Below are 72,089 nucleotides of genomic sequence, written 5' to 3' on the forward strand. Positions count from 1 at the left end.
ACAGTGAGTGCACTATGGTTGGGTCGGGCTCGGGTTGGGTCGGGTGTGGGGAAAAATTGAAGGACTCGGGCCGGGTCGGGATGGGGTCCGATGTGGTTCTGTCGGGTTCAGGTCGGGTTTTTTTTCCAGACCCAAGCAGGCCTTTAAATTGAGGCCCTTAAAGGGCAATTAATGCCCAATCAAGGGCCTCATCCTGCTGCCACCGCAATTAGCTGAGCGGCAGACGGGCCTGTAGCTGCACAGGAAGCACGGCATGAAAAACCATGTGGGCTCCTTGCTGGCTCCAAGGAGGGAAGGTCCCTCTTTAAAAGGCACTTAGTGCCTGAACAAGGGACCCAGCATCGGAAAGGGGAGGGGTCCACTGAGAGCCATCCCCCTGCCCTTGCTGCCGACCCCCCTACACCCTGCCCCCTTGCGACCCTCACTCCGCGTGTCTCTTCCGCCCTGAGATATCTGTGGCCTGGGTCCAGCGCCGCTCCTGGGCCTCGGGTGGGTGCTGCAGCAGCTATCACCTCCTTGATCCTGTGGAAGGCCTGCCAATGTCCAGTTAAGTGCCTAATTGGCACTTGATTCGGCAGGCCTCCGACAAGTGGTGATGTGGGGTTCTCGGCGTCGCTTGTGCTGGACGTTGAGACCCCCATCGCCCGAATAAAATCCTAGCCAATATGCTTATCTAGCCTTTCTGCTACTTCTTCAAAGAATTCAATATGGTTGATCAAGCATGACTTTCCCGTTTAGAATCTGTGCTGACTACGCTTGATTATATTTTCAGTCTCTACATACTTTTCCATTGCAGTTTTGATAAGGATTTCATTATCTTTCCTACCAGTAACGTTAAGCTAATTGATCTATAGTTTCCTGAACCTGGTCTATCTTTCTTTTTATATGTACAGTAATACTGTACCAACTTACATCACTACTTGCTCCCTTTGCGAAACTAAGCCCCTTAATTTCTCCAAAGACTCTCTTGCTCTGTCTGTAATGAGCAACCTTTGAGGTTTTTAACATTTGTGGAATTCCAGAAAGCTCTTCCTGCATTGCTGGCAGTGCAAACACAGACAAGATTTCCAAGCTCCTGTCCAAACAAAAGAACAGTTTGAAGTCCCTTCCTCGCTTGCTGCATTTTGCGGAGGTTGGTATTGGACACCTGCTGGTTCAGCAGCAGGAACATGTGATCTTCCATTGATCTTGAGGCCCTGTAGTTTACTTTTGAGTAGCCAATTTTGAATTCAATATCCAGTTTGAAATGCTTGTGACTTTTGGCAGTGTTAGTTCATAGAACAACAAACAAACCTTCCTGCGTCAGAGATTAGCTTTCCATGACTGGGAAAAAATTGCCATGTTACTGTTAAGTGATTGTGTGTGTCTGGGAAGGATGGTTGGGTGGGGTCTTTAAAAGCTGTGTTTTATGTGTTTTTTGTAAGGAATAAGATGATCCATGCAACATCATGAGATGAAATTATCTTATAGCGATCAACAACACAGCTTAAGAATGGAATGAAAACAAGAAATGCTGGAACCACTCAGTCGGTCTGGCAGCATTTGTGGAAAGAGAAGCAGAGTTAACGTTTCAGGTCAGTGACCCTTCTTCGGAACTAGCAAATATTAGAAATGTCAAAGGTTATGAGCAAGTGAGGCGGGGGTGGGGCAAGAGATAACAAAGGAGAAGGTGTAAATTGGATTTATCCCGAAACGTTAACTCTGCTTCTCTTTCCACAGATGCTGCCAGACTTGCTGAGTGGTTCCAACATTTCTTGTTTTTATTTCAGATTTCCAGCATCCGCAGTATTTTGCTTTTATATTAAGAATGGAATTTCTCCCATTGCCGACATTTAATTTAACATTTGTTTATTTCCCTGAATTCTACCCACTCTTCATCACCTGGTTAGGACTACTATTCCATGGATGCTGGTGATCCTCCAGTACCTTTCACAAGTGGTCATTTCTTCATGTAAGAACCTAGACAATGAGTATTGGCAGGTTATTCAACTGTAGAGCCATCACAACTGAGCAAAGTCCTGTCCTCACTTTGCATCCACACATGTGCACATTCCAGCATAGGAAATCACTGGATATTGATGAGGAGCAGTAGCCTTGGCCGATTATTCCCTTTCTAGTCGAGAAACTCTGCACCCAAGTGTAGTGTCCCCCCATGTCACCTCCGTTGAGACCTGGCAACTCCGCACAGACAAGGGATTGAAACTGGGAGCTTCCTGGTTTGTGTTACCTGCTCTCAGTCACTTCAATCCCATGTAAAATAATGAAATTGATTATCTTGAGTAAACTCGAGATTATCTATACAGTAATAATTAGCAAACAGCAGCCAACATGGATTCAAAATCTTGACCAACCTGCATGAGGAAATCTTGACCCATCTGGACTGTGGGAAATCTTATTGCATCCTAAGACTTCCAACAGGCATTTGACAAAGTGCCACATGAAGGACTAGAGGCCAAACTCAAAGTTATAGTGATTGGATTTAAGAAAACTAGCTGAAGGGTAGGAAATAATGAGTACTCATTGGAGGAGTTATGTTTGGTTTGTGGGAAGTTGTGACTGAGCTGCTCATGACTTTGTTTTGAGACCACTATTTACATCAATGACCTGGATTCAGAAACTCAATGCAGAGTGGTCATATTTACAGATAATACTAAACTATGAGAGGCAACAGAACTGGAGAACTAATAGGAGAAGTTAGCTCATAAATTACAGAATAAGTTAGATAAAACAGATATGTAGGCAGAGCAATATCAGATGTAATTTAATGAAGACAAATATAAAGTATTGCACATAGGAAGATAAATTGGCAAAACATGTACTCCAAAGATGGTGTTGAAATAGTTAAGGATAAAGCCAAGAAGACTTAGTAAATTCTGCACTCTACAGGCTGGATTTTACATAAATGTTGGTGGCGAACCCGTTTCCACCTAGCCCGGGGATCCGACCCACATTTTACGGGTCCTCAGGCTTTAAGTGTCCCGAGGCGGGACTTCCACCTGCTTGAGGGAGGAGGTCCCGCCTCAGTGAGCTGCTGGCCAATCAGCGTGCCAGCAGCTCTTAGTCCCAGCAGTGCCACTGGGAGTGGTGGCCACTGCTGGGACTGCAGCCCAGCCATGGAGCCAGGACACCAGGTAAGTTGGGCTTGCCTTGCTGGAGGGGGTGATTGGTCGTGGTGGCGAGGCAAGGGTAGTCATTTGGGGGGAGGGGGTAGCGTCTTGGGTCCCGGGGGTGGGTTTGGAGGCGGGGACATCCTGTGCCTGACTACCATGGCACCAACCACTCCCCCCCCACCCCGGTGTATGGAAAGGCCGGCAGCAATCGCTGGTAAAATATCTGTGGAGGCGGGCGAGGGCCCTTATGTTGCCGCTAACTGGCCACTTAAGGGCCTTGATTGGCCTCGGGCGGGTGGGCCATTATCCGTCCCCCTGCTCGACCGCCGTAAAGTTGGCCAGGGGTGAGAAGGCCTCCCAGAGCCTCCTGCTCAATTTTACACCGCCCCCCACACCACCATCCGACCCGCTGGGGCGGCATAATGTTCAGCCCTACACGTTAACTCTGCTTCTCTTTCCACAGATGCTGCCAGACCTGCTGAGTGAATCCAGCATTTCTTGTTTTTGTTTCAGCCCTACATGTCTAGTCAGTGCAGTCAACAAAGACTGTTGAACTACAAAATCAAAATAATGGAATACAAAGCCGAAGAAGTTGTGGTTAGACTATATCATGTTCTGGTCAAATCACACTTTGAGCACTGCATCCTGTTCTAGTCACTGAAATACAAGAGAGACATTCAAGAGCCGAGAAGCTGATTCCTAATATCACAGTTCTTTGTTCTGTGGAAAGTCTAGAGAAACTGGAAAGGGGGTATCTGAAAGGTGATATAGAAATTAAGGCAATCGATAAGTAATAAGCAGAATTTCTTTATTAAACAGTAAGAGTAGGACAAGGGGGATATAGATTCAAATTAGTAAATGGTACATTTATAAGTGATGTCAGGAAATTCTCCCTTTCACAAAGAAGGCTCATTTTTATGGAATAAAATTACAGAAGAATAGTGGAAGAAGTGGAATCTTCTAAGAATTGATTGGATTACTTGGGGATGTTACAATCCTTCTGGATGGATGAAGTAAGATGGGCCAAATGGCTTTCCTCATCTGTAATTATCTTATGAATTTTTATGAATTCTTATGAATGTGATATATACAGTTGTATTGCTATTCAGTTAGATTTTTGTTCTGTGCCTTGATCCTAGGAAAGATACATGATGGATTATTGGGACACCTGCCTGTCCTTATGATTCCCCACATCATCTGAGAACCATGGCAGCTGTCAATTGAATGTCAGACACATAGTTCTATTAAATAATCCTATTTTATTAAGGCTTTTTAAATTGCCTATTGAACGCTGTCTCCTAATAGCATCCTTTTGTCTGCTTTGGCTGCAGGATAAAGAAGCGGCAGGAAATAGCATTGAATGCCCAATAGCTCAATATCCCACAGCCAGTTAGGCTGCAAAAGGAAAGACTGGAGACACATAAATTAGCAGGTCTACTGAAGGTCACATGTGAAGCAGAGGTAGGCTGTGAACAGCTCCTAGTCTGTATTATTAGTACCTCTATTATCAATCACGGACATGGTTTGCTTAAAGGACTGAAATTATACACAGACCAGGAATATACCAAGATCAGTCCTTGCTCTGTGTTTAGTTAGTTGATTCCTGTTGGCACCATTAGGAGAGCTACAATCGGCCACAGTGTTCCTGGGATAGAGAAGGATTTCCAGGGTTTCCACTCCTGTTGGTTACAGAGAAGCTCTGATGGAATGCTAGCTGAGGATAGGATTGAACAGGACTGCAATATCCCCTCCATGGTAAAATACCCTACTGACACTCACTGACTGGCTCATATGCAACAAAAAGCCATTTTGATGAGGTGCTGGCTACTCATAGAATTGTACCCAAGTAAGGGAGTCAATGTCTGCAACATAGAAAGACAAGAAACTGAAAGAAAAATAAAAGGACTGAAATTCAAAGAAGAAATCCCAGAGCATTATAAGCACCCAAATATTTTCAGCAAGGGAGACACAGCTTGAGGTTAACTGTTGTACAAAGTTTGCCGAGAAAATGGAATGGATAAAATTCATTGTGAAATATGAACTTAATATTGTATTATTTTAACTTCTTGATTTAAATGAAACTTCACAACTGCCCCCACAAAAGTTCTCTGCTGAATGCACTGGATTGTGCTCAGGTGCAGTGCCAGGGGCTGTGATCGACTTCTGCTATCTTTGAAGGCCCTGATAAAATATAATAATTGGGACTGTAGATTTTCCTGCTTCCTCTGTGGAAGGGCCTTACTTCCACTTGGTTACACCCACAGTGGGAAACAGGAGTCTACCCTGTGTGAGGAGATCACACCCATGTCCCATCACTTCAGGTGCAGCTTTGCTGACCGTGATCTTTTAGCAAGGATTGGCTGAACTGTGTCCCTCAGCACACAGCTGGTGTATAATACAATTCTAGAATGTAGGCTACGAGAGGCATTTGCCTTGGTCAAGGAAGAGAGGTTGAACAGGGACAAGCAAATTCATTTGGCTTGACACCATAAGGGGTATTTACTGTTAGCAGCTTTGTTTATTTTGTATTAAAGTTCATTGAGCCAAAAATTTATTTAGTTGGATTGGATGGTGCTGTGACTCTATCCTTCGATCTCTTGTTTCATATTCCTGGAACTACTAAGCCAAGATAAACTACAACCACTGAACAGCAGCCAAATCTAATTGTTCTAAATTTACTGTATTTTCAATATTGAATGGTCATGCCCATAGGGATCTTGCTCCTTTGGGACCAGAGTCATTTAAATTAATTCTTTGTTGTCTCCATTGAGAATCTACAAAGATTGCTGGTCAAGAAATGATCGACTATGCTTCATATTTAAATAAATGAAGAAATAACATCAGGATGTTTCTCAGTGAAAAAAAACTGCAAACTTTTAAAAATGACTTCAGTTTGGTGGCACAATTTTGCTTTTCTACAGGATTTGTCTCATCCCCTCTCTGAAAGCATTGATTCTTGCTGGGGTACGTTTCCACAGGTGTCAGCTGCCCTCTGATATTTTGCACAGATGATCATTTGGCCATAGAGTTCTTCACAGCTGAGCCCAAATCTGTTCTCACCTGATGTCCAGACACATACCAGCAGGGGTCTTTGGAGTGGAAACACTGGCTGAATTATTTTCCCTCCCTTGTCCAGGGGTGTGAGGTTAATTTTATATCTGAAATTAATTGCTATTGAAAGCAACCTCTTTGGTGTTTCCCTGTGTTGAGCAACAAGGGACTAATAGAGAATATAGCAGTTTTTCTAAGATTTGCCATTGGAAGTGAAAAATTACAAGCTGTGTTTGGAAATTATTTAGTGTAGAACAATGTCATTTACCAAGACTGCCTACTTCCACAATGGATTTGGTTTCACAATGTAAGTGGTCATTTGATTTGGTCTCACTGTGTAAGTTTTTAAAAATTCTTTTATGATATATCGCTGGTGCCCATCCCTGATTGTCTTTGACAACTGAGTGGATTGCTAGGCCATTTCAGAGGGTAGTTAACAGTCAACCACATTGCTGTGGGTCTGGAGTCACATGTAGGCCAGACCAGGTAAGGACAGCAGATTTCCTTCCCTAAAGGACATTCGTGAACCAGATAGGGTGTTACGACAATTGATGGCACTATTACTGAGTCTAGCTTTCAATTCCAGATTTTTATTAAGTAACTGAATTTAAATTCCACCAGTTGCCATGGTGGGATTTGAACCTGTGTCCTCAGGGCATTAGCCTGGGCCTCTATATTAATAGTTCAGTGACATTGCCACCAGGCCACCATCTCCCCCCAAATATCCGTGGATTTGGTGTCACAGTGTAAGTGGTCCCTGGATTCGGTCAGCGAGAGGAAGTTCGCTGTCAACATTGTCTCATTTTGATCCTTTTCCCTCAACCAGTTTTTAATCTTTTCCTCAATGCTTTTTTCAGCTTTTGTGTTTTGCTCCTTTTAATGGTTGTGGAGGAGAGGGAGAGGGGACGGTGAAGGTGAAGCTGGAACTCTCCCCATACATACCCCTCCGCTTTTCCATTTCCCTGCTTCACCCTTTCCATTATCACATTTTTCTAATGTAAAAGGGTATTTAGCTGCAGTGAAAGTGGTCCCTGGAATTGGTCTCACAATGTAAGTGGTCCCTAGATTTGGTGTCACAGTCTAAGTGGTTCCTGGATTTGATTTCACAGAGGGTGGCTGAAGAATGGGCATGAGCAGGGTGTTCAAACCGAATGGCAAAAGTGCGAGCAGGTGAAGAGTGCGGGAGAAAGTGAAGCTGTGATTGGAGAATCTGCAGGAGGGGCGGGGTTTGTGTACCCAGTATGCAGAGGCCTACAAAGGCCTCAAAGTCTTGGGCTAGATTCCGGCTTTGGAAAGGCCACTGTCAACGTTTCAGGGGGCAGACCTGTCAGCTAATCCGTCTCTGTGGGCCAGGTGACAGAGACTTGCATTGGTGTGCTCCTGTATTAGATATATATATATATATATATATATATAATCTTGTTTAAAGTATAATAAAAACACATGTTTTCTTTAGTTATTACTTGGAGTCCTATGAATATTACAACCGTTCATATACCAAAGGAACAAGTAATATTACATGGTGGCAACGGTTGGTATTTATTTTCCTGAAGACCACCAAATATTACATCGTGGCAACATTTGATTTGTTTCTGAAGAACACACTAAGAGAGAACAAGGCACAGCAGGTTGCTTACCAGGAGTGCAGCTGGCAGGAGACCTAGAACAGTGCAGCAAGCTAGGACTGCAGACAAGACCCCGGGAAGTGTTGAAACTCTGTGAGTACAGCAGGCAGTTTGCCAGGAGATTGGAGCTTTCTGGCAGTGGGTCAAAAAATCTGAGAAGAAGTAGTACAGCCAAAACTGCTTTAATTTTCCTTTTTCTGCTTCATGGGCAGGACGTAAGCCAAAAAGAATGGAAGAGCTCAACCGTGCCACTGGAAGTCCAGCACAAAGTAAAAGGGTGGCTGTGGCAGCTGCCAGTACTGCAAGCTGCAGCTCTGCAGAAGAAAAATTGTTCTCCCAGTTTAAAAAAATTTGAACAAGCTGTGTAAATGAAGAAAACTCCTCTCTTGATTTAAAAAATAAACCAGCTACATAAACAAAGAAAGCTGTAGTCTCTCACTCAGGGGTAGGCCTGCAAAAATGAACCTGTCTGAAAAAGGAAACAGAAAGCTGTACCTGTGAAACAGAAGACCTGTAAAGCAGAGAGCCTGTGAAAGAAGTGTGCCTGTGAAAAAGAAAACCTGCAAAAACGCCTTTATTTAAGAAACAGTAGGATCATCCAAAAATGACTTTCAGGTATCCAGTTATGGATTGGAATGCGTCGGACACAACATCTGAATTTAAACTGTTTTGACAGTGGATGCAACTGTATAACTGGATCATGAAGTGAGCGAACCAGCGAAACAAGCTGTAAAGATCAAGATCGCACTGGGAAGCAAGGGCCTGCAATGGATCGATACATCAGGATTGTCAGCTGAGGATCAGATGGACCCAACAAGCTATAGACATTCCTGGAGGAGCAACTCAAGGTTAAGGTAAATTTCTGATTACACAGGCTTGAACTTATGACCTGTTAGCAAAGGCAATGAGTCCATTGACCAATTTGTTGCAAGATGCTGAGACAAAGCTCAAGAATGCGACTTCACAGATATTGAATTGTTGGAATAGGTTATAGAGCTAGTAATTGCATCTACTCCATGACAGACCTTTCAAAAAGACTTGCTAGAAAAGAAGAAAGGACACCATAGGTGCACTACTTAATGATGGAAGGAAATTTGAATACATCATGGCTGAGCGCCAACAGTTACAAGCTTTGGGAATGGCTACAACAATTGGTAAGGTAACCGAGGCTCAGAAGTCTGCTATGTCTTGTGGTAAATGTGGCCTGACTCACCCAATTCACAGTTGTCCGGCATACCAGGACCAGTACAAAGTTTGTGGCAAGCTAGGACATTGAGCAAGGCAATGCAGAAGGCTGAGCTCAGATACTGCACACAGGAATGGTGGCAGATCACATGCAGAGAGAACGTCTGCAAGACAGGACAGAAAACACAACAAAAGGTATGCCAACACACAACAAAAGCACAAGCAGGTACATCAGGTCAGCAGAGAGACAGATTGTCAGGAGGGCACAGATGAAGCATTTGTGTGAACAGTGAGCAAGCATTTCACATAGTTTACGTGGATCAACATGCCAATGCTATCACGCAATCTGAGGCATTCGCCATGATTGGGATTACATGTACTCAGAAGAGTGACAAGCATAAGCTAAGAGTGAAAATTAACACTGGAGCAAATGCAAATATTCTGCCCATCCATATACTGAAGGACATGTACTTAAAGAAATGGGAATCTATGTACGACCCACCATGGCTAGGCTGACTGCCTACAGTGGTTCTCCAATCATGCATTGGAACGATACAGTGCAGCTATGGGAACCATAGAACCATATAAGGAGGCCATTCAGCCCATCATGTCTGCGCTGGCCGAAAAAACTAGCCACCCAAACTCTGAATAGCTACCACGAATGTATTATATTGTAGACACAACTGGACCAGCTGTTGCAGGACTTCCAGTATGCCGAGGTCTGCGAATTGTCACAACATATGAAGTCAGTAACGCACTGACAATGGTACAAAATATCCAGGTCGTATGTATCAGGTTGGTCCATGTAAAGGATGACACAAATACTGGGAGTCTTGACACCAAGAGGCAATATGACTGGGAGTTTCTCTTTGGGCTTCAGTTCATTGCATCTAGTACCCAGAGGCTAGAGGGATTGCCAGTGATTGGTGAAGTTGTGAGTCATCAGTTTTCTAAGCTTTCTAAACAAGGTGTTACAGTTAAGTCAGCAGGGGTCGAAGGGCTTCCCTCTTTTCCCTCTGATTGTTTGAACACAACAGGTTTAATTCTTTTTTAAAGTGGATATACTGGCTAATTCATTAGGTATTTGTTTACTTACTTGCTATGAGCTTAACAAGAACCAATCGCACAAGTTTTCTTGAGTTTAACAAAAAAAGTGGCTAACTTTATTGTACCTAAACTGAACTAATGAAAATAATAATCTACGTGCCAACTTTCACTCACTCACACACTAGATGTTTACACACACACAAATAGGTTACAGAGTGGGGAAAGGTAGATTGGTTGAATTAGAGTCCATAAGAAAAAAAAGGTATACAGTCTGTGGCATTTAATGATTCGGCTGGCTTCTAGCTGAATTTGATGGCCCTGAGGCTTTTAGTTTGAAGAGGTAAATGACTGGTTTAGTGGGTCTCTTGGAAACAGCAATGTGGATGATTTCCTCTAACTGGGTTTCTGGTTGTAGCCGGAGTATGCAAAGGTGGTCAGTCAACAGACAGGATTTGAAAGATTTCAAGCTGGGTTGGAGAGAGAGAGAGAGACCCCCATTTGGGTCTGCATGTGTCAGAGTCCAGTTTCTCCTCCTCTGCTGCAGAGAAAACACTAGTTTAAAACCATAGATGGGGAGGGGCTTGTCACATGACAGTCACTAACTGATTCAAAACATAGAGGTTAGCAGTATTTCTCTCTTGCTAAAAAAAAAATAAGCAGTTCCCTTAAACATCCTGGGTTTTTGTTCTTGCTGGGAAATGCAACCATTTGTCTCCCTCCTCACAGTACTCTGCAATGTAGGACACAGTGTTGCAGATTAGGTGATCATCTTAAACTGCCAGCAAAGTCACCCTTGTAGCTTTTCTTTTATAAATGTCTTTTAAAAAAAAAAAAATTCAGATCTCCAGTCAGTAGATTAAAGAAAATTATCATTCAACAAAGCACAGTGGTGTAACAAAGGGAAGATGAAGGCATCATATGACAGGCAAGCAGGACCAGAATTAGCTTGATTGCGAGTATGACAAAACATCAATGTCCTCAATCGTGCATCTGAAACTCGATATCCTGCACAGGTTGCTAGGATATGTGACCAACCCAGATCGTACGAGGTCCAGAAACCTAATAGCGTGATTCTCAGACAGAAGCAAAGTCAACTCCGAGAGCTGCATGACAACACTATATGTGACAACCATGTGGCATCGCGGACACTTTCAAAATCTGAAGATGAACGTATGGAGGCTACAAGCACAGAGAAAGAACATGCTAACCAGAATTCCGAGTCACCACAGTCTCAGAGGAGTCATCAAGACAAGCTCAGCTCTGGGGACAGGTTTACAATAACAAGAATGGGACAAATAAGGAAACCTCCTCTATGTTTTAGAGAGTATTAAACTTGCTTACTTGTAAATAATGTTTTGTTTTAATCATGTACAGTTAGTCTGAACCTCAATATCATTGCATATTGTACATATGTTTTTTATCTTTGGAAAAAAGGAGAATGTTGTGGGATGTGGGACCACCTTAAGAGGCTGTAAGTGAAGATCATTGGAGGAAGTGATGTCATGTCACATGACCAGACAGTTGTGCTAGTGTGGCCTGACAGAGTGAGTAGTGTTTTGGTGCGATCCTGCAGTAGCTATATATAAGGGCGGCACAGTGGCGAGCACTGCAGCCTCACAGCTCCAGTGACCCGGGTTCAATTCTGTGGGTGGGTTTCCTCCCACATGCCAAAGACTTGCAGGTTGATAGGTTAATTGGCCATTATAAATTGCCCCTAATATAGGTAGGTGGTAGGGAAATATAGGGACATGTGGGGATGTGGTAGGGATATGGGATTAGTGTAGGATTAGTATAAGTGGGTGATTGATGGTCGGCACAGACTCGGTGGGCCAAAGGGCCTGTTTCAGTGCTGTATCTCTAAACTAAATATATATATTTATGTGTTCTAGTTTAAAGTATAATAAAAAACCCACATTTTCTTTGGATATTACTTGGAGTCCTGTGAATCTTACAATAGTTCACATATCAAAAGGAACAAGCAATAGGACATCAACCGAGGTTCTGCCAAAATTACCAATAAAAACTCTTGTTTCATCTTGTCATCCCAATCTGCTGCCCTCAGTCAGCAGTAACATTGAAGGGGAACTTTCTCTCACACCTACTCACTCCAGTGGGTGCAGGGGTTTAGGGCCTGGTTCAGGTCATAATCCACTGTTAGTTTGTCTCTGACCTAACGGTTGTTCAAAAATAAAATTACATCTAATTTAAATTATTCAAGTTATCAAACAAAGGGTTAATATATGATTGGGGTTTTAAATCATCTGGTTAATAAATAGGCCTAACACTGTATATATTAGAGGTAGTTTTCTCATTTAAAAATATTACTCTAAGTATCAAAAGCAACGTGAGATACTTTCACACTCGTGAAAGAACTTGTTGAATGCTAAACACTGATGTATTATCTCAAGATTGCTTCCGGAACTGCCTGCAACCTTAAGTTAATCAGGCCCTAAACAGCACTGCATTGAATTCTACCAAACTAAATAGCAACATCGCTTAACTCTGACACGTGTGCATATTAAGGAAGGCTTTTTTGAGACCTCCTTCAGCCTGTTCGCACAACACAAAAGCTCATCCTTCACTTTTCACCTCTAGTTTCCAACCTCTCTCAGTGCAGCACTTCCTCAATATGGTACTGGAGATTATGCGTCTTCTAGTCACATTAATTAAGGAGAACAAAAATTATAATAATTACATATGTTTAATTGTATAACTAATGTTATACAGAAATAAACTTTTGTTCTGTTACGGGGGCGGGGGCGTGAAATTTTTATCACACGGGGGGCTCTGAAGCAAAAAGTTTGAGAACGTCTGCACTAGGTCATCGTGGGAGCTTGAAAGTGAAATTAACAGACATTTAAGCAAATAGTTTGGGAGTCTATCTCCTCCTTGCGCTTTTGGAAAGTGTTTTCTAGCCAAAAAAGAGAAGTTTCAATTACTAAATCCTGGGTTCGTGGGAACAAACTTGTCATCCCAGCACCGGAGAACAATGTGATCAACAGGAATTCCAGGGCGGGGAAGAATGCGCAGCTTTTAACCCATCAGGTTACAGATAAAGCGCTCTTTTACAAAGAATGGTTGCTGTCTGATATTAAGCATAATTTTAAATAAATTCACATTGTATAGGCTATCTACGGCCAGAATTTATTTGTGATAGCAGAAAGCCAGCAGATTTCCTACGGCACAATCGATAGGGATCTGTAGCTTTATAATGACAAAAGTGTTTAAAACAAGTGTTATATCACGTTTACACAAAATATTCTGCTTTAAGGAATAGTTCTGGATAACGGTGCATGTCCCTTTAAGGATAAGATCCACTTGCTGTAACAAATTGAGGTAAATTAGTGTTGAATTGCTGAGCAATGCCACAGGAGAGCCACGAGTATGTTGATTGGGCATTGACATATTTTGACTGTAAGGAGCTTTGTTGCGCTGTCAAAGAAAATAAGATGTTGCCTTCGACTGGATGTATGACCATTTTCAAACAAAACCTTAGCGCTAAGTTTCCGTTATTAGAATATGTTTTACAACAAACTCAAAGTTGGACGAACCCAATTGAAAACTATTTGCTGTGATATTATAGAGAGGCGGATTAACCGCTGAAACTTCAACCTATGAGCGGTGAGTTAACTTTACGTGAAAGGGAGAGTGAGGATGCACTGGCTTCCTTTAAACGGTGACAAGGAGAGTTGGGTGGTAGTTGCTAGAACAGTTTTGTGTTTGAAGGGTTAAAATATCTGAGCTCATCAGCCGTGAGCAAACTTGAGGCAAGACACACAAACTATTTTTTTTAAACTGTCTGCTCTCTCATCCACCGTGAAGGTGCATGAAGCAAAGAGACTTGCTGTAACTGAGAGATCAGAGTTACTTATGACTTTATTGTCCGACAGCGAAACAAAAAGTCAACAGAATGAGAGAATTCCTTACAATTTGTTTCTATTTCCTCTCGATTCGTGGGACGAGTTACGTGGATGGACAAGAGGAACCGAATGGATTGTGGAGGCAGAAGATCCGGTGGGAAAATAACGGGCATATGTATAGTTTATTTAACAGCGGGACGGCTTACCGCCCCCCTGCCCACCGCAGTCGGCAGCAGCAGAGTATCTACCTGAGCAGTGACGGGGAAAGCAGACAGCGAGGCAGTGGGACCGCCGGCAGGTCTGGGGTCAATCCTGCCTCCTTTGGGATGAGTCCTCAGTTACCCCGGCAATCCCAACACCCCGGGAGGACAGCAGCAGCCCGGCAGTTTCCTGGACCCCGGGGTGTTAATTTCACGCGGGGGGTTCCCCGGGCGGGCGGTCGGACAGTGGCCTCTGAGGGAGGGAATCTCCCGCCGCGGGGAGGCGTCTCTCTCCTACCTGAGGGTAATCCCCGTGCCCAGGTATCCCCCAGCTCCCCGGGGCCGGAGGACCCAGTCGCCGGCAATTCGGTTGAAATGCAGGGGGATGATCCACGGAATCCCTTTAAGAACCGGAACAGCGTGTTTTATAATGTCTATTCCTCATCTTCGCGGTCATCCCGGCCTGTGGTCCACAGGAGAATAGGACTTGGAACCAGGTACTTTCAAAACGGTAAGTCTACTTCATACTGGTATGGTTGTTCTAGTTGGGATGCGAATGCACCCTATTACACGGGGTGAAGGGATTTAATCACACTGAACAAGAGACGGACAAGGTCAACCCCACCCCATAGCGCCTCTCCTTTCTCCACCTCTGAAAGGCACGACTTTGGTCGTCTCTTTAATTATTTATTTTCAGTATTTAGAACTGAACAGAAGGGAGAAAGTTTTGATGAAAGGACACGACTGAAACGTTAACTCTGTTTCTCTCTCCACAGATGCTGTATTTCCAGCACTTTCTGTCTTTATTTCAGATTTGCAGTATCTGCAGTATTTTGCTCTTGTAGGAGGGAGAAGGCCCCTCTCCCATTCCCAACATCTGGGGAATGGGAGGGGGTGTTTTTTTCATTTTTCAATATTTATCTGTGCAGAAAGAGAACAAGGTCCTATCCCAAGGGAACAGCAGGGAGGATAGGTTTTTGGATCCCACTCCTCTACGCACTGAATCTTGCTGGGCTAAAACTCCACATGCTAGTTTTGCCCAAGGCTCCATTCTTCATGTGTGAGCCTGACAGAAAGTGTCGGTCAGTATCCAACTTTAATGGACAAGGAAATTTGATGGTATGTGCAATAGGTGGCCGATCCACAACCTGTGCCCACCCCCCAGTGAAAAATACCCTCTCTCTCTCCCAGTAACTGCTGGTGGAGTACTGAATAGCAATTAAGAGTGGGGGTCCTGGTTGATTTTTTTTGGGTCTTTTTTTTATTCTTTCTCTGACACCATTTGTAGTCCAGCTTGCACCCTGGATGAGAATAGCTTCCTGAGCACTGAGCGGGAATTGAATGTTTCCTGGCCTGTATAGTTTGGGCACCATGCCAGGCAATACATTTGGGAACTGAGCCAGTAGGCAGTGTTTATACAGTTTTAAGATGAGTACTTACTTTTTGAAATACAATGTGTTAGGAAACCCTTCACTTTTCATGTGATGCAAACTGATATCCAATTCGCCCTTGCAGGCAATTACATTTGTGTGTGCTAGTAATCAGAACTAAGCAAAGAATGTTTGGGAAATTAGCTTGTCCCTCCATCACCTTGATTTGAACTGTTTCCTACAATAAACACAAGTGTGTTATGTCTGAAATAAAAAAACAAAATGCTGGAAACATTCAGGTCGGGCAACATCCGTGGAGAGAGAAACAGTTAACTTTTCAAGTGGATGACCTTTCGCCAGAAGACTGGTTATTTCTATTTGAGCATCCCTCCAAAATATTGAGCTGATCATAATCTCTCATGACTATGGGAGAAATGCAGTCCCTGGTGTGATGCTGAATCTCACAATGAGCATAGTTCCAGGTTCAATCCTTAGTCTGTGCTGTTCCTTGCAGTGGGAGTAGAAGGGCACAAGTGATCTCATAATATATTGGTCAGAAAGGCTAAAAATAAATCAAATTGAGGGTTTCTGCTCTCAATCCCTGTCCAATTTCATCACCTGGCACTCTCATATAGTGACAGTCGAGGACAGGGATCTGACTTGGCTGTGAAGGCTGCAATGTTTAAACTGACAACCAACACAGTCTCGCATCTGACAAATAGCCACTTGTGAAACAACACTCCAGCATGAGGCAACCCCTTCAAGGGGGGAATAATAAGGCAAGGAAATCAGAGGGAGAAAAAAATAAAGATTTGATTCAGTTTAATTGGTGATTGAAAGCTACATGCCTCAATATACTCAGGATTGTGTGCATGATTGACAGAAGGGTGTTACTGGGCTATTTTCCATCTTTGGTACTGTATATAACCCACATATATACCTGGCACAGGGAAGACCGTCACTTTCCTTTCTTCCGTTAGCTTGCTGGGCCAAACTTCTTCTAAGGTTACCCCCTGCACTAGCCTTGAACTCGCATCTTTCTCTAGTTTCTCTCTCTTATTCCCTCTCTGAACTCTTCCTGTCCATAAGAACCACCTTCTGCTCCCTCGAACCTATTTCCACAAAACTGCTGACCACCCAGCTTCCCTTCCTGGACGCCATGTTGGCTGATATTGTTAACTGTTCTCTCTTCAGGTACTGTCCTCTCTCCTTCAAATCTGCTGTCATCACCTCTGTCCTCAAAGCAACTTTTGACCCCTCCGTCTTTGCAAACTACCACCCCATCTCTAACCTCTTTCCTCTCCAAAGTCCTTGAATGTGCTGTTGCCTCCAAAATTCATGCCTATCTTTCCCAGAACTCCATATTTGAATCCCTTCCATCAGGTTTCTGCCCTACCAAAGTACCAAAACTGTTCTTAAAGTCAGAAATTACACCCTCTGTGATTGTGACAGTGGTAAACTATCCCTCCTTGTCCTTCAGGACTTGTCTGCAGCTGTTGACATAGTTGACCACACCATCATCCTTGAATGCCTCTCCCCTCTCCACCATCAATGAGGTGAGTGAGACTGCACTCACCTGGTTCCATTCTAATCTAACCTTCCAAAGAAGGGTCACTGACCCGAAACGTTAACTCTGCTTCTCTTTCCACAGATGCTGCCAGACCTGCTGAGTGATTCCAGCATTTCTTGTTTTTGTTCCATTCTAATCTATCCAGTTGTAGTCAGATAATTACCTGCAATGCCTTCTCTTCCTATTCCCAAACCATTACCTCTGGTTTCCCCCAAGAATCTATCCTTGGCCTTCTCCTATTTCTCATCTACATGCTGCCCCTTGGCGACATCATCTGAAAACAACGTTCGTTTTCACGTGCGCTGACCTAGCTCTACCTCACCACGCATCCACATAATCAGTAAGACCGCCTACTTTCACCTCTGTAGCATCACCTGACTTCAGCCCTGCCTCAACTTACCTGCTGCTGAAACCCTGCTCCATGCCTTTATTACCTCTGGACTTGACTATTCCAATGCATCCCCTGGTCGGCCTCCCACCTCTCACCCTACATGATCTTAAGGTCGTCCAAAACTTTGCTGCCCTTATCCTAACTTGTACCAAGTCCATGGCACCTATCACCCTGTGCTTGCTGACCTAAACTGGCTCCCAGGTGAGCAATGCCTTGATTTTAAAATTCTCATCCTTGTTTTCAAATCTCTTCATGACCTTGCACTCCCAATCTTTGTAACCTCCTCTGAGATATCTACTCTCCTCCAATTCTAGCCCCTTGCACATTCCTGATTTTAATTGCTCCACCATTGGGAGCCATGCATTTAGCTGGTGAGGCCCTGAGCTTTAAAATTTGGTCCCTAAACCTCTCCACCTCTCTGTCTCTCCTCCTTTAGGATGCTTCTTAAGATTAACCTCTTTGACCAAGCTTTGTCATCTGACCTAATATCTCCTTATGTGGCTCAGTGTCAAATTTTATTTGATAACACTCCTGCAATTGGGTCATTTTACTACATTAAAGGCACTATATAAAATCAAGTTGTAGTGTGCTATGTTATGTACAATGGGTTCTTTTCTCCATGGAATATAATGGGCTGGAGATGGCCAAGTCAATTTACATGTAACATTAACGACTGTATTTGTCACTGGTATTGGGTCAGGGAACAACTCACTTATATCAGCATAACCATATGGATTTCATGCTGAATGTTTAATCAGCTTCTAAATTACTGTCATTCATGTGAGTAGATTATTACTGAGTACAGTTGGCTCCACCACTGACAGCCCCAGCTCCACTAATATAGTGCACGATAGCAATCTGAATGAATCATAGTCATACAGCACAGAAGGAGGTATCTCACAACCAGTGGATTATTCAATTTGTATGAAACAAGGTCCAACAAACAGAAAAAATGAATGACAAGTTAATCTCTTTTTGGTGCTATTGGTTGGGTAAGAGAGGAATGTGGATCAGGAGATTCTAAGAACTCTCTGATCATCTTCAAACATTGCCCTGGGTTACACGGATAATGTTCCACATGTAGGAAACTTTGATGTTTTTTAATGTAGGTTTTATAACAATTGCCTCTAAGCAGAACTGTAATTTGCCCCTTTTTGGATTCGAAAGCCAATTGTTTTTCAGTGGTGTATTTAGAAATTGCTCAACTGAAAACTGGGGTACCAAAGTCATAATTCTTAGCCAGTTGTCCATTTCCCCTTTTACTTCAGTGTCCCATAATATAGATGCTTTAGCTGTTCGGTTTTGATAAAACTAAAACAAAACAAAACAAAACTTCTGAAGTTGAGCCACACCCCCTACCCCTGACCCCTTTCCTATCCTTTCATCTATTTGGCTTGGAACTAGACATAAGGTGGCATCCCTACATCCCAGGCATATCTGTTTGCTAACGGAAGGCAGAAGAAATGTATATTTTTGTCCATGGTTTAACTGAGAAGCGGTAACTTGCATTAGCTATTGGTCTTGTCTTTTAGTGGTTCTGTTGCCACACATTCCAGCTGGGGGTGAGATTTACAAAACCTCAAGAAGATGCTAATGTCTCAGATGATGTATCTGGTACTCAATTATCTTGAAGTACTGCAGATTAAGAAACTTCAGTGCAAATATGCTTACATTTATTTTTCAGGGCTTCCTGACTTAGTTCCTGATCCGTATTATATTCAAGCTTCCATGTATATCCAAAGGATGCATATGTATGCACTGAGGTGTGCAGCTGAGGAGAACTGCCTCTCAAGGTATTAACCACCATTATGGTAATGAACTGATAGATCTGGTGATCAAAATGACAATTGGAGACTTTGTATAACTCCCATTCAGGTCCAATTGGGAGAGTTCACTGTTCCTTCGAAATTGAGTTCAGACATTTTACCTGAATTGGTAGTTTAAATATAACTCCGACTTATGATATAATATTGTTATAGTACATAGGGATCAAATGCAATATAATTTTTAAATTTAAATCGTCTTAATTTCTCCCTCTCTAAAATATATTCTGTAACTTGCATGTTCTTATGTCAGAAAAATATTTTTTCGCATAATTTCCCACCACTGATATCATCGGTCCACTGTGACGTTGGGGATGGAGGTTAAAGGTTATTACACATGAAAGTTGATGTATAAAAAGGAAACTTTTTTGTCTTAACTGTAGTATAGTTATTGAGGAGATGTGTTTTAGATTTGTTTTACAAAAATGCAAGTCTTTCGTCTGTAGGCATTTTCTTCTTGGCTTGAAGCTTGTAATTCGCCTCCACATCTTATTGTCAGGGAGATGACTATTTTTTTTATAGATATTAGCTGAGGCAAGTCTCATCATGGAAAGATCAACTGGTTATTGGAACAGGAAAAGCCGTTGGGCCTCATTTGTCTGTCCTTCTCAACACTCCACTAACTCGCCTTCTCGCCATATCCCTTCTCCTTCCAGAAATGTATCTAACTGCCTCATAAACCACTTTATACTGTATTGGAATGGTCAGTGTGCTGGGTAGTGTAATTGCGCTAGTCTACTTGTGTTGCTGCAATGAAAATTAAACACAGGCAAAATAAAGATGTCACGAACGTTCAAAATGAGAAACTAACACTTCAGACCATGGAAATTTCTTTCTTCTTGGGTTGACCAGTTTTTTTTCTTTTATCCCATTCACTGACACTAAAGCAAACAATAATAGTGCAGTAATAAATCTATTGGAGTAGATTTTGACTTTACCTGATGGTGTGAAACAGGTGACAGCGAATTGGCAGTCCATTTTACATCTGCTCAGCTGCTGATTCACTGTCACCCATTTTCCATTATTGCGCAAAGTCAAAATCTGCCCATTGAACTTTATTGCAGAAATCCTAAATGCTAAATTAACACTAATATATGTATAATTTAAAAACTTGTGTATATGTCTGAACCCCTTGTCTTCCTTCATGCTCTCTCTATGTACATCTGTGCTCCTTCTCTTCCCTCTTTCTTGTTATAACATTAACCATCATGTTTTTCTTGAAGAAAATGACTTCTTAAAAACTTGACACCCTTCGTTCCCTCTGCCTGACTTTATTTCCTCTTTGCTGCCATCCCTGGAGAGGGAAAAGATTGAACAAAGTCATACCAGGCTCCTGTCTTACCTACCAGATTCAAAGAGGTATTGGAGGATGCCCAGAAACAAGAGACGTGGTCCAGGAAGGGACAAGAAAAAAGAGGAGAAACAATGTAGGCGGCATGCCAACAACATGAAGGAGGTCTGGCTCTTTAGCAGCTGTTGCATTTGAGGATCAGCAGTTGTGGGTTGGCGTGTGTGGTTGGCATTAAGTCTGCATAGTTGAGATTTTCTTTTGGCACCAACCAACATGGCTGAGTATTGAGAACTAAGATGGATAGCAACTACTTGCCTGATGGCCAAACCAAAGATAAGTTTTCTCTTCCAAAACCCTGCTGAAGGCAATGAAAGATGTTGGGCAACCTAACACTGAACACAAAATAAAGTGTGCTCCACAAAATAAAGTGTGCCCACATGCTGTGATGAAGCAATGCTTTTTTTTTTGAAGAAAATATGCTTCATCTCTATTGTTGATGTTGTGTTATAAAATATGCTTTCTTTTGCTGAACTTCACTGGGCTACGGATCCAGTCTCTTAATTTAATGTGAGAGTCAGCCGGTTATGCAATTGCAGAGGTGATCACAGCTGAGCTCGATCTGCCCTCACTTGACATCCCAAAAGGGCATTTTTGCCAGGGTCTGCTTAACTCATTCATTACCCATCCCAACCCAGGAATATTTCTCACTGCTACACTGACAAAATTCAGTTGATGGCAGAAATTGGGGGTTAAAGTTGTGGCTTTGCTGTTCTGTTTGTTTAGGTACTTTTTTGCCATTAACATATTTAAATTATACAATGAAAAGGTTCAGGCAAAAAGAATATAACATTGCTTTGGTATTTTTCTTTGTTCTAGCACTAGCACTCCAGTATTTTTAAAGGACCGTTATATTACTTAACGAAAGTATGTAAAAGGACAAGGAGGTGGGATTAGATAGCTCCTGAAGATCTAGTACCAGCATAGGCATAATAGGTCAAGTGCTCTCCCTACATAGTTACACAGGTCTCCTTCTGTGTTGTAGCTTCTATGAAATTAACATTTTTGAGTCAAACTCAATCACTTAACAGTATTAGTGATCCTGACCCTCTAAGAGGAACTTTGTCTTTTTTCTAACTTAAACAGAAAAGTGTGGTGACATTTCATTCAGTGCCACTGGTTACATAACTAAAATAATTCAGTGGAATGTAATGATGACCTGGCAACAGTAAGACCAGAAAAAAATGGCATGATGAAGAATATACGACTAAAAAAAATTAATGTCATTCAGATGTGAGACTTGGCCCAATTAGTTTAAAGTGGTCCAAATTTATTGAAGTAGGAAGTAGCACACAGTCTTAAATAGCCAGCTTCACTTGTGATACTATCTGAAATACAACAGTCCTAAAATATTTGCCTTTGAGAAACACAATTCCTAATTTTTTCTGCATCGTCTGCTCCAATAGTTTGCTTTGTTATTGAGAATTCTGGTTGATGGGCCAAAGACTTTAGTGTGAGACTTCAACAATCTTAAAAAGAGTAGGAGATAAGATGTGAACCAAGTAGGGCTGGTTTGATGCTGCAAAGCTTGGTTTTAAAAGCCTGTCGATTTGTGAAGAAAGAACTTGCATTTATATAGCATTTTTTTTTTTTACAACCTCTGGATGTTCCTGAAGTGCTTCACCGCCAGTGAAGTACTTTACGTGTAGCCACTGTTGTAATGTCGAGAAACACAGTAGCCAGTTAATGCACAGCCAGGAATCTCAAACAGCAATGAGATTAATGACTAATTAGTGTTTTAGTACTTTTGATTGAAAGATAACTGTTAGCTGAGACACAGAGAGAGCTCCTCCACTCTTCAAATAGAGATCTTTATGCCCACCTGAGAGGGTAGACAGGGCCTTGATTTAGCATCTCAATTGAAAAAAGGCACCTCGACTAATGAAGCACTCCCTCCATATTGCACTGGTATGTAAGCCTGGATTATGTACTAACATCCTGGAGTGAGGCTTGAAATTAAGACCTTCTGACTTGGAGGCAAAAGTGAGACCAAGTAGACCAAGGCTGACACTGAGGAATCTTCCATTCTTTATTGTAATTGCTCAGTGACCACTTTCCTACTCCTAGTTAGCTGCCTCTACAAGGTCCATTATCCAATGAACATATCCTATTTAAGCTGCCTGTTGTCACCAGAAATTAGGACCTCCTGTTCCATTCTCAAAAAAAACAATCCTCAGGCTATAGCTTTAGGTCAGTGCTATTCATAAAATGGGCTAGAAATTTTTTGCAGTTTCTTTTCCCCTTCAGCTAAGAACCCTCTGCAGCTTTACCCATCTCTATGCCTCCTGTTATAACCTCCATGGCTGTAGCATGATCCTGAATTCACTAATCCCTGTCTTTCTGTCCGGTGAGTAGTGAAGAAATGTTTTTGGAGGAAGGGTTTTAACAGCATCCACAAAGCACATAAGAAAGGCCTATTAAAATTCCTTAATCTTTAGTTTTTGTGGGGCTACCAGTCCCACAATAGATTTTTCCATTCCTGAGGAACAAGATCTAGCAGCTCAAAACTGGAGATCATTGCGGCACTGTGGGCCATCAGCAGCAGCAGAATTGCATTCAACCACAATCTGTAACCTCATGGCCCAACATATCCCTCACTCTACCATTACCATCAAGACAGGGGATCAACCTCCCACAACAGCGCTTCTGATATGTCTTTTTCCTCAACCGAGGATTTCCCCCCAGCCCCACCCCTCTTCCGCCCCCCCCCCCCCCCCACACTGTGGTTGACAAAGTCCTCAACCGTGTCCTGCCCATTTTCCGCACCTCTACCCTCACCCTTCCCCTCCCTCCCAGAACCGCGACAGGGCTCCCCTTGTCCTCACTTTCTGCCCCGTCAGCCTCCACATCTAAAGAATCATCCCCTGCCATTTCTGCCACATCCTGTGTGATGCCACCACCAAATGCATCTTCCCCTTCCTCCCCTGTCAGCATTCCAGAGGGATCGTTCCCTCTGCGACACTCTGGTCCACTCTTCCATTACCCCTGACACCTCGTCCATTTCCCACAGCACCATCCCATGCAATCGCAGGAGGTGTAATACCTGCACTTTTACCTCCTCTCTCCTCATTATCCAAGGCCCTTTTAGGTGAAGCAGTGATTTACCAGTACTTCTTTCAATTTAGTGTACTGTATTGCTGCTCACAGTGTGGTCTCCTCTACATTGGGGAGATCAAACGCAGATTGGGTGACCGCTTTGCAGAACTTTTCACTCAGTCTGAAAACATGACCCCAAGCTTCCTGTCACATGCCATTTCAACACAACCACCTCCCCCCCCCCCCCCCCCCCCCCCCCCCCACCCCCGCACCCACTCTCATGCCCACATCTCTGTCCTGGGCTTGCTGCAGTGTTACAGTGAACATCAATGCAAGCTCCAGGAACAGCATCTCATTTACCGATTAGGCACACTGCAGCCCGCTGGACTGAACATTGAGTTCAATAATTTCAGAGCATGACTGGCCCACTTTTTTTAATTTTTAGTTTTTTTTTCTTTTCGTTTGTTTCATTCATTTTTTTCACCGCTGTTTTTTTTTTCATGTTTGTGCTTTTGGCTAGGGCTGTTCATTATTCTGTCATTTAACACCCTCTCTGCACAGATGCTTTGTCTTTTACCACACCCTTTGCCTTTGCTCCATGACCACCTTGTCAGTTATTCTCTGTGACCCTCTGTCCTATCTACACCTTCCCTTTTGTTATCTTTTGCCCCACCCCCACTTTTTATTTGCTTAAAACCGATTACATTTTTAACCTTTGCCAGTTCTGATGAAAGGTCACTGACCTGAAACATTGGGCTGGATTTTACGTTGCGCGGATGGGAGCTGGCCACTGATGTAAAAGTCAGTGGTAAACCCGCTAATGCCTAGCCCGTGGATCCGTCCCATATTTTACGGGCCACTGGGCTTTAATTGTTCCGAGGTAGGACTTCCACCTGCTTGAGGGAAGAAGTCCCTCCTCATTGAGCTGCTGGCCAATCATTGGATGTGGAGCCAGGACTGCAGGTAAGTTGGGGTTGCCTCACGGGGTAATTGGTCATACCCCGGCGAGGCAAGGGTGGTCGTTTGGGGCGAAGGGGGCATCTTGGGTCCTGGGGGTGGTTGGGGAATCATGGGCAGCCCTCATTGGACAGCCTTTCACGTCTCACAGATGCCCGCTTGTCATGGGTAAAATTCCCACGGAGGCAGGGGAAGGCCGTTAAGTGGCTGTTAAGTGGCCACTTAAGGGCCTTGATTGTCCTAGGGCTGTTTTTCGCCCCCTCCCCCGCCCTAAGTCAAGTGGGCGGAGGCGGGAGCGGGTCGGGAAGGCCTCCTGGAGCCTTCCGTTCAATTTTGTGCCACCAACTGCAACCCCCTCCCCTACAGTCACCATCTGGCTTGCTGGGGTGGCGTAAAATTCTGGCCATTGCTGCTTCTCTCTCCACAGATGCTGCCAGACCTGAGTATTTCCAGCAATTGTTTTTATTTAAGATGGGATCAACCCTGGTTCAATGAAGAGTGTAATAGAGCATGCTGGGAGCAGTACCAGGCATATCTGAAAATGAAGTGCCAACCTGGTGAAGCAACAACACAGGATTACACACATGCTAAACAGTGGAAGCAGCACGCTTATTGACAAAGCAAAGCAATCCCACAACCAGCGGATCAGATTAAAGCTCTTTTAGTCCTGTCACATCTAGTCTTGAATGATGGTGGACAAATTTTTAAAAAAATTAACTGGAGGAGGAGGTTCCACAAATATCCATATCCTCAATGATGGGGAAGCCCAGCACATCAGTATAAAAACCAAAGCTGAAGAATTTGCAACCACCTTCAGCCAGAAATGCCAAGTAGATGATCCATCTCAGTCTCCTTCTGAGGTCCCCAGCATCACAAAAGCCAGTTTTCAGCCAATTCAAATCATTTCATATGATAACAAGAAATGGATGAAGGCAATAGGCAATTGGGGGAGGTTTGGGTGCATGGGGAAACTCTCCACTGATTGGAGTCATACCTAGCACAAAGGAAGATGGTGTGGTTGTTAGAGGCCAATCATATTAGCCCAAGGACATTGCTGCACGAGTTCCTCAGGGTAGTGTCCTAGACCCCACTATCTTCAGCTGCTTCATCAATGACCTTCCCTCCATCAGAAGGTCAGAAGTGGGGATGTACACTGGTGATTGCACAGTGTTCAGTACCATTCACAACTCCTCAGAAACTGAAGCAAGATCTGGGCAACATTCAGGCTTGGGCTGAATAAGTGGCAAGTAACATTTATGCCACATAAGTGGTAGGTAATGATCATCTCCAACAAGCGAGAATCTAACCATCTCCCTTTGACATTCAACGGAATTACCATTGCTGAATCTCCCACCATCAGCATCCTGGGTGTCACCATTGACCAAAAACTTAACTGAACCAACCATATAAATACTTTGCCTACAAGAGCAGGTCAGAGGCTGGAAAATCTGTGGCGAATAACTCACTGCCTGACTCCCCAAAGCCTGCCCACCATATACAAGGCATAATTCACGAATGTGATTGAATACTGTCCACTTGCTTAGATGAGTGCAGCTCCAACAACACTTGGAAAGCTTGAAACATCCAGGACAAATAGCCTGCTTGATAAGTACTCCATCTGCCACCTTAGATATTCGCTCCCTCCACCACCACCAGCGCACAATGGCAGCAGTGTGTTCCATTTCCAAGATGCACTGCAGCAACTCACCAAGCCTCCTTCGATAGTACCTTCCAAACCCATGACCTCTACCACTTGGAAGGACAAGGGCAGCAGTCACATGGGAACACCACCACCTATAACTTCTCTTCCAAGCCACACACCATCCTGGCTTGGAACTATATTGCTGTTTGTTGATTGCCACTGGTTCAAGATCCTGGAACTCCCTCCCCAAAAGCACTTTAGGTGTACCTACATTAGATGGACTGTAGTGGTTCAAGAAGGTTGCTCACTACCAACTACTTAAGGGCAATTGGTGATGGGCAACAAATGCTAGCCTTGCCAGTGATGTTAACAATCCATGAATGAGAAAAAGAATAATGCCTAGCTTCTATGTGTCAAATACCATGGATTGGAGCACTTCATGCAGAATATTGCAGGTACTAAGTGTGCCCCATCTAATGGTTTTGGACCATTGCAGACAGCCTTTAAGCAGCACTTATCTTTTGATAATGCAAAAAGCACAGTTTTTTTAAATTTCCAAAATATACTTTAATCATAAAAATATGTAAAAATTACATTACCAGTTTCAAACAGCACCAAGTCAAAAAATACAAACAGTGCAAAGGAGGTCCGTTTGCTTCATTACAATCATGAGTTGCCTCACAACCCTTCCATTTCACATTTGTCATGCCAATTACATTTTTACATTTTACAGCAAATGAAAATTTTCCCGATACAGTTCAAGGGATTTCCCATGGATCCAGCCCCTCAGTTCAACTTGGTGGGGGAACCTTATTACACTGTGGTCTTTCCCCATTGAGCCTTTGCTGCGGCTGCCCCAAGCTTTAGTGCGTCCCTCAGCACGTAGTCCTGGACCTTGGAATGTGCCAATCTACAACATTCGGTTGGACAACTCTTTGCGCTGGAAGACTAGCAAGTTTCGGGCAGACCAAAGGGTGTCTTTCACCGAATTGAGAGTCCTCCAGCAGCAGTTGATGTTTGTCTCGGTGTGCGTCCCTGGGAACAGCCCGCAGAGCACAGACTCCTGTATTACAGAGCTGCTTGGGATGAACCTCGACAAAAACCACTGCATCTCTTTCCACACCTGCTTTGCAAAGACACATTCCAGGAGGAGGTGGGCAACCGTCTCTACCCCACCAGAGTCACCGCGGGGGCATTGCGCGGAGGGGGCGAGACTTTGGGCGTGCAGGAAGGATCTGACTGGGAGGGCTGTTCTTACCACCAGCTAAGCTACATCTTGGTGCTTGTTTGAAAGTTCTGGTGATGAGGCATTCTGCCAAATGACTTTGGCGGTCTGCTCGGGGAACCATCCGACAGGATCCACCGTCTCCTTTTCCTGTAGGGCCTTGAGGACATTCCCTGCAGACCACTGCCTGATGGATCGGTGGTCAAAGGTCCATCCTTCGCAACACCGGGGACAGATAGAACCTCAGCACGTAGTGACACTTGGAGTTTGCGTACTGGAGGTCTACACACAGCTTGATGCAGCCGCACACTAAGGTGGTCATCAGGATGAGAGCCACGTTGGGTACATTATTCCCGCCCTTATCCAGAGGTTTGAACATAGTGTCCCTCCGGACCGGTCCATTTTAGATCCCCAGATGAAGCGGAAAATGGCTCGGGTGACTGCCACAGAGCAGGAGTGGGGTATGGGCCAGACCTGCGCCACGTACAGCAACAACGTGAGCGCCTCGCACCCGATGACCAGGTTCTTACCCACAATGGAGAGAGATCGCTGCCCCCACATGCTCAACTTTTGTTGTACCTTGGCTACTCACTCCTCCCAGGTTTTGGTGCACGCTCCGGCCCTTCTGAACCATATCCCCAGCACCTTCAGGTAGTCTGACCTGATGGTGAAGGGGACAAAGGATCAGTCAGCCCAGTTCCCAAAGAACATGGCCTCGCTCTTGCCGTGGTTAACTTTGGCTCCCGAGGTCAGTTCGAACTGGTCGCAGATGCTCATCAGTCTGCGCACGGACAGCGGATCCGAGCAGAAGACGGCGACGTCATCCATGTACAGGGAGGTTGTCACCTGAGTGCCTCCGCTGCCTGGGATTGTCACCCCTCTTATGCTCGCATCCTTCCTAATAGACTCAGCAAAGGGTTCAATACAGCAAACAAACAAGACCGGGGAGAGAGGACAGCCCTATCTGACTCCAGATTGGTTCGGGAAACTTTCCGATTCCCACCCACTGATTGAGACTGCACTACTGATGTTTGTGTAGAGCAGTTTGATCCAATTGCAGATTCCCTCCCCAAACCCCATTTTGGAAAGCACGTCCATCATGTAGGTGTGCGATATCCTGTCAAAAGCCTTCTCCTGGTCCAGGCTGATGAGGCAGGTGTCCACCTTCCTGTCCTATACGTAGGTGATCGTATCCCTCGCGTTGGCGAGGCTATCAGAGATATTCCTGCTGGGTGCAGTACAGGTCTGATCAGGGTGGATCACCAACTCCAGAGCAGACTTGACTCGACCGGCTATGACTTTGGACAGAATCTTGTCGTCAACATTAAGCAGTGAGATGGGCCGCCAATTTCTGATTTCTGCCCTCTCCCCCTTCCGCTTGTAGATGAGGGTGATGATGCCTTTCCTCATGGATTCTGACATGCTGCCGGCCAGGAGCATACTCTCGTATACTTCCAGCAGGTCCGGGCCGACCCAGTCCCACAGGGCCGAGTACAACCCGACCGGTAAGCCGTCGCTTCTGGGTGTTTTACTCGTCTCGAAGGACTCGACGGCCTTTGTCAGCTCGTCCAGAGTTAGCGGCTTGTCCAGTCTCTCCCTCCTGCTGTCATCTAAGACCTCTGTGATAGATGACAGGAAGGACTGGGAGGCTCTGCTGTCTGTGGGCTTCGCGTCATACAGCCTAGCATAAAAGGATTTTCTGATCCTTAGTATGTCGGACTGCGAAGACGTTACCGAGCCATCCTCTTCCTTCAGGCTGCTGATAACAGAGCTCTCTGTGTGTACCTTTTGGAAGAAGTAACGCGAGCACGTCTCATCCTGCTCAATGGAGCGGACTCTGGACCGGAAGATGATTTTGGGGACTCCGTGGCAAAGAGCGAGGCCTGCTGGCTCTTCACCTCTTGGAGCTCCTCCTTGACCTCGACCCCCATCGACTGCAGCCGGAGCAGATTTTGCATACTTTTCTGGAGTCGGGACATTTCCCTCTGTGTGTCTCTCTCTCGCCCTCTGGACACCTTTGTGGATGAAGAACCTCTTGATGTCCTCTTTGATTGCTTCCCACCAGTGAACTGGAGACTCAAAGAGGGGTTTCACGGTCCTCCAACCTTTGTAATCCCTTTTGAGTTCCTCAACACTCTTTGGGGTCAGCAGTGTAGCACTGCTGTAAACATACCAGGTCACCAAGCAGACTTGCCTTCTGTATGTGCTCCCAAATCTCACATGCTCCCTGTTTCTTCTTCACCTTATAGCCACTGTTCCCTGGCCACAGTCCCATCCCCAACCACAGTTACTGTCTGATAATGTTCTCGGAAAAAGCTGCTCTTGGTATATTTACCTCTCTTCACATCATTAAGCTTTGGCTGGATATCTGGCAGTGTGATGATGCCCGTTATATAATATTGTGGTAACAGGTTGATAAATAACCAACAGTTTTTCATTTTAAGATTCAAAACTAACTACTAGATTTTTCCTTTCAATGAACAAGTGAGTTTTTCAAGAAAAAAAGCTTATTTTTTGATTGCTCGACCAAATTAATTCCCCAAATCCACACTAACAGTGAACAAAACAGGTTAATGTCCAAATAACAGTTTTTTACAAAATGTTTTTGTTTTCTGTTCTCATCAAGGTGTGAGACATGTTCAAGCTGGGCACTGGAACATATCCCCAAATCAGGCAACCTGTGACAGCATCAAACACTTCCAGATTAGGTACAGCATGAGTTAGATACAGAGTAAAGCTCCTTTTAGACTGCCTCAACAAGCACTCCCAGGTCAAGTACATCACAGGTTGACGGCAGAGAAAAGCTACAGTTCATCTAACAGAGCGCTAAAAAGTGGATCGCAGAATATTTTTTTAATGCTAATTTGGTGCACAGTAAAGTGTGGCTTGTATGGCTATCATCTGCTACTTGTATGGTGCATGCCTGTGGCACTGTAGCCAATTGCAGCACTGTAGACTGTGCTCGAAAGGAGACAAGCAACCTTCTCCGCAACGAGGAAAGTATCCCTGAGAAGAAGGGGGAGGCAGCTGAAACCAGTGACCCAGCACCTACCCTGCGCCCGGAAACCCCTCCTCCACAGACAGAATCAACGGAGGAGGAGGCAGCAGATGGACAAACAGGTCAGTGGCAAGTGGTACAAAGGAGAACCACAAAGAAAAGACCTCCAAAAGCGGAACAGGCCACCACCCAAACCAGTGGCAAGAGGAGGTTACCGTCTGAGACAGACTATAGCAGCTCCTCTTCACTGGACGAGGAAGTGCTGGAACGACGGCCCCTTCAAAAGAGGTGACAGAACTCAAAAGAGCTGGAAGATCAAGCCCCCCCAGCCCCCAGGCACTGGAAGCTGTGATGGGCCTGGCATGCCCCAACCCCAAAGCGCCACACCGAACGACATGGCCAGCGCATCCCAGCTCCAGGACACCGAGAGCAAAGACACGTCTGGTGCACCTCAGCTCCGGGAAGCCGGGAGCGTTGATGTTTTCGAGGAGGAACAGAGGGGAACAGCAGAGGATAACCCAATCCTTGCTGCTTACAAGACCCCTCCGATGTCACCCCAGCGGAACAAACCCTGCATGAAAACCAGGAGGGGTTTCTGAGCCCAACAAATGTGAAACAGCTTGTGCACACTATGGGTATGCAGGAACATCCTGAAGGACTGGGACTAGCAAGGACAAATGGTATGGGAAGCAACAACTAACTTTAAAAAAATGGGTATAAGGATTGCTTCCATTAATCCGCATAGCATTAAATCCACTACGCAATGTGTTTCAACCTTGGATTACCTCGCCAAGGTCAAAGCCGACCTACTGTTTCTGCAGGAGTGTGGAATACCACACCTCAACACCTACAGGCAGTGGTCGCGATGGTGGTCCCACGGGCCATCGATCTGGTCAGGGGGTAATGATTGCCGTTCCTCCGGCCTGGGTATTCTGCTGCGGGGAGGTAACTTCACCATCTCCGAAGTTAAGGAGGTGGTGGGCGTTCGCCTCCTCGTAGCAGACGTAATGTACAACAACGAACCGCTCCGGTTGATCAACGTGTACGCCCCGGTTCAATGCAGCGAGCGGCTGACCGTCTTCCAGCAGCTCCCACTGCTGCTGGTGATGTCCAGGCCGGTCATCCTAGGCGATGACTTCAACTGCATCATCGATGCAGCTGGACGATCCGGCAGAGACGACCGCAAACTGGACACTACGTCCAGATTCCTAATAGAAACAGTAAAAGATGCCAAACTGCACGACTTCTTCAGCAAACCTGCAGACGGAGTGCAGCGCAGATACACATGGTCAAGATCGGACGGGTCTGCCCGTTCCAGGATTGACTTCCTGTTTGTGTCCCGTGCTGTCATGGTCGGATCCACCGACGTCAAGCCGGTGTTCTTCTCCGACCACTGCCTCTTACTGGCTGACTGTCACTTACAGGACGACCAGCGGGTTGGCAGGGGTACATGGAAGCTCAATGCTACACTCTAACCCCAGAGAACGTTGAGGAACTCAAAAGGGATTACAAAGGTTGGAGGACCGTGAAACCCCTCTTTGAGTCTCCAGTTCACTGGTGGGAAGCGATCAAGGAGAACATCAAGAGGTTCTTTATCCGCAAAGGTGTTCAGAGGGCGAGAGAGACACAGAGGGAAATGTCCCAACTCCAGAAAATTATGCAAAATCTGCTCCAGCTGCAGTCGATGGGGGTCGAGGTCAAGGAGGACCTCCAAGAGGTGAAGAGCCAGCAGGCCTCACTCTTTGCCACGGAGGCCTCCAAAATCATCTTCAGGTTCAGAGTCTGCTCCATCGAGCAGGATGAGACATGCTCACGTTACTTCTTCCAAAAAGTACAGAGACAGAGCTCTGTTGTCAGCAGCCTGAAGGAAGAGGATGGCTCGGTAACGTCTGCGCAATCCGACATACTAAGGTTCAGCAAATCCTTTTATGCTGGGCTGTATGACGCGAAGCCCACAGACAGCAGAGCCTCCCAGTCCTTCCTGTCATCTATCACAGAGGTTTTGGATGACAGCAAGAGGGAGAGACTGGACAAGCCGCTAACTCTGGATGAGCTGACAAAGGCCGTTGAGTCCTTCGAGACGAGTTAAACTCCCAGAAGCGACGGCTCACCAGTTGAGTTGTGCTCGGCCCTGTGGGATTGGGTCGGCCCGGACCTGCTGGAAGTATACGTGAGTATGCTCTTGGCCGGCAGCATGTCAGAATCCATGAGGAAAGGCATCATCACCCTCATCTACAAGCGGAAGGGGGAGAGGGCAGAAATCAGAAATTGGCGGCCCATCTCACTGCTTAATGTTGACGACAAGATTCTGTCCAAAGTCATAGCCGGTCGAGTCAAGTCTGCTCTGGAGTCGGTGATCCACCCTGATCAGACCTGTACTGTACCCGGCAGGAAGATCTCTGATAGTCTCGCGCTACTCAGGGATACGATCGCCTATGTGCGGGACAGGAGGGTGGACACCTGCCTCATCAGCCTGGACCAGGAGAAGGCTTTTGACAGGATATTGCACACCTACATGATGGACGTGCTTTCCAAAATGGGGTTTGGTGAGGGAATCTGCAATTGGATCAAACTGCTCTACACAAACATCAGTAGTGCAGTCTCAATCAATGGGTGGGAATCGGAAAGTTTCCCGAACCAATCTGGAGTCAGACAGGGCTGTCCTCTCTCCCCGGTCTTGTTTGTTTGCTGTATTGAACCCTTTGCTGAGTCTGTTAGGAAGGATGCGAGCATAAGAGGGGTGACAATCCCAGGCAGTGGAGGCAATCAGGTTAAATCCTCCCTGTACATGGATGACGTCGCCGTCTTCTGCTCGGATCCGCTGTCCGTGCGCAGACTGATGAGCATCTGCGACCAGTTCGAACTGACCTCGGGAGCCAAAGTTAACCACGGCAAGAGCGAGGCCATGTTCTTTGGGAACTGGGCTGACCGATCCTTTGTCCCCTTCACCGTCAGGTCTGACTACCTGAAGGTGCTGGGGATATGGTTCGGAAGGGCCGGGGCGTGCACCAAAACCTGGGAGGAGCGAGTAGCCAAGGTACAACACAAGTTGAGCTTGTGGGGGCAGCGATCTCTCTCCATTGTAGGTAAGAACCTGGTTATCAGGGGCGAGGCGCTCACATTGTTGCTGTACGTGGCACAGGTCTGGCCCATACCCCACTCCTGCGCTGTGGCGGTCACCCGAGCCATTTTCCGCTTCATCTGGGGATCTAAAATGGACCGGGTCCGGAGGGACATGATGTTCAAACCTCTGGATAAGGGTGGACAAAACTTACCCAACATCGCCCTCGTCCTGATGACCACCTTCGTGTGCGGCTGCATCACGCTGTGTGTAGACCTTCAGTATGCAAACTCCAAGTGTCACTACGTGCTGAGGTTCTATCTGTCCCCGGTGTTGCAAAGGATGGGCCTGGTCACATTGCCAAGGAACGCTCCATCCAGTTGGACCGTGCCCTACCACCTAAATTTCGTGGAGCAGTTTCTGTGGGAAAACACCTTTGACTCCCTATCCATCAGGCAGTGGTCTGCACAGAATGTCCTCAAGGCCCTACGGGTAAAGGAGACGGTGGATCCTGTCGGATGGTTCCCCGAGCAGACCTCCAAAGTCATTTTGGCAGAATGCCTCATCACCAGAACTCTCAAACAAGCACCAAGATGTAGCTTGGCTGGTGGTGAGAAGAGCCCTCCCCGTCAGATCCTTCCTGCACGCCCGAAGTCTCACCCCCTCCCACAGTGGCTGTGGTGGGGAAGAGACAGTTGCCCACCTCCTTCTGGAATGTGTCTTTGCAAAGCAGGTGTGGAAAGAGATGCAGTGGTTTTTGTCGAGGTTCATCCCAAGCAGCTCTGTAACACAGGAGTCTGTGCTCTCCGGGCTGTTCCCAGGGACGCACACTGAGACAAACATCAACTGCTGCTGGAGGACTCTCAATTCGGTGAAAGATGCCCTTTGGTCTGCCCGAAACATGCTGGTCTTCCAGCGCATAAAGTTGTCCACGACCGAAAGTTGTAGACTGGCTCATTCCAAGGTCCAGGACTACATGCTGAGGGACGCACTAAAGCTTGGGGCAGCCGCAGCAAAGGCTCAATGGGGAAAGACCACAGTGTAAGGTCCCCCCACCAAGCTGAACTGAGGGGCTGGATCCATGGGAAACCCCTCGAATTGTATCGGGAAAATTTTCATTTGCTGTAAAATGTAAAAATGTAATTGGCATGACAAATGTGAAATGGAAGGGTTTGTGAGGCAACTCATGATTGTAATGAAGCAAATGGACCTCCTTTGCACTGTTAGTAATTTTTGACTTGGTGCTGTTTGAAACTGTTTGGTGATGTATTTTTTACAGATTTTTATGAATAAAGTATATTTTGGAAATAAAAAATAAGCATTGTAGACTGAGATGCTGCTGCTGCTTGCAGTAGAGTTGAGATTTGGCTAAGGAAGTAGTTGCCTCTGGAGGGAGCAATGACATGAAACTGCTGGGAGTCGTCATATCTGGCCAGGGGCTGGTTGAGTGCCACAGAGCTCCTGCACTCAGTAGCGACATAGGTTCTCAGCCAATGGTCTGTATGGATCGTCCTCAGCCATCAAGGAGTGGTAGAATGTAAAGCTTTCAAACAACTTAACAAAACTTAAGTTGAGTAATGTGCTGGCTCCCACCCCAAAGTAAATATTAATTGATGGGTTCACCAATCAAATCGGACAATCCAATTTTCACAATGGGCGTCATTTTCAACTTCACCCCAATGAGTCCAATGGGATGAAAATCTGCTAGGTTTCACAGTGGATGCCAACTTACTGTCCAGGTGGTGAATTTGAAAATTTCTCCCAGTATGTCCAGCAATTTCTGAACTGGACACTCAAAGTCTGATTTATCAAATTAATATGTTAAATTAAAATATCAAATTAAATTTTATTTACTTTTCTGTCTCATGACATGGAGAAAGTAGTTCTTCAGGTTTTCGATTCATTTTTGTTAGCAAAGCAAAGGTGAGAAATCAAGCCACAAAACCTCTCCCTGGCCTGTTTTGTCTGTCTGCATCTGCATGCCTTAAATGTGCTGTACTTTCTTGGTTCTGTACAACTGTTGTCATTTCAGCTAAGTATAGTTATATTGGAAGAGTGGTGCTTTTTGAATACTTGGCTCAAAATTATCCTACTCGTATAACAGTTGTTTTTTGGGAAATAATTCTGTGCTTAAAGCATGTCTGTCTTCCTGCATTAGGTCTGCCTATAGTCCTAGAACAAGTGACCTCAGCATTAGAGTGCTTCTACGTTTCCCTCAAAGGGTCAAAAATCAAGGGACTGCTGACTTTCTCCCCAACAGACCACGCCATACCTGGGAATGGCACAGTTGTCACCAGTAAGTACTATGAATGTAAGTTTGCTTCCAGGCTGGAAATTAATTGCCAGTGTGTTCTAAACATGTCTATTCCATCCTTTGCTGTTGTTCATATGAGTTTCTGGGTAAAATAAGTCCTTGGGACCAGTGCTACTATTGCATTAACTTATCAAGAGTCATTGCCAAGCAGGATTGTGCTTCCAGGATACAGTCAAAGTAAGATGCAGCATATTGTGTTGTGGAAAGCTAAGCTTCATCCGTAAACCTCATGGACTGAGCTCTTGATCTGAAACACGTTACTATGAGCAATTGGAAAATGACTTTTCACAATGCACACTATTGTTGCTGTGGTTCAACAGCACCCTATCATTTCTACTGATGTTGGATAGCCTTGCTTCATTAAAGCATTCCTTTGCTTTTCTTTAGTGGACAGGAGAGAACAGAAAACAGGGCTAAATTCCAGCTTTGCCAATATTCCAGAGTCAGGCAGACTGTGAATGGAAGCCCAGAGACACATGGAACAGCAAATCTGCTGAGGAGCACAGGTGAATGGCCCAGGCTGTAATTATAAATACTGCTACTTCAGACAGGAATCTCACCCTCTTAAACGGTGTGTTCACACATTGTTTTTAGGGAGGCCTCAAGTTTCTGAAACATGGTAAACATCTAGTTTTTAAAAATTCTGTTATTCACCTTGCACATTCTTCTCCAGCTGGGCGGTTGAACTTTAGATTCATATTAGGGGTACAGCTAATGATGCCCCCATGATTGTCCTGCAAGGGTTGGGATTCAAGCAGGGTAAAGGCCTGCTCGGGTATAAAATTGAAACCTGACCCAGGCCAGGCCTGACCTGACCATAGCCAACCTGAACCTGACCCAGGCCAGAGTCCTTTAATTTTTTTTTCGCACCTGACCCGACCCGATCCAACCCGAATATCGTTCATCCGTTTCAGGAGCAGGCTATTCCTGCAGATGGAGTTGTGGGGAATCATGGGTAAGCCTGATCCCATGACTTCTTGGAAGCAGCACTGTCCAGCCCGACCCGACCCGACCCGAGCCCGAATGCTGGACTCTGAATATAGACCCGACCCAACCCAACACATGTAGTCGGGTTCGGGTCGAGTAGCCAGTTTTTATAGCAGGGTGATTTGAGCAGAGCTCTGTAAATTGTTAGTGATGCTTTCTGACCTGGGCTACTTTACACTTGGTGATTGAATAAATCACATTTCATTCTTATTATGTTGTATGCTTTGGTTTTATTGGTACTTGGAGTTTTCACAGGAATGTAGATAAAACTGTGAAGTGAAAACCCCAAATCAGTGGTGGCTTTGTTCATGACCTGTTCCATTTTTTTCTTGTCTCAGTACTGCAGGCAGGAGGGAAGGATAGCATGAGTTTGGTTTTCAATGTAGGTATTAGTGATGCATATTGTCCAACAAAAGGCTGCATTATGTTCACTTGGGTCAGTCTCTCTGACAGTTCTTCCTCTGTCTATGATTAATCATTGTGCGACTGCAAGAGATTACAGCTAAATAGTTCAGCCAGGGTCAAACAAAGCCCACTTAGAGATCAAATACACCACCATTCAGTGATCCTGCCCATTGTAAGTTTAACCAGGAGTTTTGGCATTCTCATATTTAAACACTTAGGAAGAAAAATGATCCTTCATACATTACAAATATTTAAGCATTGAGTTCTGAGAATGAGCAGCAGTGTTTGTATGAGCAGCATTGCCAAGGTAGTGCTGGAGAGTTGACAGGCCTCATGTCTCAGGGGACTGAAAAATGCAAAGCTTTGGGCAGATTTCAGATTTGAGCTTTTCCCATGCACATACAGGCACATATGTGAGTGTTTGTGCTCTTAAAAGGTGAATGATCATGCAGTACTGTCCTTTTACCACTAAGTATCACTCGTGTACTTATTTGTTAAGTGGTAAGAAATTCAAAGTAGTCTCCCTATGTTTATGGGGAAAAAAGTGTGCTTCTTCAAATATTCCTTGTGTTTTTTTAATCCACTTCCTTTCCACCGTTTTGAATCTAAATTCTTCCAGGACTGCTCCAGTGGCGACATTGATGGGAAAAGGTCACTGTAACTGATAGAAAAAAGTTACCTGTGTCCTGAAGCTGTTCCATTTTATTTTATCTGGATTGCAAATTCAGATTGGTCTAGGAGCTGATGCAGAGCCATTTAGCCCTGGGCAACTTTTAACCTACACTTTAAGCTCACTAGAGACCTCAGGTTGTACTGGAAAAGCCATGACCTTTACACATCTTGAACATAGCCAGCACAAATTTAAACACATTCTCATCAAATATTCTGCAGTCAACTAGAACAAGAATCAAGTACAGAGCATCTCCTTCATATTGCCTTAACCTGAGCCTAAAAGCAGCTCTACCACAGAAGTGTAACTGTCTCCATTATCCATGTTGTCCATATCCTGTGGTTTATCTGAGCGATAGCTAACTTGTTACCAATTCGTATTGGGATTATGGGTACTTTATGGCTTTGTGTTTACTAGGAGCTGGATTGAAACTGACCATTCCTTCCTTTACATTTTCCACTCCATGCTGGGGTACCATTCCATGACCAACTGAAGTCCTCCAGCATCAGACCTATATAGTTATTGCAGGTGAATGCTTGTAGCAGGATATTCACCCATAAAGATCATCACAGCAAAGTCCAATCAAGCCCTGACTTGAAATTCATATACTTTTTCCAACAGTAGTCATTGGACAGGGATCAGGAGCAGCAACCACGGTTATTTTGTTTTCTCTCCCTAACTCGGGGACATTGAGGTCAGTTATAATGTCCCATCCTCTGTCCCAGCTCTGAGCTATCTTGGCACAGACCCAGTTTTGAAGTTCCCAATCTGTTTGGCGCAATTCCACAGTTGTACTCATCCAGTAAGCTACCAGGAAGCATCCATTTCTAGATACTAACACATTGTCTATGAATTTCTTTCACTTCAGGCACTATCACAGTATGGATCAGTTTAGCCATTACGATCTGTTACAGGCCACCACACAGAGGAAAGTAGCTGAAGGGCACAAAGCTAGCTTCTGTCTGGAAGACACAACATGTGACCCTGGCTATCGAAGGAGATATGCGTGCACAGCACATACTCAGGTATAAAGATGCAATGGCATCGATAGCTTGTACGGTAGTATGGGTTTGGATACGCCAACCATTAGGTGTGTATTTCTGTCAGATGGGTAAAACCAATCATCATCCTCCGGCATGTTGAGACTCCTGTATCATGATAGAAAGAAACAATATGGTAACAGAGAGGACTCTCATACTGCAACAGTGTGTCTCCCACTCTCAAACATTCCTTTTTTTGGAGGTCTAACTTAATTTGCCTCTTGGATTTTCTCCTACAGACAAGCCAACTGTCCAGGCTTCATGTATTTTCAGGTCTTTGTCTGCATTTGATAATGAATATTAGCGCTGGTCCAGGATCTTCCTCTTGATACTACTGGGGTCCTCCCTTCAGCATTTCTCCAGGCTTTGACTTCTTGTTGTTGTTTCAGGATGTTGAATATCACTGCACACTGAGGGAATTCTCTTCAGATCAGAAATTCCCACTTACAGGCAGTAGCTTTCAATCTGCTGGAACAGAATCAGCAGCACTTAGGAGATGAGAGCAGCACTGAAGGATGAGAGGGGAGAGAGGACCAAGGAGTGGCAGTAGGAAGATTGGGATGGGGAGTAATGCTTATGATGGGGGCAGGGGTTTGGGGGATGAGGAGAGTGCCAACATAAACTGAGGGAGAAGAGTGTCTCCATGACAGTGTGGTAACAGTATAAGCAACAATTTACAAATCATAGGAACATAGAAAATAGGAGCAGGAGTAGGGCATTCGACCTCTTGAGCTTGCTTTGCTATCAACGAGATCATGGTTGATCTTCTACCTCTATGCCATTTTCCCACACTATCCCCATATCCCTTGATATCTTTAATATCTAGAAATCTATCGATCTCTGTCTTGAATGTAATCTATGATTGAGCTTCCACAGCCCTCTGGGGTAGAGGATTCCAAAGATTCACCATTCTCTGATTGAAGATATTCCTTCTCGTCTCAGTCCTAAATGGCCTACCTCTTATTCAGGTTTAATTGCCAAGAGAACCAATAGATATCCACAGTGGTATTCAATTCCTCTACAAAAATAAGGCCATTGGCAAAAGAACCAGAAAGGAGATGTGGAGACATTTTATTACACTGAGTTATGATGATCTGGAATGCACTGCCTGAAAGGGTGATGGAAGCAGATTCAATAGTATTTTTCAAAAGCAAATTGGATATATACTTGGAAAGAAAAAACATTGCAGTGCTATGTGTAAAGAGAGTGGGACTAATTGGATACTCTCAAAGAGCCAGCACAGGCACAAAGGGCTGATTGGCTGCCTTCTGTGCTATATGATTCTATTCTTCTAAGAAATGAGAAAGAATGCCTGCAATTTATCACTGTGTACTGTGCACATGCGACGTGTTTGGTATACCTGCAGTTTAATTTACAACAAGCCCATGTCTTGCTGCATTCTTAGTGTAATTACATGTTTTAGGACCATGTTCAGGGATGTGTTTCAATTGACAGTTTTTTTTTCAGGGAGGGGAGTTGGGGTGGGGAGGTTACTGCTTTGCCTTTGCTGGGTTTCCAGGTTGGTATGTATGGGTCCCAGCTACAAGGCCTTTCTAACCTGCTCCTGTGTTGTTCACTCATCAATAATCCTGTAGTACATTGTGTGTCATTTGTATGTTCCCATATAATGTACTTTGAACCCCCTCCCAGACACTCACGGCCATCAATTTATTCCCCTTGTTGGAGTTGCTGACTCCTGCTGGGGTACAGTTTCATAAGTACCGGCACTTCACCAAATTGACCACTCTTATATGAGCATGACCAGTGAGTGTCAGCAAGGTATTTGACTGTGGAGGGCATCACCACCAAATTTGATTTTGTTCTCACTCAATATATATATGCAGAAAGAAGCAGACCTACACACTTTCAATGCTGCATAGTAATCAGGAGTCCAGAGAACCCAGGCTGATTTTTATTTTGTTTTCCCCCTCTGCTTCCCCATTTCCTTTGCCCCCTCAGCATCCCTATTACTACTCGCCATGGACCAAGTTAAAACCTTGGGACTTTGTGCCCTGATTTTATTTTAAAAAAGACATTTCAGAACTGTACGTTTATAATTGGTTTGATTAAATTTTCACAATTTTCACTTTTCCAATAGGGATTAGGTCCTGGTTGTTATGATACATATAATGCAGATATTGACTGCCAGTGGATTGATATAACAGACGTCGTTCCCGGCAACTACATACTGAAGGTATTGAAGTCATGTAATTCTTCCTATCGCTGGAACTGCATCACAAAAACGGGTTACAAGCAAAAGCTTGTCTGACAACTAATCCTCCTCTCACTTCTAGCTGCCAATCCTATTTCTGTGTCTCTCACTTTCTTCCCCCTCTCTTTTGTATGTCTATCTTTTTAAAAAAAATTTATGCTATTACAGTCAGTGGTCCTATGTGTTAAATTCCAGAAAGCCTGGTGGTGAAGGATAGAACTGGAGCCAATCTGCATGCTTTTTTTATAGGCTTTTATTTAGAGATACACATTACGAACATGCACCTCCTCACCCAACCATCACAGTTTGTCTATTCCTATTTAAAGGAATATAAGTGAATACTCAGTTAATGCCCACAACCTGTATACAATTAAAAACAATTAATATACAATTAACACTGTGAACTTCTCTTTTGGTCCTCTTAACCTTCAACTACCCTATCTTAAAACACACTTCTTCCTTTGTATTCTCATTGTGTTCAAATCAAGACTCATTGCACCATCTGCTACCCTTACTAGTTCATTCCCAGAATTACAAAACAGTGAAACTCCTCATCTATCTTCTGTCATTCTTATAATTGCTAGGCTTTCAAAATCCATGCTTGATGCCATCTAATCACAATTTTCCAATTTAGCTTCTCATTACAACCTTTGGTTCACAATAGGAAAGTATTTAAAAACACGTGTTGATTAACCTGGATCTCCTAATGAATAATGGACAGTTTTTATTCTTTCTTCAATCTTTAGTTGGATTGGCTGTAAAACTGGGCTTTGAAACAGGACAATTAAAAAATATATGTAGTTGCTCATGTTTCCAAAATGGATGGAGAATGCAAGAAAGAAAAAAATCCAGTGAGTCAGAGATTTTAAATCTAGCAAAAGTATTGCAATAGAGAAAAAGAGTAACGTTAAGCAGTGAACATGAAGAAAGAAATGAAAGGCTAGTGCAGAGTATTTGCTAGTACTCACCCCACTATTCTTTATTGTCTCTGCTTTTTTTAATCAATAATGTAAAATTGTGTTTGGGTATTTATTAATAGTTTAGTGTCAATTTCCATTAATTTTCTGTCCTGATATTTTAGCATATTACTGTAATATATGTATTTGTTTCAGTGTATGAGCTGAAAATGAAAAAAAAAACTGGTCAGGCCAGGGAGACTGGAGTTTCCCTGGATCTGCTAGCAATTTAACAATTAAACTTATTTGGAGTTTTGGTAAACCTTGTAGGGTTTTTTTTAATGTATAAGCTCCTCTGAGTTGACAGTATATTCTGAAATCTAGGGAAGGAAAATCACTAAAAAGAATGATTAACTTAATTGTACTTCAGCTTTGTCAGCAGCTTTAGTTTGAACTATGAGAAGGATTGAGTTGGGTATATGTGTGCACTGGAGGAGGTGGTGTGTGAATTAGAGATTTATTCTTTGTTTTCTTAGACTGTTACATGTTTTTATTTGGGAGAGTGAAGGCATTGGCAGGCCAGAGGGATTATTTCCCCCTTTGCAACTTCCTATTGATCCATGCCCTTTTGCATTAATCTCTACAATTTTGGCTTTTAAAAAAATTCGTTCATGGGATGTGAGTGTCACTAAAAAGGCCAGCATTTATTGTCCTTCCCTAATTGCCCTTGAGAAGGTGGTTGGGAGCCACCTTATTGAACCGCTGCAGTCCTTGTGGTGTAGGTACACCCATAGTGCTGTTAGGAAGGGAGTTCTAGGTTTTTGACCCAGTGAAGGAATTGTGATATAGTTCCAAGTCAGGATGATGTGTGACTTGGTGGGGAACTTGCAGGTGGTGTGGTCCTATGCATTGCTGCCAATGTCCTTTTTAAATGGTAGAGGTTGTGGGTTTGGAAGGTGCTGTCGAAGGAGTAAGTTGCTGCAGTGCATCTTGTAGATGGTATGCACTGCTGCCACAGTATACTAGTGGTGGAGGGAGTGAATGTTGAAGGTGGTGCATGGGGTGCCAATCATGCAGGCTACTTTGTCCTGGATGGTGTCAAGCTTCTTGAGTGTTGTTGAAGTGCACTCATCTTGGCAAGTGGGAGTATTCCATCACATTCATAACTTGTGTTTTGTACACAGTGGACAGGCTTTGGGAAGTCAGGAGGTGAGTTAACTTGCCACAGAATGCCCAGCCTCTGACCTGCTTTATACGGCTATTTATATGGCTTGTCCACAGAAAGCAGGAAAAATCTAATCCAGCCAATTAACACCCCATCAGTCATATTTCTATGGCTAGTTCAGTTAAGTTTTTGGTCAATAGTAACTCCTAGGATATTGATGGTGGGTTATTCAGTGATGGTAATGCCATTGAATATCAAGGAGAGATGGTTTTAATTCTCTCTTGTTGGAGATAGCCATTACCTGGCACTTGTGTGGCACGAATGTTACTTGCCACTTATCAGCCCAAGTCTGAATGTTGTCTAGGTCCTGCTGCATGCAGGCATGGACTTCAGTAACTGAGGAGTCGCAAAAAAATGGAACACTGTACAATCATCAGTGAATATCCCCACCTCTGACCTTATGATGGAGGGAAGGTAATTGATGAAGCAGCCAAAGATGGTTGGGCCTAGGACAATACCCTAAAGAACTCCTGCAGTGATGTCCTTGGACTAAAATGATTGGCCTTCAACAACCATCTTCCTTTGTGCTAGATACAACTCCAACTTGTGAAGAGTTTTCCCTTGATTCCCATTGACGTCAATGTTGTTAGGGCTCCTTGATGCTACATTCGGTCAAATGTGCCTTGATGTCAAGGACAGTCACTTTCACCTCACCTCTTGAATTCAGCTCTTTTTGCCCATGTTTGGATCAAGGCTGTAATGAGGTCAGGAACCAAGTGGCCCTTGCAGAATCCAAACTGAGAATTGGTGAGCAGGTTATTGCTGAGTAAGTGCTGCTTGATAGTATGGTCCATGACACCTTCCATCACTTTGTTGATTGAGAGTAGACTGATGGGGTGGTAATTGGCCAGATTAGATTTTTCCTGCTTTTTGTGGACAAGCCATATCTGGGCAATTTTCCACATTGGTTGCTTGGTTCCTGACCACATTGTCAGGTGGATGTCAATATTGTAGCTTGGCTAGGAGTACAGCTAGTTCTGGAGAACAAGTCTACACTAGTACAGCCGGGATGTTGTCAAGGCTCCTTGCCTTTGCTGTATCTGGTGCATTCAGCTGTTTCTTGATCTCATGTGGAGTGAATTAAATTGGCTGATGACTGGCATCTGTGACATTGGGGACCTCAGGAAAAGGCTGAGATGGATCATCCACTTGTCGCTTCTGGCTGAAGGTGGCTGCACATGCTTCAGACTTGGCTTTTGCTGGGCTCCTCCATCTTTGAGGAGGAGATGTTTTTGGATCCTCCTCCTCGTTATTTCTTTAATTGTCCACCACCATTCATGACTGGATATGGCAGAATTACAGAGCTTTGAACTGATCCATTTGTGTGGGATCGCTTCGCTCTGTACAAGCATGCTGCTTCTGCTCTTTAGCATGAGTATAGTCTTATGTTGTAGCTCCAGCAGGTTGGCATCTCGCTTTTAGGAATTCCTGGTGCTGCTCCTGGCATGCTCTCCTACACTCCTCATTGAACCAGGTTGGTCCCCTGGTTTGATTCTAATGGCAGAGTGAAGGATATGCCGGGCCATGAGGTTACAGATTGTGGTTAATACAATTCTGTAGCTGCTGATGGCCCACAGCGCCTCATGGATGCCAAGTTTTGAGCTGCTAGACCTGTTCTGAATCTATCCCATTTAGAATGGTGGTAATGTCAAGATGGGAAGATGGGTGTTCGAATCCAGAAAGCTTGTTGAATGTTGAAACTGGAGCTAATCTTTACTCTGTCTTACATTTATTTTGCAGAGTAAAAGATTACGAACATGTAGCTCCTTACTCAAACCTCCACAGTTTTAGTTAGTGTCTCCTTATATGTGCTCAAGTAAGATCCTAATTAACACCCTTCACCTGCGTATTCTTTCTTTTTTTCTTTTGGGCCTCCTTATCTCGAGAGACAATGGATACGCGCCTGGAGGTGGTCAGTGGTTTGTGAAGCAGCGCCTGGAGTGGCTATAAAGGCCAATTCTGGAGTGACAGGCTCTTCCACAGGTGCTGCAGAGAAATTTGTTTGTTGGGGCTGTTGCACAGTTGGCTCTCCCCTTGCGCCTCTGTCTTTTTTCCTGCCAACTACTAAGTCTCTTCGACTCGCCACAATTTAGCCCTGTCTTTATGGCTGCCCGCCAGCTCTGGCGAATGCTGGCAACTGACTCCCACGACTTGTGATCAATGTCACACAATTTCATGTCGCGTTTGCAGACGTCTTTATAACGGAGACATGGACGGCCGGTGGGTCTGATACCAGTGGCGAGCTCGCTGTACAATGTGTCTTTGGGGATCCTGCCATCTTCCATGCGGCTCACATGGCCAAGCCATCTCAAGCGCCGCTGACTCAGTAGTGTGTATAAGCTGGGGATGTTGGCCGCTTCAAGGACTTCTGTGTTGGAGATATAGTCCTGCCACCTGATGCCAAGTATTCTCCGAAGGCAGCGAAGATGGAATGAATTGAGACGTCGCTCTTGGCTGGCATACGTTGTCCAGGCCTCGCTGCCGTAGAGCAAGGTACTGAGGACACAGGCCTGATACACTCGGACTTTTGTGTTCCGTGTCAGTGCGCCATTTTCCCACACTCTCTTGGCCAGTCTGAACATAGCAGTGGAAGCCTTACCCATGCGCTTGTTGATTTCTGCATCTAGAGACAGGTTACTGGTGATAGTTGAGCCTAGGTAGGTGAACTCTTGAACCACTTCCAGAGCGTGGTCGCCAATATTGATGGATGGAGCATTTCTGACATCCTGCCCCATGATGTTCGTTTTCTTGAGGCTGATGGTTAGGCCAAATTCATTGCAGGCAGACGCAAACCTGTCGATGAGACTCTGCAGGCATTCTTCAGTGTGAGATGTTAAAGCAGCATCGTCAGCAAAGAGGAGTTCTCTGATGAGGACTTTCCGTACTTTGGACTTCGCTCTTAGACGGGCAAACCCCACTGCCTTGTGGGCGTCTCGGGAGAGACCAAGGCTAAGGGAGTAAACCCTAACAGAAAATCCGGAGCGGAACCCCGTAGGCGGTCATGTGTCACCTTTGGCATGTTTCCGGCAGTTCCTGCAGCCATACTGGTGCCAAACGTCGTGTCCTGCACTCCTTTGGACCCCACCAGAAAGGCCGAGAGGGGGGTTTTGACGACTGGGCAACTCTCAACCTCCATAAATTTGCCCAGGCATGCGCCATGGAGAGGTCACTCCATAGTTGCCTCACAGCGACTGAAACCTGCGTATAATTAAACATTATTGATATACAATTAACAACAAGACTTCATTTCCACAAGAACTGTGTGGTGATTACTCCTACCAATACTATCATGGACAGATGGATCTGCAATAGGTAGATTGGTGAGGAGGAGGTCAAATAGGCTTTTCCTTCTGGTTAATTCTCTCTCCACTTGCCACAGGCCCAGTCTGGCAGAAATGTCTTTCAGAACAGCCAGCTCGGTCAGTAGTGGTGCTACCCAGCCACTCTTGGTGATGGACATTGAGCCTCCACCCAGAGTACATTCTATCCCCTTGCTACCCTCAGTGCTTCTTCCAAGTGGTGGTCAACATGGAGGAGTATTGATTCATCAGTTGAGGGAGGGAGGTAGGTGGTAATCAGCAGTAGGTTTCCTTGCTCATGTTTGACCTGATGCCATGGGAATTCATGGGGTCCAGAGTCAATGTTTAGGACTCCCAGGGCACCACACTCCCGACTGTATCCCTCTGTACCACCACCTCTGGTTGGTCTGTCCTGCCGGTTGGACAGAGCATACCCAGGAATGGTGATGGAGGAGTCTGGAGCATTGGCAGTAAGGTATGATTCGTTGAGTATGACTATTGTTGCTTGACTCGTCTGTGGGACAGCTCTCCCAATTTTGGCACAAATCCTCAGGTTTTAGTGAGGTGGACTTTGCAGGGTCAACTGATCAGGGTGTGCCTTTGTTGTTTCCAGTGCCTAGGTTGATGCCAGGTGGTCCGTCAGGTTTTATTATTCTTTGACATTTTTTGTAGTGGTTCCGATTCAAACAAGTGGCTTGCTAGGCCATTTCAGAGGACAGTCAAGAGTCGACCACATTGCTGTGGGTCTGGAGTCACATGTAGACCAGACTGGGTCAGGACGGCAGATTTCCTTCCTGAAGGATGTTATGAACCAAATGAGGTTTTATGACAGTCTGGTAGTTTCACAATCATCATTACTGAGACTAGCTTTTTATTCCAAATTTAGTAATTAATTGAATTCAAATTCTTTTGGCTTGGGATTGTAACAGCACAGCTGCAGTTTAAGTCCTTCTAGGACAGCAAGATACAGGGGGAGAAAACCTGCTGAAAGTTGCAGTAGACTTATGATTGGCATTCACAGGCTGCTGTAGCCTCCCAGACATGGGGTGTGAGGAATCTCACATAGACTATCCACATCTCTGCCTGCAAAAATGTGACAAATGCATGAAAGAATGCCAGTTCTTTATTTTTAATTTATTTCAGTTTTCTCTACTCGCCTGAAGGAGTGGATTCTGACTTGGGTGCAGGTTCCCCAGGTGCTGGCTGGTCTCCAGCCCATGCCCCAGCGATTATTCATCACATATGAGCCTAGACAGTAAATGTTGGCAGAGTACTTAACTGTGGGTGAAATCGCATATGAGGCTGATTCTGTCCTCACCTGACATCCAGACATAACTGCAGCTGCAATCACTGGACAGTGATCAGGAGTGGAAATGTTGGCTGATAATTACCCTGTATAAAAAATGATTTCTTCCTAAATCATAGTACCCTAACTGCTGACAAGGCTAATATCAACAAAGTCTTTAGCAAGCTGTATGTTGAAGGTCAGCAAAGAATAAACTTATTTCCATGCAAATCTTAGCTTGGAAAGTAATTGGCGCTGCAACCGCTTTACAGAGTGTAAAACAGGGGCCTAAGGCTCCAATATGGTGGATGTCATGCATGCTTATTCCTCCGCTGGAAGCATACTGCCCACCACATCGATTAGGTCTGCTCAGTAGGCATCTAGGGCATGCGCCGGAAACTGGCGTTAGACCCATTGCATATGGAAATTGTTGGCCTAGCTCTTGTCTCGGGCTCCTTTGCCAAATTGCTCTGTGAATGACCGCAGGAAACACTGAAAGCTGTGGTCAATTTCTTCAGGTGTTCAACAGTCAAACCAGGGGTCCTCAAAGTGCCTGTTAGAGGCTGCTACTGAAAAGGTAAAGTTCACGTTCTTTACTTACCATATTGTGTGACCAAGAGGCTCCACACAAAAACTGTGGGCAATTATTACAGATTGCCTACAACCTCTCCCAGACACTCTTCATGCCCTCAACTGCTGTCTGAGCTAGCCAAAGTTGCTGCCCCCTCGTGACTGGCATGCTGCCTCTGGGGTGCCGAAAATGGTGTTGGCAGCTCACTGGCACTATTCTAATGAGGCTGACAAACTAATTTGCCATGGTCCTGCTGCCAGCCTCTTCAAGCACCTGCAACGTGCATTACACTGGGATCATGCCCTGATTTGGGCTTGATCCCCAGACCCTGAGGTAATGGAAATAGTGGGCTCTATGAACTGAATGGGATTTTCTCATTCTATCCATTTCATAAACCTGCTCATCCCCCAGTTGGCACCCATGGGATGTTATTAGATCCCAGTATTTTTGGGGTGAGCAAAATCACTGCAGAATGTACACCTCTCTGTCTGTAAAAATGTAATGAAAGCAAATTTATCAAAGAATCCTCAGGATATTTTTTGATTCTGCCTTGCAGTTTTCTCAGTTCCTCTTGTTACGACCAGGTGAAAGAGGTCTAGGGTTCTCTTTCAGCGTTCACCTGGTCTTACTGTAACAGAGTTTAATTTTAAACAGAGTTTTTTGCTCCCCTTTGGTGAAACCTTGTTCACTGCTTTCCAATTATAAGGCAAAGAAACCAGCACAAACAGGCTTTTTCAGGTTTCAAGAAGAAAAGTTGAAATTAATTCAATTTAAACTTAAACTCTAATTCAGTTGATGCCTACGGACACACGATGTGCCCACACTAGCATGCATATGTGATACACGCATGCAAATAGAGACAGAAAAGAGTTGAAGAAAAAGAAAGTGGAAAGGTTTGAGGCAATATCTGAAGAGTTGTTCTTACAGTTCTTCGAGCTCCCTGCAGAGTCCTTGATTGTAGGTAGATCTTTCTTTTCGTTGGGGCCCAGTATTCTTCTTAAACCTTGTTCGCTGTAGGAGACTTTTCTCTCTTGGAGTTCATGCATCTTCAGTGGATTTAGAGGTTTGTGAGAAAGAGATGGGAGTAGACAGGAGAGAGATCTTAGTTCAGGAGCAAACAGATACTCTGCCCAAACTGTTTGTACAAATTCAAAAAATTCAGCTTGCTCAGCAGGTTAGTCATGTGACTAGTTGGTTTGACCATGTCTGTTTGTATATTTGGCCATTTTAGCAGTTAATCTGGAATGCGAGCTCCCCTACCGTCAATGTCTGGTGATCAAAAGTCCATTGTGGGTTGAATGTCAGGAAATGGCCGCTTTGTCCTTCCAAGCGCTGTCTGTTAATATGCAAATGTCTTTTCCAGCCACAGCTGAGTTGTTCAACAAGTTCTCCCCTCACTCCGGTAACAGTTTAAAATCAGTGTTCCTGACAAAATTAATGTGCCTCATTCTTGGCAGGTGGGGGCCTAGCATGACTGTCTCCACAGGCATTTAGTATGGGTTTCAGAGTCACTGACTCTACTGACAGTTCCCTGGTTGATGGGGTATGATTTCCACAGGTGCAAGCCACCTTTATACCTCACATGAATGATAATCCTTCAAGTGTGATACTAAATATTGAGAGGCTAATTTTAACCTAATCCATTGAGTGGGTTCAGGTCTTACACCTGTTTTATACCCTACCTAAGTTTACTCTTCGTTGGCTTGGAGGAGTATAAAATGGGTGGCAAACCCAAACTGCCCAGCAGGTTGGATTATAATTACTCGGAATGTCAACGGGGCTTCATAGCTGAGGCTGATCACATTCTCCCTGGAATGCTCACTTTGCAGCACAAGGCATCGCATATCGATCAAGAGTGAGAACTCTGGCTAATTTCTACTTTGTAACCAAGATACACTGAGGCCAAGTATAGTTCCTTTACTGTCCTAACTGAGATGAACTATGTTGCATCTGAGATATTCCTAATCAGTATTACACTGAGTCGTGCAGTCACCAACTGACCATTGTGGTTGAATTATCCACACTTTTTTTTTCGCTCCGTAATTTTAATCCTTGTCATTCTGGTTATAGGTTTCAGTGAATCCGGGATTCCTGGTTCCAGAGTCAGTTATGACAAACAATGTGGTCAGATGTGATATTCTTTATACTGGGAGCTATGTGTCAGCCAAGAACTGCAGAATTACAAGGTTTGTATTGTTTGCTAAGCTGCAGAGGAAGCTTTATCGATTATGGACATTGGGGCCCAATTGGCTGGAATAGGACTTTTATTTAGAATATTTGACGTATTTCATGGTTCTTATAATGGGGACCACTAATATAACCATAGAAATGTTAGGACAGAAGGCTGCTGTTTGGCCCATTATGTTTGTGCCAATGTCAGTTCCCTCATTGGAGTTATCTACTCTAATCCCATTTTCTCAAACGCTTTAATATTTTTCCTTTTCAATTTCTTTTTAATTGCTGTAACTGACTTGTCTCCAGTGACTACTTTGGGTAACACATTCCATAATCCAATAATCCTTAGCATCAAAATGATCCCTTTTCATGTTCCTAGTACGAATGCTGGGTCTATGCATTCCCACTATTGATTCACTGACCAGTGAAAATAATCTTTTGCTATTTAACCTTTCTTCATTTTAAGCATTTGTTTGACTACCCCTCCACTGACCTGAGCAGCAGCTCGATATGTCTGTGTCCTTCCATTCACAGCCTGACATGTCTATCTTGCAACTGGTTTGGATTTACTACTTTAACCCTGAACTCAACGTCAGCTCCATCCTCTTCCTAATGCAATGTACAAGGGCAGTCAGATTATGAATTGATGGCCATTTGCAGACCCTTCTCCTTGACCCATTGTGCTTGGTGACTCTGTCGAGCATTGAAAGCTATAAGATGTTGCCTGTGCTGCGATTTGGTGATCTTTCCTTTTCTCTTGATGTACAGGCTATCCCTGAATCCAAAAAGAAGGTAAAAGGGGTCTATTAAACAATGACCCACAGTGTTAATAGAACTATCATCTTCCTGTGTGGAAATGCTTCCATTTAGTCATTGCCCACAGTGGGATGATTCAAATTAGGTCATTTAAGCGCAGAATCAGACTCATTGCCTTTCACTCGATGATGCAACAATATTGATTGTGATCCACAAGCAAGACGTTGGGCTGGATGTTCCCTCTGCAGGTGGGAGGCAGGAGTCAGGATTGTTTCCAGGTCCCGAACCTATTCTTGGGGAGGAAACAGTCACTTTTTAGGATTTTCATGGAGATATCCTCTTAATTGGCATGGAGACAGATTCCTTGTCCAATCAAGGGTGGTGGGCAGGATCTCGAAGTTGGAGGGCCAATCAGAGGCCTTCCAACTTGAGAGGCACAACAGGCTGCAGTAGAGGATAAGTAACTGAGAGGGCACTTCAACAGTGAGGCACCCTCTCACCAACTTTCTGAAAACTTTAAACAAAATATAGATTCAGCAGCCAGGCTACCACTGTGCGGAGGTAAGGTGGCAGATTCCCTCTCCAGGGTGATCTTTGGCTGCACCTGCATCCAACCAGGCAGGAAGGGCCTGTAGGCCTGCCTGGAGCACTGGCCCACCGGAGTGCTGCTGGGTGCCTGCCTTCAGGCAGTTAAATTGCCCCCCCGTTGGGTCAGGAAACTGGAGGGCGATTGGAAAATCCCAGTTGGCCTCCTTTAACTGTGGTTAACAAGGCTCTTAATGAGCCTAATTGGCTGCCTGCCTTGTGAGGTGATTGTGGGGTGGGGGGGGGTGGGGGGGTGGGTGGTTGGCAGGGGTAGCCCTGCTGGCCCCGTACCTGCCATGGTGAAAATGGTTGGCACTGGAATAGGGTCAGGAAACTGGCACGCCAGCTAGTGCAGGTATTTTCGGGCCCCATCCGCCTCTGTTCCCACCCTCGGGACCCAAAAATCCAGCCCACTGTCTGGGATTGTCACCTTGGCACAAAGATAGCATTATTCTAGGCTGGTTCTGATGAAGGAGTATTTATTCCAATGCAACTATAATATTTTAAAACATTTTCTCTCAACAGATACTAAGGATGAGACCCGAGTTCTATATGGTGAATTGCTGGACTCTATATAGTTGGTCAGAAGTGTGTATACTCTCCTGCTTTTTGCTTGTTTTGTTTTGCCATTGCATTTAACAGCTTTGTGGAGAAAGTCAGTGATTTTAGTTCTGCTGCAGATGTACAACATAGTGATACCAATTTAGAATAATCGTTGCATATTTGCAGGGAATTTTGTGGTAATTCTAATACAATTTTGCAGTCTGCATGATCTGCGATTCTCTCCTTCCCTTCCTCCCTCTCTCCCTCCTTCCCTGTACAGTTCTCGTCTTAATGAACCTAATTGGCTGGCTGCCTTGTTGGGTGGTGGGAGAGGCAGTGGTAGATGCGGGGTAGCCTTGCAGCTCTGATCCTGCCTTGGCAAAAATGGCCGGCACTGGGAACAGGGTCATTGTTAAAAGTCAGAGTGAGCCCTGATTTGACGTGTCTTGCTGAGTTATGGGAAATATAATTTAGCTGGAATTATTAGTTAGATATGTTTTTCTGCAATTCTGTGATGTGATACCTGCTGTCTAAATGATTGTAGGATGATGAAGGAAGAATATTCAAGATTATTACTAAGGAGATAGATTGATACACAAACAAGAAATAAAGTATGAGAATGATCTCAGGACGCTGCAGCATCCAGTGGCTTTCCTTGCTAGTGTCCTTGAGAGATGATGGTGACATCATAGCCTGTCTAAGAAGATCTAGTCATCTATTTTTAGCAGTACAAGGCCATTTGGTCTGCTCCATTGAGCTTCTATGTAACTAATGCCAAAGGTGGCACTTGGAATCAGGAGCTTACAGTAAAGGAAATATCAAGTGCATCATTGCACTCCAGAGTAATAAAACCTGACTCTTCCACTGCTTTTCCCCATGTAGCTCACTCTTGGTTTTAAGTGTGATAGCCATGGCAGCTGTTGAATGAAGGTTAGGTACTTCCCTGCAGGAAGGAGCTATGAAACTCAGTTATATTAAAACTGAACTATGTGTATTGACCAGTTTAAGAATGAAAGAATTTTTGAGAGGTCAAGGCTATTTGTGTTTTATTGTACTATGCTGAGAGATTTCTGTTACCCCAACTCCCATTTACAATTTCTTTATGGAAAACGTTCAACATGAAATTTGAAGTCTTACATCTAGCTCTGTGAACCAAGTATAACGCCATCCTTCTTCCACTCATGGGAAGAATAGAAGGTTCGACAAATCAATTATTAGATCTTTTTGGACAGGTCGTGGTGCCACTACCATCTCTCAAGGACACTGGGAAGAAAAGCCAGAGGATGTTGCAGTGTTCTGAGGTGGCTCCCATCTCTCTTCTTTTCTCCTTGTCTGTTTATCAATTTAGTACCTTAGAAGTACTCTCTTGAGCATTTTCCCTTACTCCTACAATCTTGAAGCTTTTAAAACCCAGGTTAGTGTCACCTAATCACTTTCCTGATTTAACTTGCCTTCACTCATATGTTTTTGAACCTTGGACTTTCACCTGGGCTTTTCAATTTAAACAATATTAGCTAATTTTCTACTTGGACAATTTGCACCCACTAAGTTCTATAGAATATCGTTTTTTTTATAATGTCTTTCAGAAGCAAAATCAAAATTCTTTGAAATCTTTAGTTCAAACGTGTTGGAGATTTTAAAAACTCCTTATATTTGTGCTGCTGATCCCATATGGAACAGGAAACAGAACATAGTTCTAACATGACTGTGTCTCAAGTGAGATTAGAAGAAACTCTAAGCAGTGGATATGGAACAGACTCACAGCAGAAGCAAATTAATTCTGAGTCTTTTCAGAAGAAGCAGGATTAATATTTGGGAATGAGATTGATGGTTATAGGATAATTATAGACTGAGATGATGGACACACGAATCATCTTTTTTTTGCTGAAATAACTCATTACACACCCTGAGGTTTGTGGGAACACTCTGAGAACCAGTTAAAGTTCTGAAACAAGGTGACCAAAGACTGTGGTCTAAAAGGTGTTAGCGCATACTCTAGAATGACAAGTCATAGGGATCCTTCCTCTCATAGGAAATTGTAAAATGCAGTTTATTTCAACATATAACTTACTATTGACAAGACATTAAATCAAATAGAATATATTGAAATAGTCAGGGAAGGGTGAGAGACTTTGCATTTAATAACATTAAACATGATTAGATATCAAAACAAATGTCCCCACATTTTTATTTAAACAGGAGTTTGTTTATGTTATCTTAGGTCCCCAGACATGGATTTATTTTTGTAAGGAGTCTTTTGCTGAATTTTGTATTTTAATTTTGCTGTGCGAGTTCAACAATAAACTGAGACTTTAAATGTTTGAAGGCCACAGTCATGTTTGCACGAAGGGCAGAGGTCTGCACTGAGCTCCCACTGTCCAAGGACACAAGTAAGCATAATAATAAAAGCAAAATACTGCAGATGCTGGAAATCTGAAATAAAAACAAGAAATGCTGAAAATACTCAGCAGGTCTGGCAGTATCTGTGGAGAGAGAAGCAGAGTTAACATTTCAGGTCAGTGACCTTTCATCACAGTTCTGACACAAGTAAGCATTTAGCAGATGGGAAGAAACAATAAAAAGAAATGAAAATTTTTGAGTTTCACGGTTTGAAAACCCAATCACATTAATTGAATGAATATTACATAGGAGTGCCAAAAATAAAATAGAAAATGTCTGTTTGACTAACTTTTGGGAACGAGAACTTAATATTTAAGACTTCCTTGATGTTTTGACAGCTAGCTTCAAAATGTTTATTGAAACCCTGTATGGTGTGGTCCATTCTTGCCAAACTACTCAAGAGCTCCTATAAAAGTTGTTTTGTACTTTTAATGGAGCTTTTTAAGGTCAACTATTCAATGATCTATCAACTTTCTATTTTAGGATGATTTGCAACATATTCATATTCCTGTTATTATGAAAAAGGCTCATCCTCTGACTTGCTCTGAGCACGTCAATGGGAGATTTTCTCATATTTCTAAATTAATCCATTCACGATCCTTATGACCGATTGGGTTTCAGCAGAAATATCCAATATTGGGTCTCCGTCACACCAAGTTGGTTCAGAGACCTTGTATACCAGTTATTGGTGTAGTGAGCTGAGAATCAGGAAGTACCAGATCAGTGCTCAGGTTAGTCTGAAGATCTGGCTCTCCTTAAAATGAATGGAGCTAATCTGAGACTCCTGGCACTCTGCCCTACTACCTGGAGAGAAAGAGACCTGACATGTTCTTGTACCTCATGGCTGTGGATGCTCAGCTGAAGAGTATATTCAAGAGTGAGATTGGTATATTTTTGGGAACTGAGGAAATTGAGGGATATAGGGATAGAGCAGGAATGTGGAGTTAATGCAAAAGTTCAGCCATCATCTTATTGAATGGCTGAGCAGGCTTGATGGGCTGTGTGGCCTACTCATCCTTTTTCTTATGTTCTTGTATTAGTGCTGGGAATTGACCACTTTCTCATTTTATGACAAAAGCCTCTATAGTGCCAGTGTGGCATTCTTCCATTTCCCAAACCAGCAATACTTTGGCATCTGAGTGAGATTGCCAACTAAGTGCCAAATTTGTTCTGCCTTTAGAACCTGGGTTGAGTGCTCCAACTCATTTCACATAGGTACTTTACAGACAACAGACAGAAGACTTTCATCCCATTAGTCTGGGCTGGTTTTGGATCCAGGCTCCAGAGGTAAAAGATCAGTTTCTCATCTGATGAGCACCCTATTCCCCAAGAAATTGAGTTATGAATATTGAAAAATATTTTGGACAAGAACAACTCCTGCTTTACTCCTTAAATTTCTGCACTCCTGTTCAACACTTGCCATGGGACCAGTTTATTGCAGGCAGCTAAAGCAAAGACTTGAAGTTTCTTGAAGCTTTTTTACTTTCAAAAAAATATGTTGTAGGATCTAATGGCTTTTCCCCCATATTTTTAAACTTGATAAAGTGTCATTTCTAAGCTGCTTTCTTCTTTTTATACATTAGTGTGAAAGGAATGTTTGTACAAATATGATTAATTGTGTAGAATAAAACCATTGAGAAAGCACTGTGCAGTTTCTTCCTGTCCTCAATGTCTATGTGGCATGCTTCACCATTGGTACATACATGCTAACTGAGAAAGTTAGCAAAAGCTGACCAACCGTTTCAAAATAGCACACAGCTCAAGAACAGCCCTGACATATGAAAACAGCTACAGCAATTACATGGACTTTGTAACTAGCTATACCCAACATTCCTTTACTTGTGTTGAAGGAAAAACATGTGTGTTTGAAAGCCTTAATTGAAAAGTCCAAATGCAGATGGAACAAAACTGGTAGTGCATTTCCAGAGGGAGTCCAGTGCATGACTTTCCTGGAATATTTTTAATTTATAACAAAACTGATGCATTTTGTTTAATTTTAAACCTTGAACATACAATTGTGTTTTTTTCTTTCCGATTCTAAGTATAAGAGCTAGGACTTTCCTCAGAGTTGCACTCATTCTGCTGCTGTAACTTCACTGGAGCAGCATCTCTGAGGAAATTCCCAGCCTGGATTTTCAAGAGATCAACCAGATCATTACATCCCTAAAAATGATCTCCTCAATCATTCTGTCATCCAAGCCCCTGGCCAACCACTCCAGTTCTGAAGCACCCTACCCTCTACAGCCCCACATTGGAAGCACTGTTCCTATTAAACCCTTTCACAAATAAACTCTCTCCACCAACCGGCCTCTCAGTTCATACTGCTACTCTTCTACTTCCCCCTCCTCAATCTAATGTGTCACTCTTTCTCCTTTCTTCCTTCCACCCTCCACATTAGTTCTGCCATTCTACTTTCTTCCAACACAGTTCAAGCTGGTCCTTCCTCCCCCTGTTTTAGCTACCACTTTTCTTGATCTCCATTCCAGCTGACTCTTACTTTCCCAGTTCAAACTGGCACACTTTTCCTTCTTCTAAACCCTTCAGTACCAGCTGTCATTCTTTCTCCTTTGCCCCAGTCTATGCTGGCACTTGTTTTCCTTCTCCACTTCATCAATGTCTGAGCCCACACACTTCAACTCTGAAGTCAAGAGCTGTGTTGGCTTGCACATGATGAATGCTCTCAGTTGTACGAGTCAGCAAAATAACAAGCAGTCCTTTTGTGTTAATGGGATTTGGAGAAAGAGAAAAGAGGAAATAATTGAATGTACAAAGCTTTTATTTTCTCAAATGCAACCCAAGGGTTATGCCAAATATGGCCTTGTGTTTTCCTATGAATTGATCCTATTTTTCTATGAAATTATCCATGAAAGTTTGGAGACATGCTCCTGTAGGGAACCTAGGCAACAAATTAACACGTTCATATGCCAAGTATAGGATTCAGGCAATGAACCATGTCAGCAATTTACCTACATTGGCATTTGATTCAGATCATTTTGTTACAACCGAGGTAGGAGGAGTGCACTGTTTATTCTAGTTCCACTTCTCCATGGGTCACAACATATATTTAATTTTTTTTCCCACTTACTGATAGTTAATCATAGACTCTATTTTTAGCCCAGAATAAAACACACCAACCAGGTTTCTTTGATAAACAACAAAATTATCAGTTTATTGTAAAACAAGTATTAACTAGTAATGAAGTAAAGCATAAACACAGAGATTGAAATATTAAAGTTCCCTTTTTACTTAGCACACTCACACACACACACACACACACACACACACACACACCAGTTAACTGGAAAAATAAAAGGGATTTTGGTTTTAGACCTGTTACAAAAAAAAAATCACTGAGGCTGAATACTTGTTCATTCTTGAAGAAAAAAAAGATATGGAAAGATGTCCTTTGTTTTGGTTTGGAGCCCCAAATGCGTATAGATGGCTGTACAGCAGAAATGCGGCAACAGGGGTTTTAGTTCCCACTTACACGATACGCAGGGGTTCTTCAATACAGGAGGAAAGAGGAGACTGACACACTAGATATGCAGGGTTTCTTTCCAGGAGAGAATGATGAGCTGGGTTTTTCTTGGCAGGCAAAAACTGAATGTCTTTTGTAAAAATTCAAAATGAAACCAAAACATTCCAGAAGTCAAACCTCCTGAACATGATAAATCTTGGCCTGTCATTTCTTTGTAAACATCTCCCCAAGTCAAAACTCCCTGCTGGTATTTTGTCTGCAAACAGGTGCCTTCCAGTAAGGGTTTGTTTACAAGCCAAGTGCAGGAATCCTTCTGGTGACCTCTTTTTAAAAAAAAAACACAAAGTTCAGCATCTCTTCAAGCTTCCAGATGAATCAATGTCAATAATTCAACTATAAGTCCTTAGAAACATATTTTACAAAATATAGAAGCACTCTTGTAACAATTTGCTCCTTACAATGGTAGCAATGCTAAAGCTGAGTTTAATTTGTTCTCTAGCAACTCTTTCATTGTCATGCTGTTCAGCATACGGGCGAAGGGCCACTTACAGTCCTTTTCCCCTTCAGCAGAGGTGCTACTCCATGTGGCTCCAACCCTCCATTTTATTAGAGCATAAGATACTTGGGGATGCAGAAGGCCACTTAACTCATATGAATATACCCCAACCCCCCATGATTGCTGCATTTAATTGTTAAACAATTCTGGGGTTTTCTCTCTCTCATTCTGCTCAGAAGTCCGTTCCAATTGTAGACCATTCCCTGTGTAAAGCAGAACCCCCTGATATCAGTCCGAAAGTTTCTCTTTCCTAGTTTGAATCTATGTCTCCTTGTCCCATTGTTTAATTTAAAGTCTCATTCCAGAGTAACCTTTTCCATACTAATTACTATTTATACACTTCTATATGATCATCTCTCAAACACCTCCCTTCTAGGTTTTAAAGCCCAAATGTCTCCAGTCTTTCCTCATAACTCTGACCCTTGACACTAAGGATCAGTTTCATTGCTCTTCTCTGTACAGCCTCTAGTGCTTGAATGTCTCCCTTGATCCTTGATGGCACAGTACTCAAGATGTGTCTTGACTAGCACACTGCACAGTTTCATTATACCTTCATCTGACTTGCATTGTACTGTTTGGCTCTATAGCTCAACATGCTATCAATTTTGTTGATTCCTGCTCTGCATCAAGTGTCAAGTCCACTAAGATTCCTATGTAACTTTCAGCTTCATCCTGAGGTACTACAACACCATTCATGAAGGATGTATATCACCCATTTTTCCTTCCTATGTACAATACTTTACACTCAATGCAGTAAATTTACTCTGCCATTGTTTGGCCCACTCTCATACTTTGTTTAGCTCACTCTATAGTTTCTGGACATTGGGGAGGGTGAACAGCCAGAGATTATGGTCCATATTGACAACAATAACATAGGCAGAAAGAGGGATGAGGTCCTGAAGGCAAATTTTAGAGAGTTAGGAGAGAGATTGAAAAGCAGGGCCTCAAAGGTAGTAATCTCCAGATTATTCCAGTTCCAAGTGCTAGTGACTACAGAAATAGGAAGATACAGCTGCTGAATATATGGCTGGAGAGATAGTGTAGGAGGGAGGGCTTTACATTCCTGAGACATTGGGATTGCTTCTGGGGGCAGCCTCTAGTACAGCTACAAGCTGGGCGGGTTGCACCTCAATAGGACCAGGACCAATATCCTCACAGAGGGTTTTGCAAGTGCTGTTGGGGAGGGTATAAACTAGTTTGGCAGGGGCATGGGAACCTGAGAATAGATTCAGAAGGGAGAAAAGTTGGAAATGGAAGGCAGAAAATTAGTAAGCGTGTTTGGTAAGCAGAGGAAACAAAGGGCTAGAAAATAGACAACAAGGGAGATTAGAAAATAGACAACAAGGTTGATTGGCAGTGCTAAATGGTATATACTTCAATGCAAGAAATCTAGGGAATAAAACAGATGAGCTGAGAGCACAGATTGACATATGGGAATATGATATGGCTATTACTGAGACATGATTGAAAGAAGTGCAAGAATGGCAGCTCAACATTCCTGGTTACAGGTTTTCAGGTGAGATAGAGAGGGATAAAAAGGAGGCAGGATCTCAATATTGATTAATGAAACAATTTTAGCTGTGAGGAGGGATGATATGTTAGAAGGATCATCAAATGAGGCCATATGGGTTGGAGTGAAGAAAAAAAAGGGGCAATCACATTACTGGGAGTGTATTATACAGCCCAAACAGTCAGAAGGAGATAGAAGAGCAAATACATAGACAAAACTCTGAGAAGTGCAAAACAATAAGGCAGGCTGGGATAGAATTAGTGTGAAAGGCACAGAAGGAGCAGAATTATTAAAATGCATTTAGGAGAACTTTTTTAGCCAGTACATAGCAAACGCAACAAGAGAGGGTGCGGTCCTGGACTCAGTTTTAGGGAATGAAGCTGGCCAGGTGGAAGGGGTATCATTTGAGGAGCACTTGGTGGGGGAAATGATCATAATTCATTTAGATTTAGGGTAGTTATGGAAAAGGACAAAGATAGGCCAGGAATAAATGTTTTCAATTGGGGAAAGGCTAATGTTACTAGGCTGTGATGTTATTTAGCTACTGGAAACAGTTACTTGAAGATAAATCAGTGCCAGACCAGTGGGAGGCATTCAAGGGAGAGATACTAAGGGTTCAGAGCAAGTATATTCCCTTAAAGAAAAAGGGTGGGACTAACAAATCAAGAGCCCCCGGATGTTGTTTTGAAAGTGCTTCTGTTTTTGTTAAATATATTTTTTGAGGATTCATGGTCAAACTGAAGAACTGCTGGACCAGTTTTTTTCCAAGAGGGTCATCATGAGGACACTGAAAGGACTTGTTTGACAACAGTATTTATTGGTTGTCACACGACTCAAGTTAAAAATAGAATGGAAACCCTGGTAACTGGGGAAGATGTGTGCAGAGAAGTGACAGGTTAGAAGGGGAACTTTCTGTTTCCAGTTTAACTTTTGAATTGTTTGGAGTTGGGAATGAACTGTTTAAAAGGAGTTGGAGTATTAAAAAATAAAACTGAAGAACAGAACCCCAGCTCAGCCCAGCCTTTTCCATCTCTTTAAAAAACCTGCAGAAGAAGGAGAGAACTTCCAAGGAGAGAAAAGAATTCCCAAAGAAGGAGAGAAGAACACAATCCAGCTCAGCTTTCCAGCACCTCTTTAAAAGACCCTGAGAAGTCCACTGAGAACTCATCTCGTCTCCTGTCTTTGAAGAAAAGCCTGCTAAATTAATTCTCAATGCTGCTTGACAAGAATTATTCTAAAAGATCCCAGTGACCCGTCTACGTGTACTCGGAGGCCAGACTGTATGTCAGTTTCGGAACATAACATATCTCATCTGCTGTTTCTTCAAGAATGAGTAAGTATTCAGCCCAAGTGCTTTTTTGTCTGTAATAGAGCTCTAAAAACAAGAGTCCCTTTAACAATGTCAAGCGGTTTAAAGGAGAGGATAAAGAAAAAAAAGGGACGCTTATGACAGATACTGAGGGCTCAATACTGCAGAAAACCTAAAGGAGTATAAAAAGTGTAAGGGTGCAATTAAAAAGGAAATTAGGAAAGCAAAGAGAAGGTATGAAAAGATATTGGCAAGTAAAATCAAGAAAAATCCAAAGATTTGTTTATAAATACATAACAAGCAAGAGGATAACTGAAGAAAGAGTAGGGCCTATTAAGGACCATAAGGGTAACCTGTGTGTGGAGGTGGAGGACGTTGGTATCCTGCTGCAGAATACTTTGCATCTGTTTTCACAAAAGAGAGGGCTGATACAGACATTGCAATCAGGGAGGAGGAGTGTGAAATATTAGTTGAAATTAACATAGCGAAAGAGGAAATATTAAGGGGATTAAAAGTTTGAAAGTGGATAAATCCCCAGGCCCGAACTAAATCTATCCTACGCAGTTAAGAGAAGAAATAGTGGAGGCTCTGACCATCATTTTCCAATCCTCTCTGGCTACAGGTGTGGTGATGCCAGAGGACAGGAGGACATCTAACATTGTACCATTGTTTAAAAAGGGAGAAAGGGATAGGCAAGTCAGCCTAACCTCGTTGGTGGGAAAATGAATGGAAAAAATTCTGAGGGACAGGATGAATCTTGATTTAGAAAGACATGGATTAATCAAAGACAATCAACACGGATTTGTTAAGGAAGGTTGTGTCTGACTAATATGATTGAATTTGATGTCTATATGGATTTTAGCAACACTTTTGATAAGGTTCCACATGACACACTGGTTACGAAAGTAAAAGGCCATGGTATCCAAGGCAAAGTGGTAAGTTGGATCCAAAATTGGCTCAGAAGTAGGAAGAAAAGGGTAATGATCTATGGGTGTTTTTGTGACTGGAAGTCTGATTCCAGTGGGGTTCCACAGGGCTCAGTGCTAAATCTCTTGCTTATTGTGGTGAGACGTTTGCAGATGATAAAAAAATTGGCCGTGTGGTTGATAATGAAGAAGAAAGCTATAGACTGCAGGAAGATATCAATGGACTAGTTAGGTGGGCAGAATAGTGGCAAATGGAGTTCAATCTGGAAAAGTGTGAGGTAATGCATTAGTAGAAGGCTAACAAGGTAAGCGTACACACAATAAATGGTAGGATACTGAGAAGTGTAGAGGAGCAGAGGGACCATTTTCTGTTGTAGTCATCGAGAGAAACCAAAGGAATACTAATAGGAAGCAAGACTGTCCCAAAATCTATAGAACAAGTAAACAGGTTCTATTAGGATAATATTTAGATCCTGAAAAACTTAATTCCATTCTCAAACAAGTATTTATCAGCTCTTTTTGTTGGAGTTAATCTTCTTAGCCTCAACTTATGTTTTTGAGAATTTGATGGAGATTTCTTTGAATCAGATGATACCTGGGATGAAGCTAAATTTGAAAGTTAACTATGATAGTAAATTTATATTCCCTGGAGATATTGAGACTATGGGATGATCTAATCAAAGTGTTTAAAATAATGAAGAGAATTGGCAGGATAGGACTGGAATGACTCTTCCCTTTTGAAGGGAAATCCAGAAAAAGGGCAGAGAATCTTAGAATTTGAGCTAAGCTGATCAAAAGTATATTCAGGAAACACTGATTCATACAAATAGTTAGAGAATGTGAAACATAATGCTGTGAAGGCCACAGATTCAGAATCAACTGAGGTGTTTAAAAAGGAGAAAGATACTTGAGAAACAAAGGCATTAAGAAGAAAAGACATGGAATTAGGATTAAGGAGATACAGAGCTGCCACAGTTAACAAAATAAAACAGCCTCAAAGGGATATACTTGTGTTCCCTTATAGTCTCATGACCCAGTATAAAGGTTCTTCTGTTTCTTGGGGATAAGAAGTTCTCCTATGCTTTATTTTCAGTGTATTGGTTCATTGCATTGTGTGTTATATTAATAAAATCATTAAAATAGAGCATACAAGAATTTCAACCCTCTTGTGTTTAGGGGAACTAAACATGTCAAGAGATTTGGGGAAGTGACTGAGCCCAACACCATCCTCTCTGTTCATTTCTAGTCATTTGGTATTTACTTAACCTGGTCTAGGTTCTATTTATTAACAAAAAATGATTTATTTGGGACTGCATGTCAGAATCAATCATGAATTAGACCCGTCTGGGACAAGATTGTTTGTGGGAACAATGAAGGAATCATAACTGTCAGTTTTGTTTGAGCGCATACACACAATGTGAGTACTATTTATTTCACTTGGCTGTGAACCGCTTCCTGCTCTGGAACAGATGGGTTTATTCTGCAGCATCATCTTCAGTGAAATTGTACAGCCTAATGTTGAAAAAAACCTCAATACTTTGCAGTTATCAGAGGGTGGTCAGGCACGTTACTAAATCATATCCTCATAAAATGGAATAGGGAAATTAAATTAGAGTAATGAGTGCAATATTAAGCAAGAAACAACTTGTTTCTGATATCTTGTCCCTCTCACCTCTACTTCTAATCTGTCAGAACCATTCTTGTTTTTCTCTCTATTTTAGCAATGTCACTGTGATCTTTCCTATCCTTCTCCATTTTCCAAAGGGACAATTCTTTCAATAGTACCTTGGTTCACTCTTCCATTCCCCGGCACCTTTGTATGCAAGCACAGGAGATGCAAAACTTGCCCTTTTATCTCCTGCTCCACCATTATCCAGGAGTCAAATGTTCATGCTGGGTGATACAGCACTTTATATGTACTTCCTCTAATCAGATATACTGTATTCATTACTCGCAGTGGGGAAACATTCGTGCCACACAAGTGCCAGGCAATGACGATCTCCAACAAGAGAGAATCTAACCATCTCCCCTTGATGTTCAATGGCATTACCATCGCTGAATTCCCCCACCATTAACATCCTGGGGAGGGGGGGTGGGGGGTGGTTTACCATTGACCCAAAACTTAACTGGATCGGCCAAATAAATTCAAGAGCACATCAACGGCTGGGAATTCTGTGGCAAGTAACTCAACTTCTGTCCACCATCTACAAGGTGCAAATTAGGAGTATGATGGAATAGTCTCCATTTGCCTGGATGAGTGCAGCTCCAACAACACACAAAAAGCACAATAGCATCCAGGACAAATAGCCCACTTGACTGGCACCCCATCCACCACCTTAAACATTCACTGCCTCCACCACTGATGCAGATGCACTGCAGCAATTCGCCATGCCACCTTTGACAGCACCTTCCAAATCCGTGACTTCTACCACCTAGAAGCACAAGGGCAGCACATGCATGGAAAAACCACCACCTGCAGGTTCCCCTCCAAGTCACACACCATCCTGAACTTGGAACTATATCAGAATTCCTTCACTGTAGCTGAATCAAAAGTCTGAAACTCCCTTCCTAACAGCACTGTGGGTGTACCTACACCAGATGTTCAGTGCAAGAAGGCAGCACACCACCACCTTCTCAAGGGCAATTAGAGATGAGTAACAAATGCTGGCCTTGCAACAATGCTCACATCCCATGGATGAATAAAAAAAGCCCTCTGGCCTTAACTTCAGGCATTGGCTGTGTTTCCCTTTGGAAAGAAATGCTAACAATGTTGGATGGACGTGCTGGTTTGTCAGGATGCAGTTAGGGAGGGATGGGTTGGTATTTGGGTGAGGTCCCTCTATTGGCACAGTGCTGGTGGGCTGGTCTGCACTGTTGATATCGACCTGCGTTTTTCTGCTCCTAAGCTCCTGGACGGCTGGAACCTGCTCAACTTTCTTAGTGTTTCATGCATCCATTTCTATCTGCCTCATTTCCCAAATCTGACAGCTTTTCATACATTCTCTTTGTCTCGTAAATGTCCTTATTTCTTTGACTTCTTTCATTATGTTATTGTCTCACACTAATATCATTTTAGTCATTTCCCATTTCACAAGTTATTCTATTTCTTTTCTAGTTTGTGCACGTGTATTTTTCTGGCCTCTACATTCCCTTTGTCCTGTTTATTTTTCAATTACTGTTCATCTTTCCTCCAGCTTTGATAAAGGGTCCACACAGAAATATTAACTCATTTGTTCTCTGCACAGATGTTGTCTGACCTGCTGAGTATTTCTCAGCATTTTCTGTTTTCGTTTCATTATGATACTGCTCCTTTGAACTTTCATCTCTTCATCCTCCAATGACCCAACTGTCCTCTCCTACATACAGCCTCATCCTCCTTGCATCATCATTGTGTTGAAATCAACACTCATCAACCATCTCCTACTCTAACTCATTCATTTCCAGGACCTCAAAACCATGGAATTTCTTACCCCCTCAATCTTCCCTTCCTCCTTCAACAATCTAAAGACATTGAAACCTCAAATATTATGACCCTAACTGCTAAATCCTGATCTTCTCTCCTTTTCTTTTCAATGTTACTTTATCAAATTATGAAAAGAGCTTAAGCTGATGATAGTGAAATTATCTTATTCATGCCCTGGCTCCAGAACACACAACTTGTTTTTTTATTCATTGTTTCCATGATGTTGGTGATGCCATGTGGTACTGGAGTCATTTGTGGGTCAGACTGAGTAAGGGTGATAGGTTACCTTTCCTGAAGGATATTATTGAACCAGCTGAGTTTTTACAGCAATCTAATAGTTTTCATGGTCATTTTTTTCTCCGATATCAACTCACAAATGAGATATAAGCACAACTTACTGTGGTGGGATCTGAACACATGACAGATGGATTGTTATCCCAGTATCATAACCACTACGCTATGCCACAGTTTAACCAGGATTCTCAGGCAGGACTTCCATTTGTTAGTTTGTTTAAAAAAGTAATGTTTCCTTACCAATTTTTTCTCAACTAATTCTCTCCTTTCTCCTTCTCTTTTGAAGGTACCAGCTTTGCTGAGCATGGGTTCCACAGGAGCTGGCTACTCTTCAGTACCTCACATAGTGGCCAATCTTAATGTGCAAGTCTAAGTAGTGAGTTTCGGCAGCCGACTTGACTGAAGGCCATCATAATTTATCTTGATCCTGCTCTCATCCAATGTGTGCACGTGCATTTTCCAGTAGAAGTCACTAGATCATGACAGCACTAGGGACCCTGGATGTTCTTTTTCACTTCTCTCTACCCTCGTAGTGCTGAGACCAATTTTGTTATCTTGGGTGAGATCAACTAACTCAGTACAGGAAAGACAGAATGAGGAGCCTTCTTGCTCTGCTTGACTTGGTACAACATGGAACGGTGCATTTTCCTGATGAGCCTTTGAGGAAGCGGCAAAAAATATAATTAATGAGCAGCGGAACCTGATTCAATGAGAAATGTTGATAGCTTGTTGTTGATATCTACTCTGAATGTCTAACAAATCTCATAGGAGCCTGAAATGGAAGGAAAACAGATGTGCTAGTATTTTCCAAATTAACTGAACAAAATGTAATTGTAACTCTCTAAAGGTAAGACTTGTTCTTTCTCATGTTTTCAATGACCTCAGACAGACTGAATTGCCAACACTTACATCCAGCAATACATTGCTACCTTACCAATGTAACAGATATTTAAATAGTGTTCTTCCTGTTTGACAGAGTGATGTGGAAAGGCATATTAAAGCTGGAATTACATCAGACTGGAACATTTATTTTTATATATTCCTTTTCCCTAATATTCGTCTACAACTTATACATTCCAAGATTGTTTTTATCCACAATTTTCTCTACTCCTCTATTGAAGGTCCTGACCATTTACTGGAGGTTCCCCAGGACCCTGCCAACCTGCCCCAAGTAGCTGTTCTTCATATGTTAGCTCACAAAGTGTCAGAAGGTTATTCTCTTGCTTAGTAACAGAGGATTATTAGAGCCAAATAGGTGATGGCCATTTTGGGTACCAGTGAAAGCATGCTGTATTGATAAACCAATCCCAAATGGGTTGAGTAATCACTTTGGACAATGCAGTAAGAATAAGCAAGTAAGGGGAGGAGGAAGCTCAACAAGTATCCCCATCCTCAATGATGGGGGAGCCCAGTACCTCAGTACAAAAGACAAGGCTGAAGCATTTGCAACCATCTTCAGCCAGAAGTGCTGAGTGGATGATCCATCTTGGCCTCCTCCTGAGGTCCCCAGTATCAGAGATGCCAGTCTTAAGCCAATTTGATATCAATAAACAGCTAAGCGCACTAGATACAGAAATGGCTATGGGCCCAGAAAACAGCCCAGCTGTATTGCTGAAGACGTGCTCCAGAACTAGCTGTGCCCCTAGCCAAGCTGTTCCAGTATAGTGACAACACCGACAATGTGGAAAAATGCCCAGGTGTGTCCTGTCCACAAAAAGCAGGACAAATCTGATCTGGCCAATTACCACCCCATCTGTCTACTCTCAGTCATCAGCACAGTGATGGAAGGTGTCATCAATAGTGCAATCAAGGGGTAATTACTCAGCAATAGTCTGCTTACCGATGCTCTGTTTGGATTCAGCCAGGAACACTCGGCTCCAGACCATATTATAGCCTTGGTCCAAACATGGACAAAAGAGCTGAATTCAAGAGGTAAGGTGAGACTGTGCCATTGACACCACATTTGACCGACAGTGGCATCAAGCAGCCTTAGTAAAATTGAAGTCAGAGGGAAAACTATCCACTAGTTGGAATCATACCCAGTAATAAGGAAGCCGGTTGTGGTTGTTGGAGGCCCATCATCTCTGCCCAAGGACATCGCTGCAGGAGTTCCTCAGGGCAGTGTACTAGGCCCAACCATCTTCAGCTGCTTCATCAATGATGCTCCCTCCATCATAATGTCAGAAGTGGGGATGTTTGCTGATGATTGCACAGTGTTCAGTTCCATTCGTAACTCTACAGATAATGAAGCAGTCCATGCCCACATGCAGCAAGACCTGGATAACATTCAAGCTTGGCCTAATAAGTGGCATGTAATATTCATGTCACACAAGTGTCAGGTAATGACCATCTCCAACAAGAGAGTCTCTAACCATCTCCCCTTGCCATTTAATGGCATTACAATCACTGAACCACCACTATCAACATCTGGGGCTTACCATTGATGAGAAACTTATTGGAACAGCCACATAAATACTGTGGCTACAAGAGCAGTCAGAGGATGAGAATTCTGAGGTGATTATCTCACCTCCTTACTCTCCAAAGTCTGTCCACCATCTACAAGGCTCAAGTCACGATTGTGATGGTATTCTCCCCACTTGCCTGGATGTGTGCAGCTCCAACAACAGTCAGAAAGCTTGATGCCATCCAGGACAAAGCAGCCCACTTTACTGGCACCCCATCCACCACCTTAAACATTCACTCCTTCAACCATCTGTGCACTGTGGCTGAGTTGTGTACTATCTACAAGATGCTCTGCAGCAACTTGCCAAGGCTCCTTTGACAGCACCATCCAAACCCGTGATCTCTATCACCTAGAAGAACAACAGCCACAGACACATGGAACATCATCACCTGCAACTTCCTCTCCAAGTCATCCTGAGTTGAAAATATATCACCGTTCTTTCACTTTTGCATGGTCGAAATCCTGGAACTCCCTCTATAACAGAACTTGGATGTACCTAGACCGCATGGACTGGAGCAATTCAAGAAGGAGGCTCACCACCACGTTCTCAAGGGCAATTGGGGATAGGCAATAAATGTTGGCCTTTGCTAGTGATGCCCATGATGCACACATCCTATAAACAAACAAAAAAGAATTCTACAGACAGAAGATTGGTTTGGCATTCTTGCTCCCATGAGCATTGTCTTATAGTCTGGCTTGACATTTTACATCTACTCCCAAGCATAGTCAGGAGAATACAGTTGACTGAAGCTTGACCCTAGTTTGTTATGTTGGCTTCCCCTTTATAATGGAGGCAAACAGCAAAAACATTTGAAAGAGTTTGTCTACTGGGTTCTGACAAAAGGTTATTGACCTGAAATGTTAACTCTGTTTCTTTCTCGGCAGATGCTGCCTGACTTGCTGAGTATTTCCAGCATCTTCTGTTTTTATTTTGAATTTGCAAGAGCTTGGAGTTGAAAGCAACACAGGGAGTAGTTTCAGAGCAGTTTCAGTATGGAATCCAGACGCTCAAAGGTTTCACCCTACTTTAACACTGCCTCCCTTGATGTGTTGCTGGGAGCAGTGAGGAGTCAGAGAGGGAAACTCTTCCCCAGCATCAGGAATAAACCTTCTACAGATATCAAGAAGGTATGATTGGAGGTGGCAGAGGTCAACAGCAGGAGTATAGTGCCATGTTCATATATTCAGTGTATGAAGCACTTTAATGACTGAAACAGGTCAAGAAAGGTGAATACAGTGGCACATTCACCTACATCCACCTGTGTACATTACCCCAATCCCTCACTCTGCCTTCTCTAGCCTACTTCCACACATCACTCCTCACACCCACCCATCCTTCTCTTTATATGCACTTCCTCACATCCCTATCTAACCATTCACCATTCCCACTCACTTTCATCCTTGTGCAATTTCATGCCTCTCCGTCAGTCATCCTCACCAAACGTACACCATCCATTTGGTGAACACAGCCCATTATAATAACTCATTGCGTGAGAAGAGAGCACAGAACATAAGAGACAGGGCCAGAACTGGAGGTGGCTCTCCACACATTTCCCAATTTATAAGGGCAGAGGAAGAGTTGTTGGAGATCAGACCTGGCTGCCAAAGATGGGGAAACAGGGAGTTCCCAGATACCTCAGATACCTTGTGACACAAATAATTAATAGTGACCCATATGTCATATACCACTCAATCGTGTTGACTTGATTTCAACAATTTGTGAAATATGATCATCCTCATAATGATAACTTGCAACATCTTTGTACCTTGCTAGGACTAATACATATCCTTTATCTCCGACAGGGCCTTCACGCAGGCAGCAGAAGTTAGTGGAGGTTGCTGCCACTGATTTCTCAGTAAAGCTCAGTCCTTCTGAGGGTGCACCTTCTCGGGACTCATGCCTACCACATAAGAGCTCAGATACTCACACTTCAGTGGGAGCAGTTAGTCACATGGTTGGGTTTTCACCTGGTGACTCACACTTCAGAAGTGAGCATGAGCAGACAGTGGTGGCAGGGATAGCAGTGGAGAGTCCATGATAGAGGGTGCAGCCGTCTCCAAGCTCTGCTCAGCTGAACATATGCTGTACCCTGGGGGCCATTGATGAAAAGGATAATCATTAAATAGCAACAGACAATGTTTGATGCACTGACAGCACACTGACCATGGCTACAAAGAGAATAGAAGAATCTGCCTCAAATATGAGTGCCTTGATATCACAGGGCATTGCAATGATGCGTTTTTGAATGGATCGAGTGGCCAGCTCCATGGTAAATCAAACGTGCTGTTAATTGTATATTAATTGTGTGTTTAATTGTATGTAGGTGCTGAGCATTAACTGGGATTCACCTGTGCTCCTATAAATAGGAACAGACTAAAACTGTGGTGGTTATGTGAGGAGGTACATGTTTGTAATGTGTATCTCTGTAAATAAAAGCTTATAAAAGTGTGCAAAGATTAGGCTCCAGTTCTATCCTTCACTGCCTGGCTTAATGGAGTAGAACACTATCAGCGGAATCCATGCATACCTTAACCATGGCTGTGCAGATTCTGGATGCCAACATGCCTGCCATCTTAAATAGGATGACAAAAACATGGCTTAAAGAGGGACAGGAATGGCCCTGGTTATAGGGTTTTCAGATGCGATAGGGAGGGGGATAAGAAAGGAGGGGATGTGGCAATTTTGGTCAAGGAAACTATTACAGCTGTGAGGAGGGATGATAATGTTGGAAGGTTCATCAAATGAGGCCAAATGGATCGAGCCAAGGAACAGAAAATGGGCAATCACACTGCTGGAAGCATACAATAGACCCCCAAACAATCAGAGGGAGATAGAAGAGCAGATATGTAGGCAAAACTCTGAGAAGTGCAATAACAACAGGGCAGTAATAGTAGGGGATTTTAACTACCCCAATATTAACTGGGATAGTTTTAGTGTGAAAGGAACTGAGGGAGCAGAATTCTTGAGGTGCATTCAGGAGAACTTTTTTGCCCAGTATGTAGCAAGTCCAACAAGAGAGGGCGTAATTTTAGACTTAGTCTTAGGAAATGAAGATGGACAGGTGGAAGGAGTGGCAGCGGGAGAGCATTTTGGTGGTAGTGATCATAATTCAGTCAGTTTTAACATAATTATGGAAAAGGACACAGATAGAACAGGAGTTAGAATTCTCAATTGGGGCAAGGCCAATTTTACTAAACTGAGGAGTGATTTAGTGTAAGTGGATTGG

At 43.6% G+C, this 72,089-nt stretch overlaps 1 protein-coding gene across 1 annotated transcript; it reads left to right on the top strand.

The window, feature by feature from the left end:
- Positions 1-13,706: 13,706 nt before the first annotated feature.
- Positions 13,707-56,479, top strand: LOC137351742 (protein-lysine 6-oxidase-like). Its single transcript, XM_068016528.1, has 7 exons — positions 13,707-14,589; positions 19,094-19,202; positions 35,658-35,795; positions 38,744-38,900; positions 41,014-41,109; positions 50,474-50,589; positions 52,445-56,479. Exons 1-7 carry the CDS (start codon positions 13,929-13,931, stop codon positions 52,449-52,451), a joined length of 1,284 nt encoding a protein of 427 aa, XP_067872629.1. The 5' UTR covers positions 13,707-13,928; the 3' UTR covers positions 52,452-56,479.
- Positions 56,480-72,089: the final 15,610 nt, after the last annotated feature.

Source organism: Heterodontus francisci, chromosome 36 (genome assembly GCF_036365525.1).
Source record: "Heterodontus francisci isolate sHetFra1 chromosome 36, sHetFra1.hap1, whole genome shotgun sequence".
In the NCBI taxonomy this organism is placed as follows: domain Eukaryota; kingdom Metazoa; phylum Chordata; class Chondrichthyes; order Heterodontiformes; family Heterodontidae; genus Heterodontus; species Heterodontus francisci.

Excerpts from the sequence above, each read along its gene's own strand:
- LOC137351742 (XM_068016528.1), top strand. The coding sequence starts at position 13,929 with ATGAGAGAATTCCTTACAATTTGTTTCTATTTCCTCTCGATTCGTGGG. Across the intron at positions 35,796-38,743 it reads GAATGGCACAGTTGTCACCA|GCACTATCACAGTATGGATC; the intron begins GTAAGTACTATG and ends CTTTCACTTCAG. Across the intron at positions 38,901-41,013 it reads CGTGCACAGCACATACTCAG|GGATTAGGTCCTGGTTGTTA; the intron begins GTATAAAGATGC and ends CTTTTCCAATAG.